Source organism: Hevea brasiliensis, chromosome 17 (assembly GCF_030052815.1).
Source record: "Hevea brasiliensis isolate MT/VB/25A 57/8 chromosome 17, ASM3005281v1, whole genome shotgun sequence".
Taxonomy (NCBI): domain Eukaryota; kingdom Viridiplantae; phylum Streptophyta; class Magnoliopsida; order Malpighiales; family Euphorbiaceae; genus Hevea; species Hevea brasiliensis.
Genome location: NC_079509.1, coordinates 4,082,861 through 4,145,673, shown reverse-complemented (window position 1 = coordinate 4,145,673; position 62,813 = coordinate 4,082,861). Strand labels below are relative to the sequence as shown.

Here is a 62,813-nt window from a genome sequence, read left to right as displayed (position 1 = left end):
GCTCATAACCAATTTTACATGTCTATACATTTACATACATTACATACATCAAAATAAATTTTTATAATCAAGATATAAAATATACCCGATAACTTCAAAGCAGGTAGCTCCTCAATTTTCAGCAGCTCAATCTGTTGCTCCTCTAGTCTCTATATCTGCGACAGCAATAACAGCCATCGCTGAGTACTAGGACTCAGTGGTGCACAACATACTAAAATAAACTTTATGCGGAATTTAAATAACATTTATTCAAAATTTAAATTGAACATGAGCAATACATTCAAAACATGACTTATGAAATTTTAATCCAAACAATTTCATTTCAAAAGTCTCAAAACACATTTCATAAAAACACACAGTTATATCATGTCATTCAAAACAAATATAATCTCAATAGCCAGAGGCTAAGGAGAAGTCGCATCACAAGGCTAGCTAGCTCAAATATATGGGAACCCATTCTTTTTCTTCTTTAACTGGCACACACCTCAACACTTTAGCCAGAGAAGGAATCAAAATTCGAAACTGATTTCCCCCACTAGTCATGCTAGTGAGGTATTCAAATATATGGTCATGACACTGTGGTTTCAAAACTATCTTAACAATTTACTAAACATTTGATGCCATTTCAAATATATACAATTAAACTTTCAATAATTTAATTTGAAAGCATAATAAACATTTCAAGACAATGAGATCACAATTCAATATTTCAATTCATTCGAAACGATGTGTAGAAGAAAATTTATAAAAATTCTATGTTGTGCACAAACCTTATATAAGTCACCTTTTGGCCTTGACTCGACACCTCGGGTTCCTTTTCAGTATTCTTTTCCACTGAAACACACAGTTTCACAGTGTTTTAGTATCATAACTTAGCATAAATCCAAAAATAAATTTAAATTCACTTTTACCTAGCTCTAATGTGCTAAACTTGACGTTCTTTAAAATTTGTGTTTCGGGGTTACTATTCACGATACTATTCAAGTCAATTTGTTGACTTTCTAAGGCTTAATAGGTACGGGAATTCCAACTTCACCCACATACCATATTTTGGTTACTAAATTTGTTGGTTTTGGTTGTTTACTTAAATTCTAAGTCTTTTAGGCAAATTTGTAAATTTTTAGTCTTGGGTGTCTTATGTTGCAATGTTCCATTGGTCATTTTACTGTTAGAATTTGATAAAATTTTCTTCATAGAAAATGTTCCCTATTGTCTTAACTTTATTCTCCTTTTTGAATCACTCCAATTGGAGTTTTGTAACTCAAGTTATAGCCATTTGAATCATAGCTACCGGATTGGACTTAACTCAGATTTCTGGGCAAATTCTGGTTCTAACAGTTTTAGGTCACCAATTTTGGGTGACTAAATGACTTGGTTAAGGGCATAATTTCGGTTTGTATTCTTCATGAAAGTTTTAGGTCTATATCTCAGCTTTCCACTGGTAAAATTTCAGGTCTTGCTGCCTGCAGCATGACCCTAAGCAATCCGAATTTGCATTTGGTTCTAACACTTCCAACATACACCAATTGGTCACAAATGACAATTTCTCAACTCCAACAAGGTCAAACACATCATTTAACAATTTCTCACATTTTTCCTCCTAAAACCCTAGGTACCAAAACCCTAATTACACAATTGTTTCAATTCATGCAATTTCAATACTCTAAACATACATATAACTTCACTAACCTTAGAATTCATATTCAATTAGGTCAAAGCACACCAAACCCTAACCACTCATAGCTGACCAAATTTCTATGGTTCCTTACCTTGTCCATTTGTTTAAATTTTCAACACTTTCTAACTTAGTTTAATTGCCTAAGCATGAATATAAAGAGTAAATTGGAAAATTTATCACTAACCTTTTTGTTAGATTTTCCAAGTCTTTATTTCTTCAATTTTTCCTTTTCTTTCTTGCTCCAATCTTCTTTTCAAGACTCAAAGACAAGGTTTAACATGAGGAACTAGGAAATTTATAGTGTAATTTATGGTTTTAGAAGCTTAAATATAAACTTTAATGGTGGAAAAAATAAAAAGAGAGGGAGAGGAGAGAGGATGGCCACGACAAGGAAGAAGAAAGAAAGGAAATTATGTTTTTCTTTTAATTTTTTAACTCCTTTATGCCATAATTATCCCACAAATTAAATTATTTAATATTAAACATTATTGCATCATGCTTATGAACTTTGATGATGTCAAAAATTCTAATATTCTCTATTTTTCTTTTTCCTTTATTTTTTCTTGTTTCTTTAATTTAATTTTCTATTTCAAAATTTTCATTAATCAAATTTTATTAGACAGTTAGGCCATGAATCACCTCTAGGGGTGAATTGACCAAATTGCCCCTCTCCAATTCGACCTGGTTTGCAAATAATTCAATATTTCTTCCAGATCTCTGACCTAATTATTTGACTGGCTGAATAATTCTTTTTTATGATTTTCTTTTTTCCACTGTGTTCACAATGGTCCTAAGGACTGCAGCGTCACATTTTACGGTTTGAAATTTGAGTTTAAATCGACTTTACAATCTTTTTCGAGAAGGTCATCCATCGCTGTGACTCTCAGCTCGTTTAACTTCTTATGTTCTGTTTTTCTTATTTATACTTAACTAATTAACAATTACTAATTATTTGTGTTTAGGGCTTATCTAGTTGTCTTAAATGTGGTTCTAATTTTCTTAATTTTTCGGACCGACACCGGTCACTGGAATAGTGAAATATACCAGGCTATGCAAATAGGGGTGTTACATGTAGCAACTCTCCCTGAATAGTATGGTTCAGATTCATGAAAAGAGGCATCCAAGGTCACATGTAATCTCAGAGTTTGAGGATCATAGCACTGATATCCTTTCTGAAATTCAGAATAGCCAACAAAGACACATCTTTTTGCACATGGATCAAGTTTATTTCTTAAAGTTTTGGGAATGTGAACATAAACTGTACAACCAAAGACCCTAGCTTCGAGGTTCGAAAGATGAGTAACAGAACACAATGATCGCATCTTTTGTTGAGGAGTTTGAAAATCTATCACTCGTGAAGGTATCCGATTGATTAGATATGTGGTAGATTTCACAGGTTCTCCCCAATAGAATCATGGCATATTCATGCCAAAAAGTGAGGCACGAACCACTTCCATTATTTGTCTATTCTTTCTCTCTGCTAAGCCATTTTGTTATGGAGTATATGTGTAAGAAGTCTGGTGTCGTATCCCACGGTCACATAGAAATCGTCCGAGCGATGCATCTAAAAATTCCATCCCATTGTCAGTTTGCCAAACACGAATCTGCTTCTGATATTGAGTGCCTGCCATGCTATGAAATTCCTGAAATGCTTTACAAACATCATTCTTTTTGTGAAGTAGAGATACCCACGTCATTCTAGTGCATTCATCAATGAATGTAACAAAATAAAAATAACGAGCTTTAGATATAGAAGGAATTTTTGCAGGACCCCAAACATCAGAGTGTATAACCTCAAAAGGTTCTGAACTTTTATTTGAACTTGGTAAATAAGGAACACGATGACCTTTGGCCATTTCACAAATATCACAATGAAAATTCGAAACACTTAAATCTGTAAAAAGATGTGGTCTTAATTTTTTGAGATAACCAAAAGAAAGATGTCCCAATCTTCGATGCCATAACCATATAATTGCTCGAGCATTTTCTTCACTACTAGTTTGGTACGTATGACTGAATTTCTATCCTCCATTCTTTGTAAGTTCCAAGTAATAAAGTTTGCCCCGTTTAACACCATAACCAAGAATCTTCCGAGTCAGAATGTCCTAAAAAACACAAAAAAGGGGCCAAAAGGTTACAGTACAAGCAAGAGTGGAGGTGATTTGACTAACAGATAAAAGATTATATTCAAGAGATGGAACAATAAGGACTGTATCTAGTGTGAGAGTACTAGACAATTTGACAGAACCTTCTCCAGTAATAGGAGAAGTGCTACCGTTAGCTGTAGAGATAACTGATTGGTGACATGGACGAATAAATTGTATTTGGCTAGAGTTTTTGGTCATATGATCGGATGCACCTGTATCAATAATCCAAGGACTATTTTTAGAAATCGCAGAGAACACATTTGTTATTCCAACAATACCTAGGTAAGCAACATTTGCCATGGGTTGTGGCTGTAATTTATCTTCCACATTCAGCTGGGTATCCTCTATGGATGTCACCATAGCCTTTCCAGCAATTTTTTTACTTGGTTTTTTTGAGAAGTCCCACCATTCGAAATAGCCTATGAGTTCGTAACAGCGCTGCTTCGAGTGACTTGGTTCACCACAATGACTATATTTAAGATTGTTAGATTTTCTAGGATTTTTTGATGAACCAGATGTTCCTTGTTGAGTTCGGTTTGATAACATAACTGAGCTTTCAGAAATTGGTCGAGAGCTTCCCATTGTCTATCTTTGTTGATACTCTCGCCTTACATGCGCATATGTGTTCTCCAGGTCGAGTTTTGGATCTTTTCGCAAAATTTCTCCACGAACCTGATCAAATTCAGGATCAAGTCCACTTAGAAAAATATGAACTCGAAGCCTACTCATTGTAGAATGCAACTGAACCACCCCTTCAATAGTTTTTTCCTGAGATGTAGTCCTGTGATCAATTTCCTGAAAAATAACAACAAGTTCATTATAGTACATTGACAAGGGTCTACCATTTTGTGTGTTAGAAAAAGATTTTCGATTCAGTTCAAAGAGACAGGTTTCATCTGTGCCATCATAGAAGGTTCTTGACACAGCCTCCCATATTTCATTGGCTGTGGAAAGTCAAATAAATCGCTGCATTAGTGATGGACTCATTGAGTCGATGAGCCAGCTTTTGACTCTATGATTTTCAGTAATCCACGTTCCAAAATTGGGATCTTCAGGTGGGGGTTTTTTGGTTTCTCCAGTGAGATATCCAGCCTTATTGCGAGCACCAATACGCATCTCCATAAGTTGAGACCATAATGGATAATTGGTATCATCCAATATGATACGAGTTGGAAACACAGCATTATCCTGGTGAATGATAATAGGTGGAACTGAGCTATTCTGTGTAACAGGTATAGTGGGAGTGATTTCTGCCATTTCAATTAGTAAACAAGGAAATTACGATAGTGGTTCAGATATGGGATTCAATTCGTGTTGAGCAGCTTTTAGGATCGAATTGCTCTGATACCATGTAAACAATAGAATTCTGGAAAAAAAATTTAGGTTGTATTATATATAGATACTATTACATCATAAAAGAAAAGGAAATAATACTATTCTAGGAAATTAAATATACATCTATACAATATCTGTCACCTAATCAACTCACTTAATCAAACTCCTATAATTACGAAATCAAATCAGATCAGTCTCCTATAATTGTGAAACTAATATGGAAATTACAGCAAGTAGTCAACTATGCCAACACTTGAAACATGTTTGGAAGGTGATGGAGATCTTGATTCTGCTTGAGATTGAGAACCTTTCTCTGAAACTGTGTCACTGCAACGTCTTCGAGAACCTCCTGATCTGCCATTTAGTTTGTTTTCAACTCGACTCTTAAACCTTTGGTGTAATGTGTCAATGAAACTTTCCTTGCTTGCTTTCTTCTTCACTTCGTTGGATGATGATTTACCCCATCATGAAGGCATGTTTTCTGAAATTTAGGACTTACAGTAACTCTATGGCAAGTTGTCCTAAATTAATTCGATTCCCAACATCAAAAACTATCCAAAAAAATCTTTGTAAGAAGTTATCGCCCCCATGCACAACACCTACAGAAAGATTTTCTAGAAATTCACAACTACTTTTCAAGATTTTAAGGAAGAATTTGACCAAGATTCAGTAGATAAAACCTGCAGAAATAAATAAGAGCTCCATGTTTAATTCACCTAAGAAACGAAACTTAATCGCCAAACGAAACTTAATCACTAAAACTATGTCAACATCACAAAGTACACATAAAAGAAACCAAAGCATTTCAGCAGAAACATTTGCGATAATTTTTTACAATTTCTACTCTTCCTCAAACCCTTACACAAACACAAGCATTTGTATCCATGTCACAGTATTTTCATTTACCTTATTGTAATAACAACTTTGGCTAAGTTATCCAAATGAAGGTAGCCATGTACAGAACATCAACTATAACTGGGATTTATTGAACGTTAGGAAGAAAAAAGATAAAACTCGATTGAAAAAACCTCAATCCACTGGTTTCAAGAATTATGAATCCTTATAAGGCTCCAAAACTTGGGAAATTATTGTGTAGTCCCAGTGCACCACATTATAGGCATGATTTGGTATACTATATCAAACAGATAACAACACATCAACTATAAAAAGGTGTGTCAAAAATTTATAATAAAAATAAAATAATTTTTTATCAAATAATATATATGATGTGTCGTATTATTGTTGGTTGGATGTCATGACATGGTACACCAGAGTATTGTATAATTTCCCACAAAACTCTGGGTCGTAAGCTTAATTGCTTCACAGCCAAACCCACGAACACCCATGTCACTTCAACTACGAAAAGGCCATATTCTTCAAAGTGCATGCCGTCACCATAAATCAATTCACTTTACGGTCACTAGCATACCTCCATATTCGCTCCTGTGATAAACATAACTCCGAATATCAATTTCAGACTTCAGATTTTCTACAACTTAGGCAATTACAAACTTAGACCAGCACACAGTGACTTTCACTCAGTCAACATTTTCATTCTCTTTTCTTTTCTCTGATTGTCTCGGGAACCAAACAAAAAATTACGATCTCAAACCTCACCAAACGGATCTAAATACCAGTAGCCAAAAAAGGAAAGACAATATTTTAATATTGACGTCGGACTTAAAAGTTTTACGACAAAAGAATTGAACGGGATTCCATCTAATTTGGCATCTCTTACTCCAATTGCTTCATAGTGATGTTGACAGTTATATCCGGTTATTGACTTGGTAGATATAGTAGGTAAATGTAAGTTCAATTTGAAAACTCATCCAACTGTAGACAACCGATTATCAAGTTTGACATATTGATACTGATCATTAATGTGGCATGAACACTTCACAATAAATGAATCATGGGTTAAAGATATTCTAGATACGATATGTAATACAAATATCTCGGACGCTGCAAATATTTTTGGCATTTTGTCGGTCTCTCCCTAAACCTTAGAGTGAAATTTCTCTTTGCATTTTTTTGTTTTTTTATTCTAGGACTTCATCTCTTCCTTCTGCTAGCTTGCGAATCTCCTCCTCCTCCTTCACCCAATAGTGAGTCTCCTCTTTCCCCCATTTTAGATTACATTGTGCATATAGTTTTTGGTTCTTTTACAGGTCTAAATCTTACATCAACGAGAGTTTTCATTTAATCTAACTAGTTTGAATTTGTAATTGCATGTGTTTTCTAGTGATTATGGTGATATGGAAGCATTATGAGTTTGCGTGTGCTTCTCTATTCTTGCACGACGCGGGAATCAGTTTTGTTTTAGTGGTTGTTGCTTGTGGTGTGTGAATTGGAGATGGCTAGAAGGCGCGAGTGGGATGCTGAAAAACTCCACTACCATTGTCCTATGTTGTTTTGGTGTCGATTCATTGCTTCCATGGCTTCTTATGGTAATGGGGCTTTCAACGATAGATCCTTGGTGTCTTGAACGGATCTTTGCTGTCGCTATTTCAGGAGTCCTCTTGGCTTGTTGGGCACAGTAGAAGCTTTCTTTTTGATCTGTTGAATGAGACCTCGTGACTTGTTCAGATCTTACTTTTCGAAACTAGGCTCCCTTAAGTTAGGGCTTCAGTCTCTTTAGTGTTTTAGTTCTCTAGATGGCTTTTTGGGCCCCTTGTATGCATATCCTTATTTAGTTTTAATCTATTTACAAACCTTTGAACTTGGTAGTAAGTTAAGCGCTTTGTTTAAATTTGCCCTTATTATCATACTGGACTTTAGGCATTTTATCCTACAATGAAATCTTTATGTTTCGACAAAAAAAAAAAAAAAAAAAAAAATATATATATATATATATATATATACACACACACATACATACTCCACCAATCAGAAGATGTCGCCAGGCTTAAATCACCATATTTCTAAACAAGTGAAAAATGAAAAGAGGCAAATCCTAACATAAAGAGGAGAGGCTCGTCATCTTTCAGTGTTTTTTAATATATAAATCTTGTACTCATGAAATAATCTCCAATAAATACATAACCATTAGACTAAACTTAATCATTAGAGGCTCTGGGCCAAAAAAAAAAAAAAAAAAAAACTTGACAGTAACTTTATGATCATGTTGCAGGAATTCAAGTATTATCCGAGGTCCCGCACTTTGTTTTATTCACAAATTAAGATTATTACCATGTCTGAGTATGCCTTTTTTTTTATTATTAGATAATAAAAGGAGAAAAAATTTTGACATTATTAAAATATTAAAAAGAGAAGAAGGGGAAAGAATAAAATATATAGAATTATATATATATATATATATATATATATATATATATATATATTTAAATAAATATATATTATTATATGATAGCACTTGACATATATGTGTGTAAAATAAAATAATTATTGTATTTTAATTTTTCATAAAAAAGTTACGAATAGATGTATTTATTAACAAATAGATGTATCTATTAATAAACATACATATCTATTATATACAAATAGTTACGGCTATTAGGAGAGGTGTTATAACAAATGTGTCTGTTAATAAACGAATATAGTTACATCTATTACAAGATATATTAATTTAAAATAAACAATCGTATCTGTTGGAAATAGATAGATGTATATGTCTAAAAAGATGTCATGACTTTTCATTCTCTATAAATATGGATGAGTTATTCAATTCATATATACTACTTCTATTTTTTTTTTCTTTTCTTCTAATCTTTCTAAATTCTGTTCGCACAAAAAGTTTTTAAGGGAAATTTTCAGAAGTTACCATTTACAGATTTTAGATTTTATTGTATTCTTTAAGTATATTGTCATAACTTTATAATAATTTAATGAGGGTAATTAATAGTGATTCTCAAAGCCTATTTAACATTCACCGGTTCAACATTTTTATCTCTCTCACTCTTCTAGTTTTATATCTTTTTGATTTCATATCAATTCCCTAATATTTTACTTCTACGGTTCTTTGGCGAGAATATACTCCAGCTCGCCTCAATCTCCTCTCTGATTTCAGGTTATAGATGTCAAAATTTCATAGATATCCAGGGTTTTAATTGCATCACGATGAATAATCAAATTTAAATCTGAAGTTTTGCACAAATTGAGGACCATATGAAATATTATAAACATTCTTTAGTTTTCTATCTTTATGTGGCTATCATTCTATTGTCAATAATAATTAAAAATAGAATTAAAAGTTTATAATGAGAAAAAATTAAAATCAATCTACTCCACCATTAAAAAGTTAAAAACAAAAAAAAAGTTAAAAAATAAAAATCATTTGCTATATATATATATATATATATATATATATATATAATTGTTAAAATTTATTTATTTTAATTTTTAAGGTTAAAAAATATAAATTATACTAATTATGAGTTGATTTTGCGACATTCAATTAATTTAAATAAAATAGATAAATTTATAATTTCATAAATAATTAATAAAAGTAGGAAAGTAACTTTTCAATCATTATAAATAATGGAATTCAAATCGATTTTATTATTTACTTAAATCAAATATCATTAATAGAGTTGAATTGAATTTCAAAAGATTAAAAAAAATTTGATATGAGAAAAAATAAGCGTATTACACTCAGCTAGGGATTGATTCAAAGTTAGGATCGGTTCATAAATGATGAATAATTTTCAATTGGATTGGAATGGTGGGTAGGTTCGATCATAGTCAAATTGAATTTTTCTTGAAAAAATAAACCTTTAGATTTATCAAAATTAAAATTTAATCCAAATTGAAATTAGAGGACATGGAGACCAGTTTAGACCTTCTTAAACTTTAAACCCCATCAGCTTACTATGTAATATGTAAGGATGATAATGGATAAAGAACTTATAAAAATCATTTATAATTTTAATATTTAAATTCATTAAAAATTCAACTAAAATTTTCTTCAAATTATTCGAATTCTTCCTAAATTTTATTATTATTATTTGAATATTAGCGAAACTCATTTATCTTTATATAATTTAATTAATAATTTATATAAAAATATATTTTATAAATAATTTATATTCTAAAATTTTAATAATTTTATAAAATATATTTAAATTTTATTTCAAATGTAATATTTATGAATATTTATACATATTATTATAAAAATATATATTTTATATTAATTAATAATTTATGTAAATTAATTTAAGTAATGATTACTCAACACGTAATTTCTAGCTCAATCATATGCCATTCAAGCTCAGTCAGCTCGGATATAAAATTGACAAACCATTGCCATCCCTAGGAGTATGTACCATCTAACAAGTGTGAAGCCAACAGCAATGACCACAACAGTAGTAGGGACACCAAATTTGAGATGGCTCCAGGAAGATAAATTATATAACCAAGGGTCGTGGCAGTGGCACCACTAGCCTTCTCACAAACTACCATATTGGCAGCTGAACCCACAAGTACTGAGAGGTTACCAGACACAGAGCCGACTCATGCTCGAATCAACCATGCCTTCTTCACAAGCAAAGGAGAAATACTTAACGCTAATGATGCCGTCCTTTACCCCAGCGAGACAACTGACATAATTTAAACATTTTTTACATGACCATAAGGCTTGTATTAAGGCTAAGAATTCGACGGATATTACCAGTTGTTACATTTGAGCTTGAGGTAGAATAAGGATGAGGAATGCAAGAACTGCTATCCCTTTGGCATGGTCAATTTGTGCATAGGGCTCCATCATCTCCCATAAATAGCTTGGAATTCCAGCTTTCTTGAAGCCATCGATTGTCATGAACATCCCACATAAGAAAACTAGAAGTGAATATATAGGATACCTGTTCAAAGAAGTGGAGGAATAACGTCCAAGGTTCAGTGATTTAACAAACAAATACATATACAGTAATAATAGATGGATCATGTGGGGTGATTTTACCTTCTCCAGGCATGGTTGTGCATCCTTGAAATCCAGAACCATGAGAGAGCAAGTGCAGCCGTTATTGCAGTCCATGACATGTTCATACCCAAAATTAAAGCAATCATCATCCCTATGGTTATTAGGTAAACACAGGATTTCCACAATAGGCTTCTCCATTTTGAATTTCCTGGGGGTTCCAACCCAACATTGGGAATTACGTCACTCTGACTGACATAAATTTGGTGCCTAAAATCCCCTTTAGGGGTCAAATTTCAACCACAGGGAGAACTCATTTACTTACCCAATCCAAGGCATGTTTCTTGAAAATGTAGGCATTTGAATCGTGGTATTTAGCTGGGGGATAACCTGTGATAAATCGTATCTCCATATGCAAGTTCTCCACCGTTATGAGAAGAAAGCTGTCTCCAGAAGATGCATAGGGGATGCATAGAATTCAAAAAGAAGCCTATAAATGCTGCAGGTAAGATTCCGCCTAAGAAAGTCCCAAAATAAATCTTTCCGTTTACAGCTTTAATCAGATTTTGAGGGTTGCCAATTGGAGTTGCTGAAGATCCAATGTCTGCACTTGAGGCCACAGTAAGTAAGAAAGAGTGAGGAGCGAGATTATTTCGTCTTGCAATTTTCAGCACCGGTACTTCAGTCAAGACAATGCAAGGGGTGTCATTAGTGAAAAAAGCACTTGCAATGGGAGATACCAAGCAAACCCGAAAAATTAAATCTTAGCTCCGCGGCTCCATGACAGCAACTTTCACACGTACTCAAATGCATCTGCTCTTTTAAGATAGACTTACCACCAGCGTTCCAAAAAGAAAAGCAAGAACTGAAAGATCAATAGAAGCATACGCTTGAGCAGGGGATGTGACCCGGAAAACGACCATAAATACAGCCCCTAGAAGAGCCCCTCTGTCCTCCCAGTGGGCAGAAGTGAAATAGTAAGGAAAGCTGCCAGAAACCAGAATATTGCGCAAAGGCAAAATTAACCAAGTATCATTTTTACTGAAGAAGTCATTGCCTTTTTGTTTTTCAGCTTTAATTAGATATTAAAGACAAATTGCTGTATGTGAAGCACTTTGCAGCCTCAAAACTGTCATCAATAGAACAGTACCGTAGCCAATCCGCTTAATCAGCACCCTTTCCAGCCAAAGGATATACCCTGTAACTCACAGAAGATTGCATTATCCTTCATATTGAGGCCATTCATTACAAGATAATTAGTCAGATGCATCCATTTTTCTCCCCTTTCTTTTTATTAAGATAAAATGCTCCTCATCTCAGCCTGAAAGATGCAATGCAGAAGATCTGTGTACTCAACCCAGTATTTTTTAAAAAAAAAAAAAAACACTGGAGGAAATGTCTGTATAAATTTTAATATATATTAATTTAATAGAGACATATTTTCAAATATATATATATATATATATTTGAATGCTCATATATATAATGAATTATGAAAAATGAAATAAAATTTTATTTATGTAATTATGATAAAAGAGAAATTTGCAAGTACTTACGTAAAATGGAGGGCTAATCCATCATCAAAAGAAAGGTGGATATTCTCCATCCGTTTATCTTTGGCATGCGGTTTTATGTTTAGCGGTTGGTATACCATGTTCTTGATATAGCAGCTTATGTATATAATGTGGTGTGTCAAACCAATAAAATTTTATCTACTAACTCATGCAACTTAAAAACAGAGACCCACAGCCCATGGACCACGTACACATCGCAAGCACAATAATATAGATGCGTGTATGATGCTGCCATCGATCCCTTCTTCCCTTTGGACAGAGGAAGGAAATGCTGAGTTTCTTTGAATCCAATTAAGAAGATCAAGAGAGCCTCAACTTTTCTGCATAGCGGAGGCAGAAAATTGAGCCAGTGCGAGCTCAAAGATTGTGAAGAATAAAGGTCTTGATTTGTACTCTGCTTAATGCTACTCTAAACACAATAGAGGTGCTTTTCTTTTTTCATTTTTATTTTCCCTTTTGATTTGTACTTTTTTATGACCTTTTATATATTGTTTGTTTTGGGAACTAGAATAATATAATTAATCAACTGCAAGCAGGTGAAAAAAAAAGAAGTGCCAGACCATCAAGGTTTCCTTGGAACATTTTTTTTGTTTTTTTTTTTTTTTTTTTTTTTTTTTTTTTTTTTTTTAATTCTTATGGCAGCCTTTGCTTTAATTATTGCTCAATGTGGTCCTCCAGGTGCCAGGGAAAACAACATTGTTGCTGGCACTTGCTGGGAAACTTGAAACGGATCGAAGGGCATATCTCCCGTTTGCATGACCGGTTATATTTGTATTGTAAATTTATTTGACATCTGGATAATTTTGTGAACAGAAAACTGGGAAAAACACCTATTGTGGTCACGAATTGCATGAGTTTGTTCCTTAGAGAACTTATGAGAGCCACAGCAGTGTTAGGCCAAAAAACTAGTTTGGTTTAGGTAGGCGCTACCAAGGGTATCCAACTGTTCTCGGCTACCATCCACCATCTAGATGCTGGCCATGGTTGCGTTCAAGTGCTTTTTTTATTGTTTTTTAACTTTTCAAATAAACAGTAATTTTTTAAAAAAATTTCTTTGGATAGCTACGGCCTTCTCTCCTCCAAATCAACAAATTTCACTCTTTTTGATAAATATTTTATTTCTCGCCCCCTCTTAATTTGTCACCTTTTAGAAAAAAGGCCAAATTAATATAATCATGTTTTAATTTCTGCTAAAAAGTTCTTTTTGAAAAAAAAAATATATATATGCCAATATTTTTTCTTTTACTTTTAAATTGCTATGAAACCTTATAAAGGTGTAAACGAATTAAGCAAAGTCAAATTTTGAAGAGTTCAGACTTGATTTATCAAAAATTTTCTAAACTCAAGCTCAAATCATGTCGAGCTCGAGTCGAAAATCGGTAAGTTTAAGCTTGACTCGTTTAAAAAATAAATTCTAAAGTAGCCGTGCCAAGCCAAGTTTTATCTAAGTCAATAACAACTCGCGAGTAACTCAACTCATTTATAGACTAAGTTTTAGGTATATAGTCATGAAGTTCAAACAATATCATTTTAATTAGTTCTTATGTAAAAAAATAACTTAATTTTCATAAAAAATTAAATTTAAAGTAAAAATAACTATATTTAATAAAATATATTTACCATATTGATTATGTTACAGTTTTAAACAATAATATTTTTAGAACATTCATAAATTAAATAACAAATATTTATAAAATAATAAAGTATAATAACTAATATAAACATTTTTATAAGTAAGCATATTTACGAACTCATAAATGAGTCACCTCACGAGATTTAACGAGTTAAATACATTTAAGAATTTGGCTCATTTATTAAACGAGTTTACAAATTGAGCTCGACCTTAACTCATTTTCTAAACGAGCCAAATCAAATCTCAAATAACTCACGAATAGCTTGATTTATTTAGATTCTATGATAAGTACATAATTTATTAAATTTAATCCCATCACATTTAGTGTTTTTAGTGTGTTTTTATGTTTAATTCTGTTGGTTAAAATATATTTATCATTTAGGCATATTTTTAGATAGTTGTGGAATAATTGTGTTAAATGGAGAAATTTTCAGCATTTGACATTTGCTGTATTTTTCAGGTGTTTTTAAAGTTGTGGGTCTCCAAACTGAGTGCTGTTTAATCCATTGAAAAGCTAAGATAGAGCACTTCAAATGATAAAGAATGACCAAAGCTCAAATCGGTCTCCAAGGTTGACATTTATTGCAAAAGCCTAGGCTTGATGTGTCACGACCAGTTTCGGTATTTATTTTGTATCTGGAGTTTCAGACATCCAAATGAAGCAAGCCTAAGCCAAATTGAACCTTAAGAGCCACCTCTACAACTTTTATGAAGGGTTGGATGCGAGATGAGGCCATTTAATGGTCAAACGGCAATGAAGTCGTCACAATGGGCTGGACCGTTTGTTTGAACCAGTCCCAGTTTTTGGGCCATAACTTGAGCTGTAAACCTCGGATTTGGGTGAATTAGTACCCTTTGGAAAGCTAAGAAATAGGGCTACAACTTTCCTGAAGAGGGCAGAGGCAGATTTGGAAAGAAAGTCGCTAAAAATCGGCCTTGATTCCAGAGACGTGAATGCAGACTGAAAATCTGTCTTCTGAATTTCAAAACTTTTCCTAGTTTAGTTCCTATCTTTGGGTTAGGTTTTTAACTATAAATACGTCTTTGGGCAGCAGCTAAGAGCATGCCAATTCAGACCTTCATTCTCCATAAACACCGTTCAACAGCCTCTCCATTCGTCTTTTAAAATTCTTCTTTAGATTTCTTTATTTTATTTTGTAAGCCATGAACATGAGTGGCTAAGTTTTTAATTCAGTTCAAGGGATTCAAGTTCTTATGTGTGATTTGTGAGACCAGATTCTTAATTTAATTTATATCTTTTTGAATATCTATTGTTTTCTGATTTAATTGTTTTTGATCTATTGAATGATTTACTAAAAAAGCCTATTAGTTAATTATTTGATTTGATCAATTGCTAGTTCATCTTTATAATTCTTAATTATTGTGTAAGATTGAACATGAGTAGCAATTAGGTTTTATTGATTATGATCCAAGTTTTCGATAATAACCTAAGGAAACAATAGGGTGGATTAAATAATTTATGCTTCATAAATTATTGTTCAGCTTAACTACTTCATTTTCTTAAAGCAGTTATTAATTTGATAAGGATTGCTTAATACCAACTTAGTTAATAATTAGAGTCAATAAGAGTGCTGGGCTCGAATTGATGAGTATAGGGAAGTCAGAGGTTTACCTCCCTATTTGGTAAATCTACGTTAAGTATTCAATAAGATATAATTGTATTTCTTTTGTCTATAATCAAATCGATGCATTGGAATAAGAATTACCTTGGACTGAAGTTTGTTTAAATTGAGATTTTCATATTTAGTTCTTGAATTTCTGATTTCTTCTGATTTTGTGTAACAAACCCCCCCCCCCCCCAATCTTTGTTTCTTTCGTTTTCCATTACACACAAGTGCACGAAAATTTAATAATTCAGTCTCTAGGATTCGACCTGGATTTATCACTTGCTACAAAAAATATTTAATTACTGGTAATTTTAGTTAATTTAATTTATGGTGGATTCGACATCCATCAAGAATTTTGGCGCCGTTGACGAGGACTGAAATTTATTGATTTTTGTGTTTTTGGTGTTAGGGTATTCTGTTATTAATTTTGTTTGTAAAGTGTTGCTATTTTTAGGTTTTTGAAAAAAAAAAGAAAGAAAAAAAATTTAAAAATTATGGTGTTACTGTTCATTAAGAATTTTGGTTGAATTTGGAGGGCGGCCTATACCTATTTTGAAGGAAACGATGCTCTGATCAAGACCAATTAATCCATAGGAATTTTTGGCCCCATCCTCTGGAGGCCAAATTCGATTGTTTTCTAGGGTTTTGAGGCATTTTTCTGTTTTTACTTTGATTTTTCTTTGTTTATGACAAGGATTTCTCAATCTGGTGAGTTGATCTTTGATTCAGAAGTAGAAAAAACAGCTAAACGGTTGAGAAAATTGGCTAAGCAAGCTAGGCAGATCTCGAGTACATCTGAAGCAGTCCAATCTCCAAAGGAGCTAAGTTCGGATTCGAATTTAGAGTCAAATTTCGAAAACGAAACCATGGCTGCTAGAACTTTGAAAGAGTTAGCTGCTCCTGATCTAAACTAACAGCCTTTGTGTATCCAATACCCTGCTTTAAATGTTGCTTTTGAGTTGAAATCTGGACTAATCCATTTGTTACCTAAGTTTCATGGTCTTGCAGGTGAGGATCCGCATAAGAATTTAAAGGAATTTCATGTTGTGTGTTCCAGCATGAAACCTCAAGGAGTTTCAGAGGATCAGATTAAGCTTCGAGCTTTTCCCTTCTCACTGGAGGGCATAGCTAAGGATTGGTTGTATTACCTTCCTTTCGGATCTATAAACTCATGGAATGGAATGAAGCAAATATTTCTGGAGAAGTATTTTTCTGCTTCTCGTGCTGCCAACATAAGAAAAGAAATTTGTGGCATCCGGCAGTACAATGGAGAGAGTTTGTATGAGTATTGGGAGAGATTGAAGAAACTGTGTGCAAGCTGTACCCATCATCAAATATGTGAGCAGCTTTTGATTCAATATTTCTATGAAGGACTTCTACCAATGGACCGTAGTATGATAGATGCTGCTAGTGGAGGAGCTTTGGTTGACAAAACACCAGAAGAGGCAAGGAGGCTGATTGCTAACATGGCAGCAAACTCTCAATAGTTTGGAATGAGAATGGATCACACACCTAAGAAGGTTAATGAGGTAAGTACATCTAACCTTGAGAAACAGATTTCTGATTTAACTTCTTTAGTGAGGCAATTGGTTGTAGGGAAAATGCAAACTGTTAAGGTATGTGGGATTTGTTCGGGTTCGGGTCATGCTACTGACATGTGTCCTGCATTGCAAGAGGATGAATCAATGCAACATGTTAATGCAGTAGGAAATTATGGACAGCTACAACATAGGTATGATCCCTTTTCTAATACTTATAATCCAGGATGGCGAGATCATCCCAACTTGAGTTATGAGAATCAACTAGTGCAAAACCGATACCAGCAGCAGAGACAAGTGAATCAACCACCTCCGCCTCCCTCAAATCAAGGTATGTCACTTGATGAAATTGTTAAGGCATTGGCTAACAATACACAGCAGTTTCAACAGGAGACCAAAAATAGCATTCAAAACATAGAATGGCAGATTGGTCAGTTAGCTTCATCTGTGAGCAAACTGAAAGCTCAAGGTTCTGGAAAGCTTCCATCACAAACAGTCATAAACCCCAAAGAAAATGCGAGTGCGATACTATTGCGGAGTGGAAAAGAAGTTGATAATCAGACTCCACATGAGCCAATGAAAAAGAAGAAACAAGGAGAAACAGAGTCTGAAGTTCTTGAAGTTGAGGTAAGTACTGGACCTAAACTGAATAAGGTTAATAATTCTATTCTTCCTCCATTCCCCTACAGGTTGGCCAAGACGAAGAAAGAAGAACAAGAGAAAGAAATTTTGGAGACTTTCAGGAAGGTAGAGGTTAATATACCTTTACTTGATGCGATCAAACAAATTCCAAGGTATGCTAAATTCCTTAAGGAGTTATGCACTACAAAGCGCAAGTTGAGGAATAATGAGAAGATCGGCGTGGGGGAAATTGTGTCGGCATTAATTCAGTGAAAATTACCCCCTAAGTGTAAGGATCTTGGTTCATTTTCTATTCCCTGCAAAATAGGTGATTCTAGATTTGAAAGTGCAATGGCAGATTTAGGAGCATCTATTAATGTTATGTCAAATTTAGTTTTTCAAACTTTAAATTTGGGTCCTTAGAAAGAAATCGGTGTCATTATTCAGTTAGCTGATCGTTCTAATGCTTACACATTGGGAGTAGTTGAGGATGTGTTGGTGCAGGTTGGAGGATTGATTTTTCCTGTCGATTTTTACATTCTGGATATGGAGGATGATAGTGCTCTCTCATCAAATTCAGCTTTGATTTTTTTTGGAAGACCTTTCCTAAAAACTGCCAAGACAAAAATTGATGTAGATGAGGGTATCTTAACTATGGAGTTTAATGGAGAGACTGCCAAATTTAATATCTTTGATTCCATGAAGTATCATACTGGTGATCATTCTGTCTTTTCTGTCTTTTCTATTGATGTTATTGATGCATTTGTGCAGGATGTTTTTGAGGATGAGTTAGAAAGAAAATCACATTTGCATGAATTAGAGGAAATTCGCCTTAAGGTTTATGAGAATTCTAGGATCTATAAAGAAAAGACAAAGGCATTCCATGACAAAATAAGGAAGCAGTTAGTGATTGGGCAAAAAATTTTATTGTATAATTCCATATTGAAGTTGATGCTTGGTAAGTTACGTTCTCGTTGGATTGGACCCTTTGTTGTTACTAATGTGTTTCCTTATGATGCAGTTGAAATTCAAAGTTTAGGAACTAACAAAGTGTTCAAGGTCAACGGTCATGAACTTAAGCCATTTTATGAGGGGTTTCAGGAGCATTCAGTGGATTAAGCAGCTTTGCCATGTCGAGCTAGCGACGTTAAACAAAGGCGCTTCTTGGGAGGCAACCCATGGGTGGCTTGTTAGCCACAATCAGATTTATTTTCTTTCCTTTATCTTATTTTATTTTCTAGCATTTTTTTTCCTTTTCCTTTGCATATGGGCTTTACATTGGGGCCAATGTAAGTTTTAAGTGTGGGGGAGGAGAAATTTATTGCTGCAATCTTTTTAATTGTTTAAAAAATAATAATAATAAAAAAATAAAAATAAAAAAAATAAAAATAAAAAAATAAAATAAAATAAAATAAAATATGTTCTTATAAGCTTGATTCATGATTCTATATTAACTCTCGGATAGAAGTGCTTTGTCCTTGAAATGACTTTTCTATTTTAGATTGAATTTTTGAGATTTTAGGCAAGGTAATTGTAACTTTAATGATGAATTTTCCCTCTTCTCCATACCATAGAACAATGTTTTCCTGCATAAATCATTTAGGCTTGATTTAATGATGAAATGATTAGTTATGTATGCTTTAAACTAGTGTCATGCATATTTCAGAACTTTGTTTAATCTATCAGGGCACTTTATAATATGTAAATGCATAAATTGGGGGAAATAAAAGGTTGAACTTAAAAATTGCTCCGCTATTTTAGTTAAGCAAACTAACCAGGGGTCTTCATGAACCCCATGTCGATTCTCAGGCCAAAAGCTAGCTAGGATATGAGCAAGGTATTTTTCTGAAGGTGACGGTTGAAATAAATAAATAAATAAAAAGTGATAACTGTGATAAGAGAGAAGTACTAATTTCAAAAAAAAAAAAAGGGACATTTCTATCTCCCCAAAGATTCGCAAAGAGCTATAATTGTTGTGCTTGATAAATTAACCTTGTATTTTGGTGTGTATTGACTTAAAATTTTATGGAACTTTAATTGTGTGAGCTTAATTGATTTCAAACCTTTTGTTTTGTGTTGGAAAATTGTTGATATGGTGTTGATGGAATTTGTTGTGATGGTTATTACCTTACTTGCCTCTTCTTTCAAATTTTTAATATTTTGTTAGAGAATGTTGTGATAGGGTGAAGTTAAGGAATTTCTAAGTGGAGTTGATTGAGAGTTTAAGTCATGCTTGAAGACAAGCATGGAATAAGTGTGGGGAAATTTGATAAGTATATAATTTATTAAATTTAATCCCATTACATTTAGTGTTTTTAGTGTGTTTTTATGTTTAATTCAGTTGGTTAAAATATATTTATCATTTAGGCATATTTTTAGATAGTTGTGAAATAATTGTGTTAAATGGAGAAATTTTTAGCATTTGACCTTTGCTATATTTTTTAGGTGGGTCTCCAAACTGAGTGCTGTTTAATCCATTGAAAAGCTAAGATAGAGCACTTCAAATGATAAAGAAGGACCAAAGCCCAAATCAGTCTCCAAGGTTGACAAAATGAGCTATGGATCTATTGCAAAAGCATAGGCTTAATGTGTCATGACCAGTTTCCGTATTTATTTTGTATCTGGAGTTTCAGACATCCAAATGAAGCAAGCCTAAGCCCAATTGAACCTTAAGAACCACCTCTACAACTTCTATGAAGGGTTGGACGCGAGATGAGGCTATTTTAATTGTCAAAAATGATAATGAAGTCGTCACTATGGGCTGGACCGTCTGTCTGAACCAGTCCCAGTTTTTTAGCCATAACTTGAGCTATAGACCTCGGATTTGGAAAAATTAGTACCTGTTGGAAAGCTAAGAAATAGGGCTACAACTTTCCTGAAGAGGGCAGAGGCAGATTCAGAAAGAAAGTCGCTGAAAATTGGCCTTGATTCCAAAGACGTGAATGCAGGCTGAAAATCTATCTTCTGAATTTCAAAACTTTTCCTAGTTTAGTTCCTATCTTTGGGGTTAGGTTTTTGACTATAAATACGTCTTTGGGCAACAGCTAAGAGCATCCCAATTCAGATCTTCATCCTTCATAAACACCATTCAGCAGCCTCTCCATTCGTCTTTTAGAATTCTTATTTAGATTTCTTTATTTTATTTTTCTGTAAGCCATAAACATGAGTGGCTAAGTTTTTAATTCAGATCAAGGGATTCAAGTTCTTATGTGTGATTTGTGAGACCAGGTTCTTAATTTAATTTATATCTTTTTGAATATCTATTATTTTTTGATTTAATTGTTTTTGATCTGTTGAATGATTTGCTAAAAAGGCCTATTAGTTAATTGTTTGATTTGATCAATTGCTAGTTCATCTTTATAATCCGTAATTGTTGTGTAAGATTGAGCATGAGTAGCAATTAGGTTTTATTGATTATGATCCAAGTTTTCGATAATAACCTAAGGAACAATAGGGTGGATTAAATGATTTATGCTTCATAAATTATTGTTTAGCTTAACTACTTCCTTTTCTTAAAGCAGTTATTAATTTGATGAGGATTGCTTAATACCAACTCAGTTAATTATTAGAGTCAATAAGAGTGCTGGGCTCGAATTGATGAGTATAGGGAAGTCAGAAGTTTACCTCGCTGTTTGGTAAATCTACGTTAAGTATTCAATAAGATATAATTGTATTTCTTTTGTCTATGATCAAATCAAAGCATTGAAATGCGAATTACCTTGGACTGAAGTTTGTTTAAATTGAGATTTTCATATTTAGTTCTTGAATTTTTGATTTCTTCTGATTTTGTGTTACAAACACCCTCCCCCCTCCCCCCCAAAAAAAAAAATCTTTGTTTCTTTTGTTTTCCATTACACATAAGTGCACGAAAATTTAACAATTCAGTCTTTAGGGTTCGACCTGGATTTACCACTTGCTGCAAAAAATATTTCATTACTGGTAATTTCAGTTAATTTAATTTCTGGTGGATTCGACACCCATCAAGAATTTTGGCGCCGTTGTCGAGGACTGAAATTTATTGATTTTTGTGTTTTTGGTGTTAGGGTATTTTGTTATTAATTTTGTTTGTGAAGTGTTGCTATTTAATACATGTATGTAAATAAATAAAATAAAAAAGTTGACCCCAATCAGTAGAACGTGATCATGCCCATGTCTGTCACACCCTACCCCTCCGTAAGGCATAACATGATCCCGTAGTATATCTAATGAATTACCAACTCCGTTTACTGATAACCCATTAAATACACTACAAGGGATTTTAAAAACTTTTCTTACCTCTTTTACAGTGGTGAGCACTATTTACAGGTGTTAAAAACCTTTTTGAACTGAAGTGATAGAACTAACACATTTGAATTATTTGGAATTTCTGTAAAAATTTTGGCAGAGTGCCATCTGTATTTTGGATAAAACAGTTCTTCAGAAAACCTGTAAAAACACTTCAATATATTTCCAAATCTCAACTCCAACATATTTTCAATACAACATTTTTCTCAACTCAAATCCACAGTGATATTTCAAAGACTGAGATAAAAGAAATATAATACAATTTTTACAAGTCAAAATAACTCATAATTTACTTTACAACTTCAATGTACAATTTTAATTTACAACTGCTCAAACCAAAAACAATATGTACATACAGTGGTCATACATTACAGTACAAAATGCAAAATATTGGTATACTCAATATACCCGGTAATCTCTCGCTGGAGGTACTAGCAGCCTAGTCTGCTGCCCTGTCTGTCTGTCTACCTGCGACAGCAATAAAAAGCTATCGCTGAGACAATGTCTCAGTGGTGCACAATATTTACCAAATACAACTTTAAATCACAATTCATAAATCATACAAATAGTGGATACTTAAAACCATAGTAAATTTCAAGACAGTAATTGTCCACAAGAATTTAAACTCCATTTCTCAATATCACAATAAATTTCAATAAGTCAAATCATGGTTGAATTTAAAAGACAGTATATGTCAATAAGAGTTTAAATTCATTTCATAATCTCACAATACAAATCAATAAATCACACACAGCTTAATCATGTTCCAAAATTCATTTCGTCCCAAAAGCCGATGGCTAATGAGGTATTCAATTCGTCCCAAAAGTCGATGACTAATGAGGAATAACATAGCTAGCTAGCAAAAATATGAGTACTCATCCAATTCGTCCTCAACAGGCACACACCTCAACACTTCAGCCAGAGAGGGAATTCAATTCGTCCCACTAGACAAGCTAGCGAGGAATACAATCAATATACATGATAGTTGTGGTTTCAAACCATTTCCAATACTTTTCAATCAATAAGTATCCATCAATATCATTCAAATAATTTCTCATAGTTTCAAATCATTTACAATGCTTTTCAAGCAATAAATATCCGTTCAAACACATTTTCACAATTTAAAACAATAATGTACAAATAGTCATAATTCATTTCAATGGAAAAATTCAAAGAAATAGTGGTTGTGCACAAACCTCTGATAATTGTCTCCTGGTCTGGACTCAGTGTTTCCTTCCCTTTCCCCGAGTCTTTACTAACTGAGAAACACAATTTGAAGTGTTTCAGTACTAAATTAAACTATCTCTATCGATAATGCTTGATAAGTAATTCACTGAAAGCTATTATTTGCTTAATCACCTAGTATACTGACCCTCGATGCGTTCTAGGTAAATTAGGTTTTAGTGTCATTAATATGTCACATTCGATAGTCTTTTAGGGTTGGTACATGTTACCAATTTTATTTCCTTGTTTAGTGCATTTTATTACAAATTGCTGGATTCCGGTATACTAGTTTGACCTAGCCGGACGACCTAGTTCCCTCGGTTTTCCGGTTTCGGTCAAAAAATACAATCTTGTAGATCTATGTCTTACGGAACGCGGGGCAAAATTTTAGGTCATTCTGAGTTATGTAGACCAAGTTATGGTCATTTTACTGTTGCTGGTCAAATAGCATCAAATTTGGTCAATTTAGGTCAATTTTGGTCAACTTTGGTTCGGCCAGTTTTTGGACCCGAACTTGTGTAAGCTGTTTGACTTGCTTATGGTCATTTTTGGGCTTTGGTGTCTTCATAAGACTTGTAGGTATGGGTCTTAACTATTCATGGTTAAAATTTCAGGTCAATTGGACCTGTTTTGAGTGAGTTATGGCCTAAACACTAACTGCTACCCAATTAGTCAATTTTCAGGTCTCAATTGTACTTAATCCGAATTTGGTCATTTTTCAAGTTACCTTACAAGCAGAATTTTGGTATGTTTCCTTCACGAAAGTTGGCACATTTTGTGCCTAGTTTCACCTCCAATTGGTCTCATACCAATTGGAGTTACACATTTAGTTTTATAGGTTAAAATGCACACTGCCCTTAATTACATTACTTAAACATCTATTCATTACACATTTACCTTGCTACAAATCCACCTCTCAACCCCATTCTGTTTTGGTACATTACCAAAACCATTTACTACTTCACATTAAAATCATTTTGGGCAGAATACAAACATCCTCAATATACCAAATAAAACTCTAATTCATAAAGTCCAAATACAAGAATATACTCACATAAACACTACTCATTATTACATACAATTTCCACAACCAATTTACATACATTTTCATCAATCCTCAATGTCACAATTCACCCAATATCTTCATGAATTAAAACACTCATTAAAGAGTCCCAAGGCTGCCGAATTGCTCCACCTTGCCAAAGTTTCACATAACTTCCTCCACTTCAATTTCAAATGCACAATCACCACATATACGTGGAAATAACTTACTAGGACATTAATCACCCTACTCAACATAATTTTCCATCAAATAAATGTAAAAATAAATCATCCAATATACAACTCCATGGCTGTCCAAACTGGATATATCAAGAACTTCTCAAAACTTAAAAATTCCTTCACAAAGCACACACCCATAACATGTATACAAAGTTTAACAAAGCAATATTCAAAATCTCAAGCTTACCTATTGTTGGGACTTGCTAAACCTTCACTAAACTTCTTGATTTTGGTATCTACTTCTTCCTTGTGAAGTGGGGATAATTTTTAATGAAGCTAGGTGTGGGAAAAGGAGGCTTGATCATGGGATTGCTAAGCTTTGAAGGTGGGCGGCCATGGGAGCTTCTCACTCCTTCATTTCGGCATGGGTGAACAATTGAAGAAGATGACGTTTGAGTGGGAGTAATCTGCCCACTTATGATTATATTTAATCCATTTTATAATTCTTAGTGGTCCACTCACTCAAATTAATCATATAATAAGCTTAAAGTGCTAATTACACAATTTTCACTCCACTTTTGGCTATTTGCATTAGGTACCACTAAACTAATTTTTCATTTTATTTTCTAAGTGTAATATTATTTATTTTTAATGGACATTTAGGTCAAAAGACAATTCGGGACGTCAAATGACCATAATGCCCCTGTTCGGGTTACATTCCCGATTTTTCGGTAACACCGGGTTTTGTCCGTTTTTCGATTTCTTACTTTTCTTTGTACTAATAATTTAATTTTTCTTTGATATTTCTAATGATATTTATACTTCAATTGATGTCTCTTTAAGTCCTAAAAATATTTTCCAGGGTTCCCCGCAGTCCAGGGCTAGTCAACGGTCCACGCCGTGACTTCCTGGTGCGGTCACCCATCGCTAGGGTTCTCGGCTTGCTTAACTTGGTTACATTTCTTTGCTATTATTTTTCCTTCGTTTTTCTTGTATTTTTTTTTTCTTGTATTTCACTATTTTATGTCTCCTCACTCATAACGAAGTGTAGTTCTAGGCATCCTAGCTATCCAGACAACACTGGTCACCGGAACAGTAGAACGCACTACCGAACTTAGGTTTGTTACAATTCTCCCCCCCTTAAATAAATTTGTCTCGAAATTTTACCTGGCATTAGTCTCTGAACAGCTGTGGGTGTTGTCTCCTCATATCCTCTTCACGTTTCCAAGTAGCTTCCTAGCCTGAATGATGGTTCCATAGCACTTTAACCAGGTGTATCTGTTTGTTCCTCAGCTGCTTCACCTCATAAGCTAGAATTTTTATGGGTTCTTCCTCATATGAAAGGTCTGGATTTACCTCAATCTCTTCAACTGACAGTACATGAGATGGGTCAGATCTGTATCTCCTTAACATGGGCACATGGAAGACACTGTGTATCCTTGCTAGCTCTGGAGGTAATGCCAACCGATATACCAAAGGACCCACTCTTTCCAGAACCTCATATGGTCCGATGAAACGAGGACTCAGTTTCCCCTTTCTGCCAAATCTCATAATCCTCTTCCAAGGAGAAACTTTGAGGAATACCTTATCACCCACTGCATATTCAATATCTCTTCTCTTTAGATCAACATAGGACTTCTGACGATCTGATGCAACCTTGAGTCTATCTCTAATCAATCTGATCTTTTTCTCTGTCTGCTGAACAATTTCTGGCCCAATCATCTTGCTTTCACCTATTTCATCCCAACATAAGGGAGTTCTGCACTTCCTGCCATACAATGCTTCATATGGAGGCATCCCAATGCTTGACTGGTAGCTGTTATTATAAGCAAACTCAATCAAAGGCAAGTGTGTATCCCAACTACCTTCAAATTCAATCACACAAGCCCGTAGCATATCCTCCAATATCTGAATAACCCTCTCAGACTGGCCATCTGTCTGTGGGTGGAATGCTGTGCTGAAGTTCAATCTAGTTCCTAGGGCTCTCTGAAGACTACCCCAGAATCTAGAAGTGAACCTAGGATCTCTGTCAGATACAATTGATACTGGCACTCCATGCAATTTTACAATCTCATATATGTACAATCTGGCCAATCTTTCCAGGCTATAGTCCATCCGAACTGGCAAAAAGTGAGCAGACTTGGTCAATCTGTCAACTATAACCCATACTGCATCATGACTACTCTGTGTCCTTGGAAGTCTTGTAACAAAATCCATAGTTATTCGTTCCCATTTCCACTCTGGTACTGACAAAGGATGTAACAAACCAGCTGGAACTTGATGTTCTGCCTTTACTTGCTGACAAGTTAGGCATTTGGAAACAAATTCAGCTATATCTCTCTTCATACCCATCCACCAGTAATGCTCTTTCAGCCCTTTGTACATTTTAGTTCCACCAGGGTGCATAGCAAATGGAGACTCATGTGCTTCCTTCATAATGATCTGTCTCAATTCAGCATCATTAGGAACGCACATTCTGCCCTGATGTAGCAATAAACCATCATCTCTCACAGAGAATTCAGGTTTCTTGCCCTGCTGGACTTCTTTCAGTAGCTTCTGATATTTTTCATCACTCTGAGCAGCCATTACGATCGATCAATCAACACCGGTGTACATGCCAAGCAACTACTGTCTGTCCCTCATCATCAATCTCTAAACTGGCATGCTGTGCTTTCAATTCACATACCATGGACAAAGGAGAAACTCTGAGACTTGCCATAGTCTTGCGACTTAAGGCGTCAGCCACCACATTTGCTTTCCCTGGCTGATAGTCTATTAAGCAATCATAATCTTTGATGAGTTCTAACCATCTCCTCTGCCTCAAATTTAATTCCTTCTGGGTGCCTAAGTACTTCAAGCTCTTGTGATCCGTGTAAATGTAGCATTTCTCCCCATACAAATAGTGTCTCCAGATCTTCAGAGCAAAAACAATAGCTGCTAGCTCCAGATCATGTGTTGGGTAGTTCCTCTTATGCGGTTTCAGCTGGCGTGATGCATAAGCAATGACATTCCGATCTTGCATCAGTACACAGCCTAACCCATTGTGAGAAGCATCACTATAAACTGTGTATTCTTTACCCGGAGTAGGTAAAGTGAGGACTGGAGCTTCAGTAAACACCTCTTCAACTCATCAAAACTTTGCTGGCATTTATGTCACACCTTACCCCTCCGTAAGGCATAACATGATCCCGTAGAATACTTAATGAACTACCGAACTTCACCTACCGATAACTCATTAAGTACCCTACAAGGGATTTTAAAAAAATTTTCTTACATTTTGGAAGTGGTGAGCATTTTAGTGAGAATTAAAAACCATTTATTCAAAGCTTAAGGACTAGTAAAAATTTTTGTCCATTTAAATTTTGTCGCAAATTTTATAAAAATTTTGACAGAGTTCCCTCTGTATTTTGAGAAACCAGTTCTTTAAAGACCTGTAAAAAGCACTTCCAAAATATTTCACAACTCCCAATCTCCAATAAAACTCAAATCAACCCAATTCAAATCACTTCAAGGCAATTTCCACAATTTAATCAAATTTGGTCATCACAAAATTTTTAATACTTCATTAACAAGGCATAAAAGCAGAAAATTCATATTTACAAATATTAAATTTACAGAAGTAAACCCAAAATAATATTATTACAATTTATTTACAACTGCTCAATTTACATTGATACTTATGACATTACAGTATTTATATCAAAATAACCATAAGGGTATAAAACGATACTCGTACAAAAGGGATCAAGAAGTTCTTGTCAATCCCGCAGCTCACTCTGCTGCTTTCTCCTTGCTCTTATCTGCGACAGTAAATTAAATTATCGCTGAGTATAAACATACTCAGTGGTGCACAATAAAAATTTAAAATGCGATACATAAATCATTTATTGATGAAACATAATTTGAATACTTCACAATCACATTTCACAAATACCAAAGCTCATAACAACTCATTTTGTCAAATAATATATTAAACACAGTTTAGTCAAACAATTTCATAAACACAGTGTTGCCAAAATCATACACAGCTTAAGCCATGACACAAAATTTCCGATCAATGCCGTGTTGTACACCACGACAAAGCAATCTACAACTCCATTAATCGAAATCAATGAGGGAGGTGGCTAGCTAGCTAATGAGTACTGATCCGATCTACAACCTCAACTGGCAAACCAGAGAGGGAGGAAAATAAACGATCTCAACCCCATAAATAAAGGAGGAAATGTGATACTGTCATGCTAAGTGTGAATCCAAAATCAATTTAAAACAATTATTGTCAATAATTTATGAGAGATCTCAAACAATTTTCAAAGTCATTTTTGTATTCACAAAGTGGCAACACAATTCATAAATAACACAACGATTTCATAAAGTATAGCAACTCAAATTTTCAATTGGAAAACAATTACATAAATTTATTGTGCACAAACCTGACTAGAGTCGCCTCTAGGCCTTGACTCAGTCTTTCCGAACTTCCAAGTCTTTTTCAGCTGAAACACACAATTTCATAGTGTTTCAGTACCATAACTTAACATAAGTCTAAAAATAAATTTAACTTCACTTTAACTAGCTCTATTGCGTTAAATTCGACGTTCTCAAAGTTTTTGTGTTTCGGGTTACTATTCACTATACTATTCAAGTTAAATTGTTGACTTTTTAAGGATTAATAGGTATGGGAACTCCAACTTCACCCACATACCACATTTTGGTCATTAAACTTGTTAGTTTTGGTCATTTTCTCAAAGCTTAGGTCATTTTGGCAAAATTGCCAATTTTCGGTTTTGGTGCTCCGAAGTTGTACTATTCCATTGGTCAATCTACTGTTGGAATTTGGAAAAACTTCCTTCATAGAAAATGTTCCTTATTGTCTTAAGTGTATTCTCATTTTTGGATCACCCCAATCGGAGTTTTTTAGCTCAAGTTATGGCCAAAATATAATTATCGCTCACGCAATCGCTCATGCTGAGATTTTGGTTCTGGCAGATTTTTGGTCCAATTTTGTTCAGTAATTTGATCAAGTTAAGTTCATAATTTGTTCTAACTTTCTTCATATGAAATGTTCTACTATGTCTTAGGTTTCCATCGGTTTAAGAATCGCTTAAATCGGAGTTTTCTAGAGAGAGTTATAGCCATTGGAACTTTACTGCTCAATGGCAATTCTGTAGAATCGCAGGTACAGTAACTCCACTTTGCTCAATAATTTGACTAGGTTAATGGCATAATTTGGGGTGGTGTTCTTCATGAAAGTTCTAGGTCTATATCTCATATAATTGCTGGTAAAATTTCAGGTCAATTTGACCTATCTAGCTCGAATTATGACCAAATGAACAGTTACTGTTCATTTGGTCAGTTTGGTGCAGTGGCAGCCTGCTCTCATTTCACTTTGGTCAATTGGTTCACCAAGTTTTAGTCAGTTTTTTGCCATGGTTCCTTAATGAAAATTGTGCTATTTTATGTCTATTTTCATCTCCAATTGGTGGCATATCAATTGGGCTGTAAAATTCCCATTTTGGTCCTTCAAAGTAGGTTTGGTCATGCTGCCAGTAGCATGACCATTTGACCTACGAATTTTACTCCCATGCTAATAATTCCCACACATTTCCTTTGGTCATTATTGACCATTTTTTAGTCCACAATAGGTCAAAGTCATCATTTATGCATTTCTCTAAAATTTGCCTCAAAATCCTAGGTCCAAAACCCTAACTCACTTAATTTGTTACATTTTACTAATTCTAAACATCTCAATCTTACTACTTCATTCAAACAAACTTGCCTAGCATATTGAATTCAATCAAAACTCAAACATATGCATAGTAACCCTAGTGGGTCAAATTTTCAATTTGGTCCTTCACAAATGTTTTCTTTTCATTTTAAGTATATTTCTAGGTTAATTAAGCTATAAACATAACTAAATCAACTAACAATTCAAGTTTAGTTTACTAACCTTGTGTGCAGAATTTCTTCTCCCTTTTCTTCAAATTTTTCTTCTTTGTTTTCCTTGAATCTTCTTTCCTAGTTGCCCAAACAAAGTCTAGTTATGGTAGGACAATTTTCTATGGTTGGATTTTGGGTTCTTCAAGCTAAAAAATGAGCTTTTATGGTGGTTTTGGTGTGGGAGAGAGAGAGTGACGTTTTTTTGAAGAAGACTTGTGTTTTATTTTTTTTTTCTTTTCTTTTCTTTTATCTTTATCTTATGGAAGACCACAAAAAAATCAAATTAATTAATTTATTAATTAACACTTATGGCATCATGCATGATATCATGCATGATGTCATCACCTTTTCACTTTTTCATTTTCCTCTCTTTTTATTTTCTATTTTTCTATTAGTTCTTTAATTTAATTCTCGATTCCGAAATTTTTTTTTCTCCGATTTTATTGGACAGTTAGGTCAGGAGTCAGCTCTCGGGGTCAATTGACCAAATTGCCCCTCACCGGTTCATCCCGGTTTGCAAATAATTCCATATTTCTTTCGGCCTCGACCTAATTATTTGACCGACTTAACGATTCTTTTCGTGATTTTCTCTTTTCCATTGTGTCCATAAGGGTCCTAAGGACCGCATGGCGTCACTTTTACGGTTCGAAATTTGAGTTTAAAACGACTTGCGATGCGTTCTGAGGAGGTCACTCATCACTGTGACTCTCGGCTCGTTTAACTTCTTATGTTCTGTTTTTCTTATTTATAGTTAAATAATTAAACATTACTAATTATTTGTGTTTATGGCTTCTCAAATTGTCTTAAGTGTGGCCCTAGTCCCATTAATTGTCCGGACTGACACCGGTCACCGAATGATGAAATATACCGTGCTATGCAACGGGGTGTTACAATTTATCACCACGAAATTTTACATCTTTCCGGCGATTTGGTCGATGGAGAAGATAACATAGAAAACCCTTCACAAACCGACGGTAATATCCAGCTAGACCTAAAATGCGAACTTCGTGATATTCTGGCGGCTTCCAATTAAGGATAGCTTCTACCTTGCCGAATCTACCTTGATCCCTTCGGTGACACAACATGTCCCAAAAAGGAGATTTCTTTCAGCCAAAATTCACATTTCGACAATTTGGCGTATAGTGCTTTCTCCTTAAAGTCTGTAGTACAATCCGCAGATGTCTGTCATGCTCCTCTGCATTCCTTGAATATATCAAAATGTCATCAATAAACACCACCACAAATTGATCAAGATATGGTCTGAAGATAGTGTTCATCAGATCCATAAAAGCAGCTGGAGCATTTGTTAACCCGAATGGCATTACTAGAAACTCATAGTGGCCATACCGAGTTCTGAAAGCAGTTTTTGGAATACTCTGCTCTTGCACCTTCAACTGATAATAACCAGATCGCAAATCAATTTTGGAGAATACAGCTGCACCCTTCAACTGATCAAACAGATCATCAATGCGAGGCAATGGATATCTGTTTTATTGTCACCTTTTTCAACCGTTAGTCAATGCATAAGCGGAGAGTACCATCCTTCTTCTTAACAAACAACACTGGTGCTCCCCAAGGTGACACACTAGGGCGGATGAAGCCCTTTTCAAGTAGTTCTTGCAATTGTATCTTCAACTCCTTCAACTCTGCTGGTGCCATTCTGTATGGCGTTATGGAGATTGGTTCCACACCAGGCATAACATTAATTTCAAACTGCACTTCTCTTTCCGGAGGTAATCCTGGCAATTCATCAGGAAACACATCTGGAAAGTCATGTACTGTAGGGATGTCCTTCAATGCTGGACTCCCCACTTGGGTGTCTACCACATGTGCCAAGTAGGCTTCATACCCCTTTCTGATCATTTTTCTGGCTAGTGCAACCGAAATGATGTTTGATGGCAATAACTGCCTTTCCCCATGTATTACCACATCACTGTACTGAGGGAGACCAAAAGTGACTGTCTTCAGCCTACAGTCAATCATGGCATGATGCCTAGCTAACCAATCTATGCCCAAGATGATATCATAATCTCTGAAGGGCATTTCAATGAAATCAGACAGGAAAGTGTGTCCTTAGATCACCAAAGGACAATCTCTATACATTCTATTAACCCTGACTTCCTGTCCTAGTGGACTTGTTACTAGCACCTCAAAGTCCATTTTTGTACATGGAACAGCAATGCAATCAATGATGCTAGCACTTACATAAGAATGGGTAGAACCCGGATCAAATAACACAAACACATCTTGATTAAAAGTTGAGAAGGTACCAGCCACAACATCAGATGTCTCGGCCTCTTCCCTCTGTCTCATTGCATACATTCTGATTGGAGCACTGTCTTGCTCTGATTGTTTCACTGTGCCTTGGCTGCCTGCTGGGCTACCTCTACCCCTGCCTCTACCTCTGCTGGGTGGTTGTGAACTCGTGACGTGGCTCGAATCGACCCTTCTGCAGTAGTAGGTGGTGGTCCAACTCTACGACTACTGGTGCAGTCCTTGGTAAAGTGTCCTGTGCCTCCACAGTTATAACAGGCTCCAATAGCCTTGTAGCATATCCCACCATGATTTCTTCCACATGTCTCACATTGGCGGGGAGGGTAGGAACCTCTGGTACTCTGCTGACCAGATAGGGGAGGCTTCTGTCCTGAATATCTTCCCCTACCAGATTTCTTGCCACCTCTGCCATGTCCCCCATAGTTCTTCCTCTTTCCAGTAGGACCACCGAACTCGTTTCTCTGATTTTCCCTCTTTATCTATCTTCTGTGATTTCTTTTCTCAGAGCGACTTGGACTCAATTCTTTCTAACTCTAGAGCTTGAGAAATAAGTTCAGAGAGGTTAGTGTGTTTGAAGTCGACTACTTGTAATCTGATACTGGGCTTCAAGCCAGTTTCAAACCTCTTGCATCTCTCCCTGCTGGTAGAAAGTAAACTCACTGCATAATGACTCAGACGGGAAAATTCTCTTTCATACTCAGCCACTGATCTGCCCCCCTGTTTCAGACTTAAGAATTCTTGTAACTTCTGGTCTACATAAGCATCAGGGACATATTTCTGTCTGAATTCCCTAAGAAAGTCATTCCATGTTAGCATCAGAGGTTCTACTGGTCGTGGGGAATGGTTTTCCACCAGTCATAAGCATCTCCCTGTAACAAAGATACAGAGTATTCAAATATGAGCTCCTCTGTACAATGCAGTTTCTTGAATACCCTATCCATCCTTGCTAACCACTGTTCAGCCTCTAGAGGATCTACTGTCCCCTTGAACTCTGTAGCCCCATATTTCATCAATTTGTCATACTGCCTAGTAGGAGATTGTGGTTGTACCACTGGTGTTTGTATTGGGACTTGAGTAGGCACATTACCAGCCATTTGTTGGAACATTGCAGCTATCTGCTGAGTGAACTGAGTAGGAAACTGTGGTACTGCAGGGGCTGGTGCTGCTGAACCACTGACATTATGTAGGCCTGGGGCATCCCCTTGCACCTCAGCCTCAATAGATTGATCGACTGAACGATCACCCTCTTCCATGGTAATGCGAGGATTTTAGATCTCCTGAACAAATAACACAAGGAGATTTCCTCCCGTTAGTGCATATTTATAATGTAATGTACTGTATGTATCAAACAATGATGTTGAGCAGTTGTACTATGAAGAAAGAATATTCAAATAACAGGTGAAAACAGAATTTAAAAACTTTGCTCTGATACCACTAAAACATGTCACACCCTACCCCTCCGTAAGGCATAACATGATCCCGTAGTATATCTAATGAATTACCAACTCTGTCTACTGATAACCCATTAAATACACTACAAGGGATTTTAAAAACTTTTCTTACTTCTTTTACAGTGGTGAGCACTATTTACAGGTTTTAAAAACCTTTTTGAACTGAAGTGATAGAACTAACACATTTGAATTATTTGGAATTTCTGTAAAAATTTTGGCAGAGTGCCATCTGTATTTTGGATAAAACAGTTCTTCAGAAAACCTGTAAAAACACTTCAATATATTTCCAAATCTCAACTACAACATATTCTCAATATAACATTTTTCTCAACTCAAATCCACAGTGATTTTTCAAGGACTGAGATAAAAGAAATATAATACAATTTTTACAAGTCAAAATAACTCATAATTTACTTTACAACTTCAATGTACAATTTTAATTTACAACTGCTCAAACCAAAAACAATATGTACATAAAGTGGTCATACATTACAGTACAAAATGCAAAATATTGGTATACTCATTATACCCGGTAATCTCTCGCTGGAGGTACTAGCAGCCTAGTCTGCTGCCCTGTCTGTCTGTCTACCTGCGACAACAATAAAAAGCTATCGCTGAGACAATGTCTCAGTGGTGCACAATATTTACCAAATACAACTTTAAATCACAATTCATAAATCATACAAATAGTGGATACTTAAAACCATAGTAAATTTCAAGACAGTAATTGTCCACAAGAATTTAAACTCCATTTCTCAATATCACAATAAATTTCAATAAGTCAGATCATGGTTGAATTCAAAAGACAGTATATGTCAATAAGAGTTTAAATTCATTTCACAATCTCACAATACAAATCAATAAATCACACACAGCTTAATCATGTTCCAAAATTCAATTCGTCCCAAAAGCCGATGGCTAATGAGGTATTCAATTCGTCCCAAAAGTCGATGACTAATGAGGAATAACATAGCTAGCTAGAAAAAATATGAGTACTCATCCAATTCGTCCTCAACAGGCACACACCTCAACACTTCAGCTAGAGAGGGAATTCAATTCGTCCCACTAGACAAGCTAGCGAGGAATACAATCAATATACATGATAGCTGTGGTTTCAAACCATTTCCAATACTTTTCAATCAATAAGTATCCATCAATATCATTCAAATAATTTCTCACAATTTCAAATCATTTACAGTGCTTTTCAAGCAATAAATATCCATTCAAACACATTTCCACAATTTAAAACAATAATGTACAAATAGTCATAATTCATTTCAATGAAAAAATTCAAAGAAATAGTGGTTGTGCACAAACCTCTGATAATTGTCTCCTGGTCTGGACTCAGTGTTTCCTTCCCTTTCCCTGAGTCTTTACTAACTGAGAAACACAATTTGAAGTGTTTCAGTACTAAATTAAACTGTCTCTATCGATAATGCTTGATAAGTAATTCACTGAAAGCTATTATTTGCTTAATCACCTAATATACCGACCCTCGATGCGTTCTAGGTAAATTAGGTTTTAGTGTCATTAATATGTCACATTCGATAGTCTTTTAGGGTTGGTACATGTTACCAATTTCATTTCCTTGTTTAGTGCATTTTATTGCAAATTGCTGGATTCCGGTATACTAGTTTGACCTAGCCGGACGACCTAGTTCCCTCGGTTTTTGGGTTTTGGTCAAAACTACAAACTTGTAGATCTATGTCTTACGGAACGCGGGGCAAAATTTTAGGTCATTCTGAGTTATGTAGGCCAAGTTATGGTCATTTTACTGTTGCTGGTCAAATAGCATCAAATTTGGTCAATTTAGGTCAATTTTGGTCCGGCCAGTTTTTGGACCCGAACTTGTGCAAGCTGTTTGACTTGCTTATGGTCATTTTTGGGCTTTGGTGTCCTCATAAGACTTGTAGGTATGGGTCTTAACTATTCATGGTTAAAATTTCAGGTCAATTGGACCTGTTTTGAGTGAGTTATGGCCTAAACACTAACTGCTGCCCAATTAGTCAATTTTCAGGTCTCAATTGTACTTAAACCGGATTTGGTCATTTTTCAAGCTACCTTGCAATCAGAATTTTGGTATGTTTCCTTCACGAAAGTTGGCACATTTTGTGCCTAGTTTCACCTCTAATTGGTCTCATACCAATTGGAGTTACACATTTAGTTTTATAGGTTAAAATGCACACTACCCTTAATTACATTGCTTAAACATCTATTCATTACACATTTACCTTGCTACAAATCCACCTCTCAACCCCATTCTGTTTTGGTACATTACCAAAACCATTTACCACTTCACATTAAAATCATTTTGGGCAGAATACAAACATCCTCAATACACCAAATAAAACTCTAATTCATAAAGTCCAAATACAACAATATACTCACATAAACACTACTCATTATTACATACAATTTCCACAACCAATTTACACACATTTTCATCAATCCTCAATGTCACAATTCACCCAATATCTGTCACACCTTACCCCTCTGTAAGGCATAACATGATCCCGTAGAATACTTAATGAACTACCGAACTTCACCTACCGATAACTCATTAAGTACCCTACAAGGGATTTTAAAATGATTTTCTTACATTTTGGAAGTGGTGAGCATTTTGATGAGAATTAAAAATCATTTATTCAAGTTTAAATACTAGTAAAATTTTTTGTCCATTTTACTTTTGCCGCAATTTTTATAAAAATTTTGACAGAGTTCTGTTTGTTTTTGGAGGAAACCGTTCTTCAATTACCTGAGAAAAACACTCCCAAAATGTTTCACAACTCCCAACCACCAATAATTCTCAAATCAACTCAATTCAAGGCACTTCAAATAATTTCACAATACAAATCAAGATTTCTCGTCTCAAAATATTTAATATCTTCACTAACAAAACATAAAGTAGGAAATTCATATGTACAAATATTAAATTACCGTAGAAAATCCAAAATAATATTATTACAATTTATTTACAACTGCTCAACTACATTGATACATACAACATTTCCATATTTACATCAAAATTATCTACAAGGGTATAAAATAATACCTGTACAAAAGCTTGATGTGATCTTCAACTAAGTAGCAGCTCACTCTGCTGCTTTTTCCTTGCTCTTATCTGTGACAGCAAAATAAGCCATCGTTGAGTATAAAAATACTCAGTGGTGCACAATAAAAATTTAAAATGCCATAAATAAATCATTCATTGCCAAACAAAATGAAAATATTTGTCAATCACATTTCATCAATATCAAAGTTCATAATAACACCATTTTGTCAAATAATATATTAAGCACAGTTTAGTCAAACAATTTCATAAACACAGTGTTGCCAAAGTCACACACAACTTAAGCCATGACACAAAATTTCCGATCAATGCCGTGTTATACACCACGACAAAGCAATCTATAACCCCATTAATCGAAACCAATGAGGGAGGTGGCTAGCTAGCTAATGAGTACTCATCCTATCTACAACCTCAACTGGCAAGCCAGAGAGGGAGGAAAATAAACGATCTCAACCCCATAAATAGAGGAGGAAATGTGGTACTGTCATGCTAAGTGTGAATCCAAAATCAATTTAAAATAATTATTTTCAATAATTTATGAGAGATCCCAAACAATTTTCAAAGTCATTTTTTGTAGTCACAAAGTGGCAACACAATTCATAAATAACACAGCGATTTCATAAAGTATAGCAACTCAAATTTTCAATTGGAAAATAATTACATAAATTTATTGTGCACAAACCTGACTGGAGTCGCCTCTAGGCCTTGACTCAGTCTTTAAGGGCTTCCAAGTCTTTATCAGCTGAAACACACAATTTCACAGTGTTTCAGTACCATAACTTAGCAGAAATTCAAAAATAAATTTCACTTCATTTTAACTAGCTCTATTGCGTTAAATTCGACGTTCTCGAAGTTTTTGTGTTTCGGGTTACTATTCACTGCACTATTCAAGTCAAATTGTTGACTTTTTAAGGCTTAATAGGTATGGGAACTCCAACTTCACCCACATACCACATTTTGGTCATTAAACTTGTTGGTTTTGGTCATTTTCTCAAAGCTTAGGTCATTTTAGCAAAATTGCCAATTTTCGGTTTTGGTGCTCCGAAATTGCACTGTTCCATTGGTCAATCTACTGTTGGAATTTGGCAAAACTTCCTTCATAGAAAATGTTTCTTATTGTCTTAAGTGTATTCTCATTTTTGGATCACCCTAATCGGAGTTTTGTAGCTCAAGTTATGGCCAAAATACAATTACTGTTCACGTGCACTGTTCATGCTGAGATTTTGGTTCTGGCAGATTTTTGGTCCAATTTGTTCAGTAATTTGATCAAGTTAAGTTCATGATTTGGTCTAACTTTCTTCATATTAAATGTTCTACTATGTCTTAGGTTTCCATCGGTTTAAGAATCGCCTAAATCGGAGTTTTCTAGAGAGAGTTATAGCCATTGGAACTTTACTGCTCAATGGCAATTCTGCAGAATCGTAGGTACAGTAACTCCAATTTGCTCAATAATTTGACTAGGTTAATGGCATAATTTGGGATGGTGTTCTTCATGAAAGTTTTAGGTCTATATCTTATCTAATTTCTGGTAAAATTTCAGGTCAATTTGACCTTCCTAGCTCGAGTTATGACCAAATGAACAGTCACTGTTCATTTGGTCAGTTTGGTGCAGTGGCAGCCTGCTCTCATTTCACTTTGGTCAATTGGTTCACCCAGTTTTGGTCAGTTTTTGGGCATGGTTCCTTAATGAAAATTGTGCCCTTATATGTCTGTTTTCATCCCCAATTGGTGGCATATTAATTTGACTTGTAAAATTTCCGTTTTGGTCCTTCAAAGTTGGTTTGGTCATGCTGCTGGACCTACGAATTTGTCTTCCATTCTAACAATTCCCATACATTTCCTTTGGTCATTATTGACCATTTTTCAGTCCACAATTGGTCAAAGATATCATTTATGCATTTCTCCAAAATTTGGTTCACAAACCCTAACATTCAAACCCTAACTCACTTAATTGTTACAATTAATCACATTTATGCATTTCCATCTTACTATTACACTCATGTAAGTTTACTAACACCTTTAATTCATTCCTAACACATCAAATTCTCATACATCCATGGGTGGCTGAAATTCACTAAAAGTCCCCCAACAATTGTTTCCTTTGATTTTTTGATTAAAATCTAAGTTAAATTAACTTAATACATGTGAATCAAAACCAAAATTTCAAAGTAAATTACTTACCTTCACTTGAATTCCAATTCTTCAATTTCACTCCCTTTTTCCTTTTCTTTTCTTCAAGTTTTTTTCTTCTCCTTTTTACTCCCAAGTGATGTATCTAGGTCTAAGAGTGTGATTTTGTGTTGGAGTTTAAGAAATTTATGGGAAGAAACTAGAGAAAAGCAAGCTTTCTAAGTTCAAAAATGGTGGAAATGAAGAGAAAATGAGAGAGAGAAATGGGAGAGAGGGAGTGACGGGAATGGAGAAGTAAAAATTTTTTTTTTCTTTTATTTATTTTGGTTTATGGAAGACTACAAAAACCTAACTAATTAATTAAATTAATTAATTTATTTATGGCATCATGCATGAGGTCATGCATGATGTCATCACCTTTTTACCTTTTTCATTTCTCTCTTTTTTTTCTATTTTTCTATTAGTTCTTTAATTTAATTCTCGATTCCAAAATTTTCTTTTCTCCGATTTTATTTGACAGTTAGGTCAGGAGTCAGCTCTCGGGGTCAATTGACCAAATTGCCCCTCGCCGGTTCATCCCGGTTTGCAAATAATTCCATATTTCTTTCGGCTCCCTGACCTAATTATTTGACTGGCTTAACAGTTCTTTTTCGTGATTTTCTCTTTTCCACTGTGTTCATAAGGGTCCTAAGGACCGCAGCGTCACTTTTTACGATTCGAAATTTGAGTTTAAAATGACTTCGCAGTCGTTCCCGAGGAGGTCACTCATCGCTGTGACTCTTGGCTCGTTTAACTTCTTATGTTCTGTTTTTCTTATTTATACTTAACTAATTGAAAATCACTAATTATTGGTGTTTATGGTTTCTCTAGTTGTCTTAAGTATGGTTCTAATCCCCTTAATTGTCCGGACCGACACCGGTCTCTGGAACAGTGAAATGTACCAAGCTATACAAATAAGGGTGTTACAATATCTTCATGAATTAAAACACTCATTAAAGAGTCCCAAGGCTGCCGAATTGCTCCACCTTGCCAAAGTTTCACATAACTTCCTCCACTTCAATTTCAAATGCACAATCACCACATATACATGGAAATAACTTACTAGGACATTAATCACCCTACTCAACATAATTTCCCATCAAATAAATGTAAAAATAAATCATCCAATATACAACTCCATGGCTGTCCAAACTGGATATATCAAGAACTTCTCAAAACTTAAAAATTCCTTCACAAAGCACACACCCATAACATGTATACAAAGTTTAACAAAGCAATATTCAAAATCTCAAACTTACCTATTGTTGGGACTTGCTAAACCTTCACTAAACTTCTTGATTTTGGTATCTACTTCTTCCTTGTGAAGTGGGGATAATTTTTAATGAAGCTAGGTGTGGGAAAAGGAGGCTTGATCATGGGATTGCTAAGCTTTGATGGTGGGCGGCCATGGGAGCTTCTCACTCCTTCATTTCGGCATGGGTGAACAATTGAAGAAGATGATGTTTGAGTGGGAGTAATCTGCCCACTTATGATTATATTTAATCCATATTATAATTCTTAGTGGTCCACTCACTCAAATTAATCATATAATAAGCTTAAAGTGCTAATTACACAATTTTCACTCCACTTTTGGCTATTTGCATTAGGTACCACTAAACTTGTAACACCCCCGTTGTATAGCCTGGTATATTTCACTGTTCCTGTGACCGGTGTCGGTCCGGACAAATAAAGAGATTAGAGTCACACCTAAGACAACTTGAGAAGCCATAAACATAAATAATTAGTAATGTTTAATTAGTTAACTACAAATAAGAAAAACAGAACATAAGAGGTTAAACGAGCCGAGAGTCACAGCGATGAGTGACCTCCTCGGGAACGACTGCGAAGTCATTTTAAACTCAAATTTCGAACCGTAAAAAGTGACGCTGCGGTCCTTAGGACCCTTATGAACACAGTGGAAAAGAGAAAATCATGAAAAAGAACTGTTAAGTCAGTCAAATAATTAGGTCAGGGAGCCGGAAGAAATATTGGATTATTTGCAAACCGGGATGAACCGGCGAGGGGCAATTTGGTCAATTGACCCCGAGAGCTGACTCCTGACCTAACTGTCGAATAAAATCAGAGAAAAGAAAATTTCGGAATCGAGAATTAAATTAAAGAACTAATAGAAAAATAAAAAAAAAAAAGAGAAAAGGAAAGAGGTTGGAAAAGTCAAAAGTTATGACATCATGCATGATGTCATAACTAAATTAATAAATTGAATTAATTAATTTGGATTTAGGGGTCTTCCATAAGCAAAAAAACGTGTAAAAGGAAAACAAAGGAAAAAAATTTAGGGTTTTCTTCTTCTTCACCTCTCTCTTTGCCATCCCATTTTCCCCAAAATCCTCCATGAATGGTTCTTCATTTAAGCTTACTTTAAGCTTGAATTTCTTCATCCAATCAACATCACTCCCCTAGAAACTTCATTAGACCTTGCAATCTCAACCTAGGAACAAGAAAGAAAGAGGAAAGGAAGAGAGAAAGTGAAGAATTGGCATTTAAAGTTAAGGTTAGTATGTTAAACTTCTTATTTCTTCACTTAAATGCATGATTAATGGTTGAAATGAACTTAGGATTAAGGAAATGAAATAAAAATATGGGGGAAGGACAAACTAGAATTTCAGCCAGCCATGGATGTGGGAGAGTTTGATGTATTTTGAATGAATTAAATGTGTTAGTAAGCTCGCATGAGAATGGTAGTAAGTTGGAAATGCATAAATGGGAGTAAATGCAACATTTTAGTGTAGTTAGGGTTTGAATATTAGGGTTTGTAAACCAAAAATTTGGAGAAATGCATAAATGATATTTTTGACCAATTGTGGACTGAAAAATGGTCAATAATGACCAAATGAATTGTGTGGGAATGGTGGAAAATTTAGCTAAATTCGTAGGTCAATGGTCATGCTGCTGGCAGCATGACCAAACCTACTTTGAAGGACCAAAACTCAAATTTTACAAGCCTAATGGATATGCCACCAATTGGAGATGAAAATAGACATAAAAGAGCACAATTTTCATTAAGGAACCATTGCCAAAAACTGACCAAAACTTGGTGAAACAATTGACCAAAGTGAGTTGATAGCAGGCTGCCACTGCACTAAACTGGCCAAATGAACAGTAACTGTTCATTTGGTCATAACTCGAGCTAGGTAGGTCAAATTGACCTGAAATTTTACCAGCAATTAGATATGATATAGACCTAAAACTTTCATGAAGAACACCAACCCAAATTAGCCCATTAACTCATTCAAATCATTGAGCAAAGTTAAAATTTCTGTACTGAAATTCTGCAGATTTTTAGTTGAGCAGCAAAGTTTGGATAGCTATAACTCTCTCTAGAAAACTCGGATTTAGGTGAATCTTAAACCGATGGAAACCTAAGACATAGTACAACATTTCATATGAAGAAAGTGAGACCAAATTATGAACTTAACTTGATCAAATAATTGATCAAAGTTGGACCAAAAACCTGCCAGCACCTAAATTGCAGTATGAACAGTGCACGTGAACAGTAAACTTATTTTGGCCATAACTTGAGCTACAAAACTCCGATTGAGGTGATTCAAAAATGGAATTCACTTAAGACAATAAGGAACATTTTCTATGAAGGAAGTTTTGTCAAATTCCAACGGTAGATCGACCAATGGAATAGTGCAACTTCGGAAAACCAAAACCGAAAATTGGCAATTTTGCCAAAATGACTTAAGCTTTAAACAAATGACCAAAACCAACAAGTTTGGTGACCAAAATGTGGTATGTGGGTGAAGTTGGAGTTCCCATACCTATTAAGCCTTAGAAAGTCAATAATTTGACTTGAATAGTGCAGTGAATAGTAACCCGAAACACAAAATTTCGAGAACGTCGAATTTAACACGTTAGAGTTAGGTAAATGTGAAGCTAAGTTTATTTTGAATTTATTTTAAGTTCTAGTACTGAAACATTGTAAAATTGTGTGTTTCAGTTGAAAAGAATATCGGGAAGGAACCCGAGGAACCGAGTCGAGGCTAAAGGACGACTCGTTTGAGGTTTGTGCACAATATTACTGTGCTTTAAAAAAATTCATTGATTAAATGAATGAAATATGCATTTTATTGTCGCTTTGAATTGTTGAAAGTATTGTGACCTTACTTATGATGTTTTGATTCAAATTGTGAAATTTATTGTGTATATTTGAAATGACAATGTTTAGCAAATTGTTAAGATAAGTTTTAAAACCACAGTATCATGACCATATGTTTGAACACCTCACTAGCACGACTTGTGGGGTAATTAGTTTCGAATTTTGATTCCTTCTCTGGAGAAGTGTTGAGGTGTGCCAAGAAGAGGATGTGAATGGATATCCATATATTTGAGCTAGCTAGCCTTGTGACATGATTTCTCTTTAGCCTCTGGCTATCGAGATTCATGTGATTTCTCTTAGCCTCTGGCTATTGAGATTCTATTTGTTTCGAATGGCATGATTTAACTGTGGGTTTTATGAAATGTGTTTTGATACTTTGAAATAAACTTGGTTTACATGTAAAATCTTACAATGCATGATTGTATTTAATTTTCATGTTTAGTCAAATTTTTGAATGAATGTGCTTTAAGTTTTGCATAAAGATTATTTTAGTATATTGTGCACCATCGAGTCTTAGTACTCAATGATAGCTTTATTCTGTCGCAGATACGTAAATTAGAGGAGCAGCAGATCGAGTCACGAGGTGTGTGAAGTCATCGGCTTGAAGTCTTCTGTATAATTTATACCCTAATCAGAATATTTCTTTTGATGTATATATTGCACATAAATGTATGGACATGTACATGGGTCTTGAGCAGCTTGTACAAAGTTTGTATAAAAGTTGTAATAAATTTTAGTTTGGACTTCCTGAATGTAAATTTTAGTATGATGAATATATAAATTATTTATCTTGAATGGAATATGAATAAATGATATTGATGGACAGTATTTTGAAGAAATTATTGAACTTGTGAATTTGAGAAATTGTTTGAGATTGAGTTTGAAATTGAAGTAGTGGTTGAGAAAAACTTTTAGAAGTGCTTTTTACAGGTATTCGAAGAACGGTTTTCTCAAAATACAGAGTAAACTCTGTCAAAATTTTTATAAAATTTGTGAAAAACTAAAATGGCCAAAAATATTAATTAGTTTTAATTTCAACTAAATGTTTTAAATACTTATTTGAAATGCTCACCACTTGTCAAAGATAAGAAAATTGTTTTAAAATCCCTTGTAGGGTACTTAATGAGTTATCGGTAGGTGAAGTTCGGTAGTTCATTAGGTATTCTACGGGATCATGTTATGCCTTACAGAGGGGTAAGGTGTGACAAAACTAATTTTTCATTTTATTTTCTAAGTGTAATATTATTTATTTTTAATGGACATTTAGGTCAAAAGACAATTCGGGACGTCAAATTACCATAATGCCCCTGTTCGGATTACATTCCCGATTTTTCGGTAACACCGGGTTTTGTCCGTTTTTCGATTTCTCACTTTTCTTTGTACTAATAATTTAATTTTTCTTTGATATTTTTAATGATATTTATACTTCAATTGATGTCTCTTTAAGTCCTAAAAATATTTTCTAGGGTTCCCCGCAGTCCAGAGCTAGTCAACGGTCCACGCCGTGACTTCCCGGTGCGGTCACCCATCGCTAGGGTTCTCGGCTCACTTAACTTGATTACATTTCTTTGCTATTATTTTTCCTTCGTTTTTCTTGTATTTTCTTTTCTTGTATTTCACTATTTTATGTCTCCTCACTCATAACGAAGTATAGTTCTAGGCATTCTAGCTATTCGGACAACACTGGTCACCGGAACAGTAGAACGCACTACCGAACTTAGGGGTGTTACAATGTCTACATTATTCCATTTAAAACGTAAACACGAGCATGATTACCCATGGATTACCCAAGGGTTTTCAAAAATTGTAACGACAACAGTAATAGAATTGATGAACATGGGCTATTTGTCTACTTGAGGATTTATCTAGCAAATACAGAAACTGTATAATTAACCAAAGTTTATCGATTGATTTTTTTTTTCAAGATAGTAATTATTATTGCCTCAAATAATTGTCAAGCTGAGTGCACTTGCGGTTCTAAATAAGACAACAAAGCGGGTTCCAAACTTGTCATTTCCACTTTTCCCATGTGTATTTCAATGGGGATGTTGGTTTTCATTCGTACGAGTAATTTGTTTCTTATCCTGATATTTTTTCTGTCTTGTTATTACCATTGGAGTTGTCATTTAATTACCTATTTATATCAAAATAGACAAATAAACGAAAGAGAAAGAGATAAATAAGATAGATAAGTTCACTTTTATTACCGTTCATTTTTCCTTTTTCATATCCGTACTACGCATGTGTCTATTTTTTAAATAAATATCTTATCTACATCTCTAGATACATGAATCATCATTTAATTAATTATTTTAATTCATAAAATTAATATTTCATTATCTTAGATATATGAATTTAGTTTATCTTATATTAATTATAATAGTTATTTTAAAAAATTTTATAAAAATTTAATTATAATTATGTGAAAATTTAATTGAATTTTTTTTTCTACAAATAATTTATTATTCCAAAGGATGCTTTGCAAATTTAAACTTGAATAAAATCAGGAAAAAGGTTTAACAGTATCAAGCAGATAGCAGTGACTATATATGTATTCTATATTATAGACATATAAAAATTCAATTATAATTATGTGAAAATTTAATTGAATTTTTTTTCTACAAATAATTTATTATTCCAAAGGAAGCTTTGCAAATTTAAGCTTGAATAAAATCAAAATCATGAGAAAGGTTTAACAGTATCAAGCAGATAGTAGTGACTATATATGCATTCTATATTATAGACATGCGTTTACATCTTTTAATAATAAATATTTTACATATATTTCTAAATACATGAATTATTATCTAATTATTTTAATTCATGCAGTTAACCTTTTTATTACCTTAATACATGAATTTAGTTTATTATGGTAGCTATCTAAAAAAATCTTATATTTTCTAGCATATTTAAACTTGAATAAAATCATAAATTTAACAGAATTAAGCCGATAGCAGTGACTATAAGAGTGGAGGGGATTCCAAATTTGAGATGGCTCCAGAAAGACAAGTAGTAGCCATGGCGAGGGACACGACGAGCCTGCTCACTGACTATCATGTTGGCTGCTGAACCCAGTAGTGAAAGGTTGCCAGCTACAGTGCTCACCCAAGCCAAAATCAGCCATGCCTTGATCACGTAACGTGGAGAAATAAAAGCGGCTGAAGCTGCCATGCGCGCCCCAAGCAGCAGCACTGACACAAATATTTGTCATTTATTAAATGCTAAGCTGCAATAAAAGAATCTTTCTAGGAAATGGTAGCTTCAATTCCAGGTGAGATATTATTTGAATTAAGATTTATATTAATTAACAATTTCAACGCATTAATCCTATTATCCAAAATTAATTCAATTAATAATCTTTTAAAAGGACATAAACTATATAATATAAAATAAAATTCACAGATCTCATATATATATATATATATTTTAAATTCATAATAAATTAAATTTGACATACCTATTGGTACATTTGAAATCACATTTGATAAGATCAGGATGACGAAGGCAACAACTGCTATCCCACTAGCATGGTCGATTTGTGCGTATGGCTCCATGAGCTCCCACAGAGAGCTTGGAATTCCAGTTTTATTGAAACCTTCAATTGTCATAAACATCCCACAAAAGAAGACTAAAAGCGGATAGGACACCTGGTCAACGAAGACAAGTTGGTTAATTAATGAGGTAAGAGTTTCAAACAATCAAAGTGAGCAACATGTTTGATGATTACCTTCTCTAGGCTTGGCTGAGCATCCCTGAAATCAATTACAACAAGAACAAGTGCAGCAGTGATTGATGTCCATGACATATTCAGACCCATTATCAAAGCAATCAACATTCCTATAGTTACTAGGTAAACACAGGATTTCCACAATGTGCTTTTCCAATTTGTGGATGCAACTGAGATTTCTTGACGGTACTGGAGAAATCTGGGAAGCCTGAGTAAATCACTATCACTTGCACTAAATCGGCGTCCAAAAAATCTAGAGCTGCTTTCCTGAAAATTTGAATATGCGAAATGTGACATTGTGGCTGGTGAAAATCTGTGAAAAGTCATCTCATCCTCTGCCATAATTTCTTCATATGGGTTTTCTTCATCGTTATGAGAAGATAAGTCTCTCCAGTACATGCATAGAAGAAGTATGGCATTCACAAAAACACCTACAAGTGCTGCAGGTAAAATTCCAACTAGGAAAGTATAAAATGAAATATCACCAGTTAAAGCAATAACCAGATTCTGAGGGTTGCCAATTGGAGTTGCTGAAGATCCAATATTTGCACTGGAGGCAAGAGCGAGTAGGAAAGGAAGAGGAGGGAGATTATGCTGAGCTGCAATTTTGATGGAAAACTCAGTCAAGACCGTGCAACAAGTGTCATTAGTAAAGAAAGCACTTGCTATGGCAGATACTAAGCATACCCGAAAAATTAGGTCCTTTGGTCCTTGGCTCTTCCATGTGAGCAACTTCCCCAAGTATTTGAATGCATCTGCCCTTTCAAGATAGACACTGACCATCATTGTTCCAAAGAGAAGTCCAAGAATTGAAAGATCAACTGAAGAATATGCTTGGGAAGGAGATATAACTCGGAAAATGACCATAAGTACTGCCCCTAGAAGAGACCCTGCAGTCCTTCCTATAGGTAGGAAAGGGAAAGCAGGAAAAACTGCCAACAGCCAGAAAATAACAAAAGAAAATGAACCCAGAACCTGTTTCAGTGAAGCCGTCATTATAGCTTTCTTGGGAACTTAATTAACGAGCTTGAAGAAGACTTATTTTTATTCCAGTGTGAAAAATTAGAGAGTTAGGGTACACCAAATTAATTAGTCTTTGTTTTTCTGAAAAATGCACGTGTATTTTGACATGCAGCCGCACGTGCCCGTCAATAGTTCCACAAGTGACAATTTTAAGAAATTGGCAATCGTTTGTGTAAAAAAAAAAAAAAAAAAAAAAAGAAATTTAAAAATGTATAAATGAGGTGAAGTTGTGCTTTATCCGCGTACTCCAATTTGATTTGTTTTCCTCCAAACTATTTTCCTTTAAAATTCAACTAATTATTATCCTCTTTTTTTTTTACTAATCAGTTATCAAAAATCTCTTAATCCATTACATACCACTAAATCTTCAACTAATCAGTTCTCACTAACCTTTTAATCAATCACATATCACTAATTTTCAACCAATCAATATATTTCACTAATTTCTCAACTAATCATAATCCATCAAAAATTCAACCAATCATATCTAATTACACCAAAAATTTAAACAATCACAATTGATTTCATATAATATTATTAAAATTGAACGGGACCAAACCGGTGGAATCGAATTAATAGATAACTAGAACAATGATTGGTTCATTTGTAAACACTATATTTTGTTCGGATCTAAAATAAATTTTTTAAAAATAAAATAAAATAGGAAAGTGAAAAAAATAATCAGTCTATTTTGAATTTTCAGTTTCAATTTTAATTGAAATTTTCAATTTCAATCTTTCTTTTTTTTATTTTCTTTTTTAATTTTAGTTCCCAAATAGTAATTTTATTTTTATTGAAATTTAATAAAATAAAATATGAAATAAAATAAAAGTAAAATAGAGAACAAAAAGAAAATCAATGTATTTTGAATTTTGGTTGGCATTTTGATTTCAATCTTTACTACATTTTTATCTTCATTTTTTAAAAATTTTTAAATTTCAGATTTCATACTATAGTTTTATTTGTGTCATTTAATTAAAGAAAGAAATTTAAAAGAAAACAAAATGAATTGTTTGGATTCCATTATGATTTTTAATATCACATATTCAATTTATTCTAAATTTCATTTTCTTTATTATTTTATAGAAAGAGGAAAAATACTTTATTGGGTCTTAATTTTAGCCTTTAAGTTTGGGATATCCTCCCATTTTAATTTTTTAGGGAGAAGTAGAAGAGGATGGGAATTAATTAAGGATAAATTAATTTTGTTAATTTCCTAAGCTACCTAGGTCTCTGTAGAGAAAACTCCTCCTTTCCCTTTGACTGACTCTCTCAAAAACCCAAACCTCTATTTAAGAAGGAAAAAACGATCCTCTCTTGGACACACTTGCTCTCCATATAAAACTCATGCTATCTGCTCTCTGGAGGGAGGGATCAGCACTTGTTCTCACAAAAAACACTCCTTATTTCAATTTCAGACCCATTTCCGCTTCAGGTTGAAACCAACGGCTCAGCTGCTCTTCTTCACCAATACTCGTGTCTATTCTGCTCCAAATCAGTGCCTTCACAAAGCCACTCATTCTATTCGTTTCTACCTTAACCCCAACAGATCCATAATTCTTCATTAAGGAGATATTTGCTAGATTCGATTGTTGGCTTCATAATTGGATTCACTATTTTTTCGATGCCATTGTATCTGTTACTCCTCTGGTAAATTCATTTTGCGATTTGTTAATTGATGACTATGGATTCATTTATGTTTTTTTTTTTTTTTTTATAGTAATCGCTGATTATTGATTAAACATTTTGGTAATGGGTACGGATGATTGATACTATGTGGCTATTTATAATTGCTTAGTTTGATTGTTTTGTGTATATACTAAATGTTAATGAGGGAAGGTTCAGAGAGAATTGAATGTCACGACCCAATCTATGGGCTAGATCGACACTAGAACCTGGGCCAGCCTAAAGCCTCCAAGGCCGGTAGTAAGCCTAACTATTCCTTAACCCAATCCTAAGGCCCATTTTAAACCCAATTTCAAGAATTTAATCGGACAGAATCCGGCCATAACATGGACCATACAATGGGGAGTTTTTCACTCGCCCGACCTGTAAACACAATATATAATAATTTGGGGAGCTCAACTCACCCTCCACATGCTCATAATGGCATAAAATCAAATGGGAGCTTGGCTCCCTCATACAATCCAATCATACATGTAATTTAATAAGTTTACAGATCCAACATGATAATTATAATACAGACCCAGAATCAAATAAGTACTTCTAACACATGCGGAATTCTAGGAGTTAGTAAAATTATACAAAACATCACAACATTAATAGATGACCTGCGAGGAAGAGGGGCAGGTTAGAACTCAACAAGAAATCTCTTATATCCTAGAAAAAGAAGGTGAACAGGAGTGAGTGTTCGACTCAGAGAGTAAAATATTAATTTTAACTATAATTTCTATAGCTACCTAAAGCGAATGCATCCTAAAGAGTGGAATGCAACACCATCATAATTTTTATGCACATCACATCATAACAACAAAAAGGTAATTTGGAGCACTCACACACCCAATAATATTCAAACAATACATATACGGGAGCTGATCCCCTATACATCTCTCTTAATCCAACCTCTGCCAGTGAGTGTCTCTCAAGCCGGACTTTTAATTAATAAACCAAATGAGGGGGCAGCGAGATCATCTCGAGCCTTGCCTACCCTGACTTATCCATAAAAGTACCGAATCTCAATACCACACACCACACACATGTTAACGCACGCACACTGCTTTAATTTATCATAAATAATATCCATGGCACCTTATCAGTTAAAAATGCAATATAAAACATACCTAGTGTTTATCTACATAGATACATATTTATAAGTAATGCATGGACATGCCTGAACTTATAATAATAATGAAATTATAATTAAAATTAATATTTTACTTATAGAAGTGAACCGAGGTCACTGTGATGGCTGGACGGAGGAGGAAGGCTGTCCCGGCTCACCTGACAATTTCATTATAATTATTTAATATGATTGACCTAATACAATTTTAAAAAGGATCAAAGACATCCTAAGTCGTGCCGAAAATCCGACAGAGTCTCCTCTATACCTAGGACCTACCCAACCTGTAAAAGGGTTCAAAATATACTTCTATATCCACAAATCACATAATCACAACTCAATCACATCACATGGCCCCTCCTGAGCCTATCCAAACAGTCAATCATCACAATTTGAAAAATTATAATTTAGTCCCTATAACTAACCCTCTTGTAAAAACTACCCAAATGAGCTCTAAAAATTCTAAAATTTTGCCCTACAGTCCTTAGCAATATTATTAAGCTAATGCAAAAGTAATTATAATTTTAAGCTAATGCAAAAGTAATTATAATTTTCTAACCTACCACGAATATTTTATAGATTTTTAATCGAAATCAAGCACTAGATAATTAAGAAAAAGTAGGGTTCAGGTTTACCTATGCCAATTCTGGCCCTGGGGACATATCTAGAACGTCTAAAAATGGTGAGGTAGCTTATAATTTTAACCTAATTCTAAAATTTTTTAGATAGTCTGCCTGCCCAGCCTGAAATTGTAGACCCGAGCAATTTTCAAGTTATTGAGAAAAAACAACTCTACTACTTGGAACGATGATTGCCAAGAGACATTTGAGAAATTTAAGAATTACTTATCAAATCCACCCATTCTGGTCCCACCTATTCCAGGCAGACCATTAATCTTGTACATGGCAGTTCTTCAGGTCTCAATGGGCTGTGTCTTGGGGCAATATGATGATTTTGGCAAGAAAGAAAGGTCTATTTACTATCTAAGCAAAAAGTTCAATGATTGTGAAGCTCGGTATTCATTTGTTGAGAGAACTTGTTATGCACTAGCCTGGACTGCTAATCGCCTCAAGCATTATATGTTAAATTACAAGACTTGGCTCATTTCTAGAATGGATCCAATCAAGTATGTGTTTGAAGATCCATATCTACCAGGGAGAATAGCCAAATGGTAAGTCATACTGTCCCAATATGATATCATCTATATGACCAGAAAGGCAATAAAGGGAAGTGTCATAGCAGATCTCTTGGTAGAAAATCCAATCGAGGAATATGAAGCTTTAGATTTTGAATTCTCGAATGAGTATGTAAATACAGTGGAGGAAGAAATAGGAGAGCAGAGTGATGTATGGCAAATGTATTTTGATGGGGCAGTCAAAGTATCAGGTAGTGGAATCGGATCAATCCTGGTATCTCCAGATGGAAAATATTTCCCAATTACAGTAAAGTTAAAATTTGAATGTACAAACAATGTCATTGAATATGAAGCTTGTGTGAGTGGTTTACAAGCAGCCATTGAAATGAAAATTAAGAAGTTAAAAGTATATAGCGATTCAGCTTTAATAATTTATCAAGTGAAAGGGGAATGGCAGACTCGAGATCCGAAGTTGATTCCATACCAGAAATATCTCATTAAATTACTTAAGAAATTTGATGAGATTACTTTTACTCATTTAAGTCATGATAAGAATCAGTTCGCCGATGCACTAGCAATACTAGCTGTTATGGCACGAATTGAGGAAGGTAAAGGAGTACAGATTCTTCTTATAAAGGCTAGGGATGACCTTGCTTATTGCTTGATGATCGAAGAAGAAGTGGATGGAAAGCCTTGGTATTATGATAGTCAACAATATATCAAGACAAAGGAATACCCCACCAGGAGCAAGCAAAAATGATAAGAGAATGATCAGAAGAATGTCTTTGGGATATTTCCCTAGCGAGGAAATACTGTACAAAAGGAATTTTGATGGGGAATTGTTACGTTGTGTTGATGCAAAAAAAGCTAAAAAGATTCTATTTGATAACCATGAGGGGAATTGTGCAGTGCACACTAATGGACACATGATGGCTAGACGGATTCTCCGTTGAGGTTATTTTTGGCTTACTTTGGAAAAGAATTGTATTGAGTATTTTCGAAGATGTCATAAGTGCCAAATTTATGCTGATAGAATAAATGCTCTTCAACTCCGCCTAAGTAGTTTGCGCTTAGCCGGTCTTAAGCCAGGATAAAGGAGGAAGGTTGTGGTAGGTTACAATCAGCGTAAAAATTTCATCATACCTTATGATATGGATTCAAATGATATAAACGTTGGGGCATCCTCTACTTACTATGCGCTATATCGAAGCTCAGGTGTAGTGAGAAATATGCAAAGATGTAGGGCGTTCACCGAAAGCGATGAGCCATGCCGGCGCCCGGGTGTGGTGTTAAGTGAGCAAGGGTTCCCGCATCATGGACGGGTGTGGGTAAAGAAGTTAGTCCATAGGACAGATAGTAGAACAGATAGTGAAATAGAACACAAGATAGACATAGAAAACAATAGAAGATATCATAGAAGGAGACCAATTAGGAAGGAGCAGGATAGGAGGAGGATCAGGGTTGGTACTTGGAATGTTGGATCACTTACAGGAAAATTAATGGAGCTTATGGATACCTTGGAAAGGAGAAGGAGAATATTGCTTGCATTCAGGAGACTAAATGGGTAGGAGACAAAATTAAGGAAGTGGGTAATTCAGGATACAAACTGTGGTTTACCGGAAAGGAGAGAAGTAAGAACGGAGTGGGCATAATCATAGACAGGACATTAAAAGATGCAGTAATAGCTGTGAAAAGAGTAGGAGATAAAATTATACTAGTAAAGCTAGTACTAGAAGGAGAAATAATAAACATAATTAGTGCTTATGCCCCACAAATAGGACTAGACAGTGATAGTAAACAAAAGTTTTGGGAAGATATGGATGATTTAATGCAAAGCATACCGAATGAAAAGAATGTTTTCATTAGTGGAGATTTGAATGGACATGTAGGAAGTGATAGACAAGGTTATGAGAATGTTCATGGAGGTTTTGGTTTTGACAGTCGAAATGAGGAGGAAAAAAGCATCCTGAATTTTGCTATAGCATACGACCTAATAATAGCAAATACCTACTTTATAAAAAGAGAGTCACATTTAGTGACTTTCAAAAGTGGGCAAAATAGAAGCCAAATCGACTTCCTCTTAACCAGGAAGACAAATAGAGCTCTATGCAAGGATTGCAAGGTCATTCCAGGAGAGGCTTTAACAAGTCAACATCGGTTGGTGGTCTTGGATGTCAAGTTTAGGAACAATTCAAGTAAGGTCAGAAGAAATAGTGTAGCTCAAACAAAGTGGTGGGAGTTCAAAGGAGTAAAGTAAGTGAAGTTCAAAAATGAGCTTCTCGAGTCCGAAGTATGGAAGCTGGATATGGAGGCCAATGATATGTGGATACAGATGGCATCAAAGATTAGAGAAGTAGCTAGAAAAGTACTTGGAGAGTCTAAAGGACATGGACCACCCTCAAAAGAGAGATGGTGGTGGAATGAGCAAGTACAAAAGGCAGTAAAGAGAAAAAGGGAATGGTATAAGAAATTACCTAAATGTGATAATAATGAAGCATATAAACAGTACAGGATAGCAAAGAAAGAGGCAAAAAAGGTAGTTAGTCAAGCAAGAGCACAGGCCTTTGAAAAGTTATATGAGAAACTTGGAACTAAAGAAGGGGAGAAAGATATTTATAGATTAGCAAGGAGGAGAGAAAGAAAATGTCAAGATCTCAATCAAGTTAGGTGCATTAAGGATAAAGAAGGCAAAGTGTTGGTGAAAGATGAGGATATTAAAGAAAGATGGAGAAATTATTTTAATGATCTCTTTAATAATAGTCAAAATGGTAATAGCATAAATATAGACTATAGAATAATATAAAAGAATGTGAATTATACTAGAAGGATTAGATCTTTGGAAGTAAAGAAAGCACTTAAGAGAATGAAAGTGGGTAAAGCCTGTGGACCCAATGAAATACCAATTGAAGTGTGGAAGTGTTTGGGAGATATGGGAGTGGCATGGTTAACTAAATTATTTAATAAGATTCTAAACTCAAAGAAAATACCTGATGAATGGAGGATGAGTATTTTAGTACCTATTTTTAAAAATAAGGGAGACATACAGAGTTGCTCAAACTATAGAGGAATTAAACTCATGAGCCCTAGTATGAAGTTGTGGGAGAGAGTTATGGAGCATCGACTACATCATGATACTTCTATCTCTCTCAATCAATTTGGTTTCATGTCCGGTCGTTCAACTATGGAAGCGATCTTTCTCATTAGAAGCTTGATAGAGAAATATAGAGATGTGAAGAAAGATCTACACATAGTTTTAATTGATTTAGATAAGGCTTATGATAGTATTCCAAGAGATGTCTTATGGAATGTGTTAGAACAAAAGAGGGTATCTATTAGATACATAAAAGTGTTGAAAGATATGTATGATGGAGCAACTACTATTGTGCGCACAGTGGGAGGGGACACAAAAGATTTTCCAATCACAATTGGATTACACCAAGGATCAACCATAAGCCCTTACCTTTTTACATTAGTTTTAGATGAATTGATGAAACATATACAAGAGAGTATTTCTTAGTGCATGATGTTTGCGAATGATATTGTTCTGATAGATGAGACACGAGAAGGAGTCAATAGAAAGCTAGAGCTTTAGAGAAGTACTCTAGAGTCAAAGGGTTTTAAGTTAAGTAGAACGAAAATAGAATACATGCATTGCAAGTTCAGTGAAGGCCAAACTGGTGATAGGGAAGGAGTTAGTTTGAATGGAGTGGTACTGTCCCAAAGTAATCACTTTAAATATTTAGGCTCAGTCCTTCAAGTAGATGAGGGATGTGAGAAGGATGTTAGTTATAGGATTAAAGCTGGATGGTTGAAGTGGAGACGTGCCACAGGAGTTTTATGTGATCGTAAGATTCCCAATAAGTTGAAAGGAAAATTTTACCATACAGCCATATGACTGGCTATGTCATATGGTAGTGAGCGTTGGGCACTGAAAAAGTCATATGCGTCTAAGATAAGAGTTGCAGAGATGAGAATGTTAAGGTGGATGAGTGGCCATACTAGACTAGATAAAGTCTGTAATGAGAGTATTAGAGAAAAGGTAGGAGTGGTACCAATTGAAGATAAGTTGAGAGAAGGGAGATTGAGGTGGTTTGGTCATGTGAAGCGTAGACATACGAAGGCTCCAGTTAGGCAAGTAGAGCACATTAGGTTAGAGGATAAAAAGAAAAAAAAGGGGTAGACCTAAATTGACTTGGAGGAGAGTAGTACAACATGACCTAGAAGCATTACACATTTCTGAGGATTTAACCCAAAATCATTTAGAGTGGAGAAAGCGAATCCATATAATCTACCCTAAATTTTTGGGATAAAGGCAGTTGAGTTGAGTTGAGAATAAATGCTCTTCCTCATCAGCTCTTCAATTTACTAGCCTCGTGGCCCTTTGCAATGTAAGACATGGATGTTATTGGTCCTATCACTCCAAAAGCATCAAATGGGCATCGATTTATTCTTGTTGCCATCGATTACTTTACCAAATGGGTTGAAGCAGAATCATATGCCAGTGTTACTCAGAATGCAGTAGTGAAATTTCTTAAATGGAACATTATCTGTAGATATGGCCTTCCTGACAAGCTTATAACTAACAATGCCAAAAACTTGAATGGCTCAAAAGTCAAAGAGTTGTGTGATCAGTATAAAATTCGTCATCTCAATTCATCACCATACCAGCCACAGATGAATGGGGTAGTAAAGACTGCGAATAAGAATCTCAAGAAGATAATTGGGAAAATGACAATCACGTACAAGGATTAGCACGAAGTGCTCCCATTTGCTCTACATGCTTACTGGACTACGGTAAGAACTTCTACTGGGGCAACTCCATACTCACTAATATATGGAATGGAAGCAGTCTCGCCAATAGAGGTAGAGATACCTTAATTGAGGATTTTGGCAGAAGCAGAATTAGATAACATTGACACACATGGATGGAAAGGAGTTGCCAAACGCTGTAAACTCAGATGCGATGAAGAAGTATTATGCCTTAAAAAAAAAAAAAGGTTGCAAGGATGAAAAACCCGAAAGGGCGTCATTGGCAAAATAAGTGAAAGAAGGTGAAAACTCGAAAGGGCACTCTCTACAAAATGAGAGAGGGGCAAAAACCTGAAAAGGCATCCTATATATATATATATATATATATATATATATATATATATATATATAACACGAGGATGAAAACCCGAAAGGGCATCTTCGAAACTTTGGAGGAATAAAGGAGATTAGTACAACAGTTGAAATGTTAGGGTTTTCCAAATCTAGAGATTCAGGTACTAAGGTACTTTTCAGAGGAATTGAATTATCAAAGAGATAGGGCTACTGGCAATCATGGCAATAAGAGGTTTTAAAAGTTAATTTGCCGAATTCCAGAGATTGTCCACCACTTCCTATTCAAAGTCGTAAATCATATTCTTGCTTCTAATCCTTTACGAATTTGTCCAATATGAATAGAATAATACTTTTGTCATCATCTTTTTCCTTTACCTATCATATTTTCTCATGAAAATTATGTTGCTTTTCTTATTAATGCTTGATCATAAAATAAGAAATTACAAATTCAGGTGACATTATATATCTTGCTTTATGAATAGTGTTGGAAAGATTTCCTGATAACTTGAGCATGCAGATACAAAGGACTAAGTGGATTTCTCTGATGGCCTAAACATGTAGATATGAGGGCAAAAGGTTAAGCTTGATTGGGGCAGCAATTGGTAGAGAAAGTTCCTCAAGCTCTTACAAAAAGGGAAAAATAAATAAATAAAATAAAAACCAGCAAGGATGAAAACCCGAAAGGGCGTCCTTGGCAAAATGAGGGAAGGAGAGTGAAGACCTGAAAAGGAGCTCTCTGCAAAATGAGTAAAAGATGAAAGCTCAAAAAAAAAAAAAAAGAGTAAACAAGTCCTTCAAGTTCTGTTGGGATAAACTCTATGTCTCTGTTTTGGCTTCAAGCTTAGTGTCCAGTAAACTCTCACCAATAAAAGGGATCCTTCACTAGAGTTTCTTTAAGATCTTACACTATTTTGTAGGCCTTAAATCAAGAATATATTTAATTGTTCAGGTTTTCCTTAAGGGCGCAGATACCTTAATGAATTTAGGAGGCAACTTGTCCAAAAATTACAGGTAATTAAATTTCTTTAAATTTTTCGCATTTAAATTTCTATTGGGCTACGTCACCCTTCAAATTTTCGTATTGTTTTTAAATTTCTGTTGAGCTATGTCGCTCTTTTAATTCCTGCGTTTAAATTTTTTTGTCGGGCTACGTTGCCCTTCAAATTTTTGTATTGCTTTTAAATTTTTGTTGAGCTATGTCGCTCTTTTAATTCCTGCATTTAAATTTTTTGTTGGGCTACGTCGCCCTTCAAATTTTCGTATTGTTTTTAAATATTTGTTGAGCTATGTCGCTCTTTCAATTCCTGTGTTTAAATTTTTTTATCGGGCTACGTCGCCCTTCAAATTTTTGTATTGCTTTTAAATTTTTGTTGAGCTATGTCGCTCTTTTAATTCCTGCGTTTAAATTTTTTGTTGGGCTACGTCGCCCTTCAAATTTTTGTATTGCTTTTAAACTTCTGTTGAGCTATGTTGCTCTTTCAATTCTTGCGTTTAAATTTTTGTCGGGCTGCGTCACCTTTCAAATTTTCGTAATGTTTTTAAATTTCTGTTGACCTATGTTGCTCTTTCAAATTTCTATTGAGCTATGTCGCTCTTTCAATTCCTACATTTAAAATTTTATCGGACTATGTCACCCTTAAAATTTTTGTATTGTTTTTAAATTTCTGTTGAGCTAAGTAGCTCTTTCAAATTTCTGCATCACTTTTAAATTTCTATTGAGCTATATTGCTCTGTCAATTCCTGCTTTTAAATTTCTGTTAAGCCACGTTACTCTTTAAATTTTTCATTTTTAAATTTTGCTGAGCCATGTCGCTCTTGAAATTTTCACTTTTAAATTTTTGTTAAGCTATGTTGCTCTTTAAATTTTCTACATTTAAGTTTCTGTTGAGCTCAGGTGGCTCAGGAATATGAGATGGACTGATTATCTTTCACAGCCATTAGTGGAGAAGCATATAGACAGATGCACACGATCACTCTATATAGTTGCACTACGTTAAATTGTCAACCAAGGCTGCAGGGCAGTTTGCATTTGGTAGAATCATTTTTTTTTTTCTAGACCTAGTTCATGCGGACCAAAATTTCACATGCAAGTGATAGGTGTCAAATCCACCAGAAATTAAATTAACTGAAATCACCAATTATGAAATATTTTCTGCAGTAAGTGGTAAATTCAGGTCGAACCCTAGAGACTGAATTATTAAATTTCGTGCACTTGTGTAATGGAAAAAGAAATAAAGGTTGGGAGGGTTAATTCGCAATCCAAAGAAGAAATCAAAAATCCAAAATTAAGATCTAAAATTAAATAAAAAACTCTCGAATTAAACAAACTTCAGTCCAAGGTAATTCGCATTTCAATACATTGATTCCATCATAAACAAAAGAAATACAATTATCTCTTATTGAATACTTAATGTAGATTTACCAAACAGCGAGGTAAACCCCTAACTTCCCTATACTCGTCAATTCGAGCCCATCACTCTTATTGACTCTAATTATTAACTAAATTAGTATTAAGCAATCCTCATTAAATTAATAACTGCTTTAAGAATAGGAAGTAGTTAAGCTGAACAACAATTTATAAAGCATAAATCATTTAATTCACCCTATTGTTTCCTTAGGTTATTATCGAAAACTGATATCATAATCAATAAAACCTTATTGCTACTCATGTTCAATCTTACACAACAATTACAGATTATGAAGATGAACTAGCAATTGATCAAATCAAACAATTAACTAATAGGCCTTTTTAGCAAATCATTCAATAAATAAAAAACAATTAAATTAGAAAACAATAGATATTCAAAAAGACATAAATTAAATTAAGAACCTGATCTCACAAATCACACATAAGAACTTGAATTCCTTGAACTGAATTAAAAACTTAGCCACTCATGTTCATGGCTTACAGAAAAATAAAGAAGAAATCTAAAAAAAAGAATGGAGAATGAAGGTGTTTTTGAGATCGAGAGGCTGCTGAATGGTCTCTTGTGTTGGTTGATGCCTCTTCTATTTATAATAAATGGTCTAGGGTTAGGTTTTTAGAGTCTCTGTCAAAAACTGCAATCGGAGTAAAATCAGGAAACTAATTGTCGATGGATACACGGGTTGTGTACCTGTCGACAATCAGTTTCCTGATTTTGCTCCAGTTCCAGGGCCGTGTAACTTACTCGAGCTGAATGGGTATGTCATGAATTGGTACAGAAGGTTACATGGGTCTCTAGGATTTACATGGGTCAAGTTACACGGCCCGTGTACTTTGTTTCTTTCTCGTTTCTCTGGATTTCTTCTAGCTAAATGTTACACGGGTCTGTGATTGTGCTTACACGACCCATGTACTTTGTATTAATAATGCTTCTCAATCCTTTGACCTTTCCAAGTTTCCTTCCACACTTTTATGTTCTAGGACTTCACCAAAATCCTGAAAAATACAGCAAGAGTCAAATTAATGCAAATGCTGAAAATTTTTCCATTTAACACAATTATTTCAACAACTCTCTAAACATATGCCTAATAGATAATTATACTTTAATCAACTGAATTAGGCATAAAGATAGGCTAGAAACATTAAATGTGATGGAAGTAAAATTAATAAATTATGCACTTGTTAGCAAGTCTAATAGTAATACCATATGCCCGTTTAATGGAAGCCCCTGCTTAAAGATAAATGCAGAGTACATGCAACCACAAAGATTCGACCATCATAGACTCCCAGGTTCTTGTATAACGAAAGTACTCTCTTTCTTTTACCATTATTACACAAGAAAAGGAAAAACAATCCAGAACACATCACTGTATGCAAATGCTATTTTTGTATAACATCAAACTAGAAACAAAATAATTAAAAAGAATGCTCTATTAGTTCTCACACTAATAATCCCTACAAACTATTTTCTGAGCACTTGTTGTTTGGATCACCACAGCTTAATTCATTTTTATATCCTCATGTGACCCCAGGGCTGGTGAACTGTATCCAAAACACCGTTGCGCTTCATACTTACATCTGACAAGTTAGGCATTCAGTAAAGCAAACCTGTTGATCATACAAGTGTAGAGGGGAAGCCATTATGCAAAGTTTCAATGTCAGCTGACCTCTGGCTGTAACATTGGGAAGAAGGTCCAGTTGTTGGCGGGCCTAGCTTCCTTCCTAGCAATTGTTTCATTGGCCCACCACCTATGTAGCACGGAAACGGAAACGCGGACACGGGGAAACGCGGAAACGCGGAAACGGACACGGGGAAACGGCATTTTAAAAAATATAGGAAACGGAAACGTGGGGGAAACGCGTAAATATAAAAAAATATAGGGATATATTTATAAATAAATAAATAAATAAATAAATAAATAAATAAATATATATATATATATATATATATATATATGAATTTGAAAGTCCTGATTATAACAATATATATGAATTTGAAAGTCCTAATTATAACAAATTTAAATTTTAAAAAAAGAAAAAAATAATAAAATTAATTATTTAATTAATTAATTAGATTATTTATATATTTATAATTATAAATAATTGAAATAATAAATATATAGAATAATAAAATTAATATTAAAATACTGAAAATAAAGATTTAAAGTTTTGATAAAGTGAAAATTGAATAAAAAAAATAATAATGATTAAAAAAGATTTTCAAATAGGAAATAACGTGGGTATTAGGATTCGGGGAAGGAGAGAGCCATCGAAGAAGGAGCAGCGCCATCGGGGACCAGTCACCTACCGCCGACATGTTGCCCCCACCAGGTACTCCTCCTCCTTCTTCTTCTTCTTCTTCTTCTTTTTTCTTTGCCTTCTCCTTTCTTCCTGCAGGTGGGCGACTTTTTTTTTTTTTTAAGAAACGCGTGTCCAGCGAAGGAAACGCATTCCCGATTTCAAGGAATTACGGAAACGACCCGGAGACGTTTCCTCGCCGTGTCCTAACGTTTCCGGCAAGGAAACGTTTCCAGAACGGGGAAACGCTCCCACCTCCCGTTTCCGTGCATCCTAGCCCACCACTCAGAGCTCATTGTGGGTTTATCAGGCACTTCTTTCAAATTATCAAAGTTGAATTCTTTTATTGACTCAAGAGTGATAGAACGATGCTTTCTATAGTAGTGCTCCTCTTCCATTTCTCCTGAAGATTTGTCAGGTATTTCATTGGAAGTTTCGCCGATATGTAAACAATTTTCACTATTCATTAGCATCTTACCATTTTTTATGCAGTCCTCTGACATACTGTCCAGCGAGCATTCTGGGG

General features: G+C 34.7%; 2 protein-coding genes, 1 non-coding gene and 2 pseudogenes across 3 annotated transcripts; 1 reads left to right on the top strand and 4 right to left on the bottom strand.

Moving 5' to 3' along the window:
• Positions 1-5,384: 5,384 nt before the first annotated feature.
• On the bottom strand, positions 5,385-12,278 carry LOC131175485 (silicon efflux transporter LSI2-like; annotated as a pseudogene).
• A 4,818-nt stretch (positions 12,279-17,096) lies between these two features.
• On the bottom strand, positions 17,097-17,203 carry LOC131175719 (small nucleolar RNA R71). The gene has a single exon (XR_009145908.1). It is a non-coding gene; the product is annotated as a small nucleolar RNA R71 (small nucleolar RNA).
• Positions 17,204-46,690: 29,487 nt separating this feature from the next.
• On the bottom strand, positions 46,691-48,499 carry LOC110663722 (silicon efflux transporter LSI2-like). Its single transcript, XM_021823126.2, has 3 exons — positions 47,504-48,499; positions 47,234-47,423; positions 46,691-46,967 (listed from the first exon to the last, which is right to left on the bottom strand). The coding sequence occupies exons 1-3, from the start codon at positions 48,497-48,499 to the stop codon at positions 46,702-46,704; spliced, it is 1,452 nt and encodes a 483-aa protein (XP_021678818.2). The 3' UTR covers positions 46,691-46,701.
• Positions 48,500-52,228: 3,729 nt separating this feature from the next.
• Positions 52,229-53,221, top strand: LOC110663721 (uncharacterized). Its single transcript, XM_021823125.2, has 2 exons — positions 52,229-52,452; positions 52,540-53,221. The coding sequence occupies exons 1-2, from the start codon at positions 52,229-52,231 to the stop codon at positions 53,219-53,221; spliced, it is 906 nt and encodes a 301-aa protein (XP_021678817.2).
• Positions 53,222-62,493: 9,272 nt separating this feature from the next.
• LOC131175484 (uncharacterized) overlaps positions 62,494-62,813 on the bottom strand; it is a 1,209-nt pseudogene continuing 889 nt past the window's right edge.

Excerpts from the sequence above, each read along its gene's own strand:
- LOC110663721 (XM_021823125.2), top strand. The coding sequence starts at position 52,229 with ATGGCAGTTCTTCAGGTCTCAATGGGCTGTGTCTTGGGGCAATATGAT. Across the intron at positions 52,453-52,539 it reads TCTAGAATGGATCCAATCAA|AAAGGCAATAAAGGGAAGTG; the intron begins GTATGTGTTTGA and ends CTATATGACCAG.
- LOC110663722 (XM_021823126.2), bottom strand. The coding sequence starts at position 48,499 with ATGACGGCTTCACTGAAACAGGTTCTGGGTTCATTTTCTTTTGTTATT. Across the intron at positions 47,424-47,503 it reads CTCAGCCAAGCCTAGAGAAG|GTGTCCTATCCGCTTTTAGT; the intron begins GTAATCATCAAA and ends TTCGTTGACCAG. Across the intron at positions 46,968-47,233 it reads GATTTCAAATGTACCAATAG|TGCTGCTGCTTGGGGCGCGC; the intron begins GTATGTCAAATT and ends TATTTGTGTCAG.